The following is a 72089-nucleotide window of genomic DNA, read 5'->3' as shown; positions in this document are numbered from 1 at the left end:
ATCCACAAACATTTATTGTGTACCAATGCTAATTATAAAAAATAGTATTTATTTGAGGCATACTATAAGTTGGACACTATTGTAAATATGTGTATGTGGATAAACTCAATACATACAGAAATACTATTGGTTATTATTAATATAATTGACATAGCTATTCTTATCTCCCCCTCTTAATAGATAAGGAAATCAAAGCACAAAGGGGTTAATTATTTGCCCAAAGTCACACAACCAGGAGGCAATGGATCCAAGATCTGAACCCAGCCAGAACTTGGTCTATGCTGTGCTGCCTCACTGGATATTAGAAGCAACCCTGAGTGATGCCGATACAAAAATGAACAAGGTTTTGTTTTCCAATGAATACAAAATCTATATGGGAGAGACAGACATGAGTGCTTTTCATTTCAGAGTTGCCACAGGAGAGGTCCAGGCAAGGTTCAACTGATACCCAGAATCTAATGCAACATGTCTGAGTACTCTCAGGGGGTTGATTCTGGGAACAATGAGGCTTCACTGAGTCAAGAAGGATGACTGAGGGTTGCCAATCTTTAGAACCTGAGGAAGCTGATCTCTAAGTACTAGGAATAGCACCTAAGAAGCATAGAGACAAGAAATGACATAGTGTGTTCCCAGACTCTCAGATTGGGGTGATCATGGCACAGTATGGTAGGCAGTGATGAGCAGAAACTGAAGCTGAGGGAAGAGGCAGGGGGACAGGTCATAAAAGCTTTGTAGAATGTGAACCATAGTTTGAACTTCATCACAGAGACCATGGGGGACCACAGAAGGATTTTAAGTAGGTGAGTCATATGATATTTCTGTTTTAGTAAGAGATCCTAGAATCAGTAGAAGGGATGGATTCAAGGTGATGGTAGAGATGAGCAGCAGTCAAACTAATTATTGCAACTTGCTATGAGAAATGATGGGAGATCTTAACCTAGGGCAATGGCAGTGAGAATCTAAGTGAGAAAGAGAGAGACAGAACTCTGCACTTAAATACTTGCTGTTTTCAGGCTTACTCTTACTAATGTCATTAGTTTCTTTTACTGTTTCCTTTCCTTTTGTATTTTGCCCAGATTATTTATCTGCCTTGGAGAAGAATGTTACAGAAAGGCAGGACATCAGTTTGGATACATTCTGTTTCAAATAACAAAAATCCAACTGGAAAGGACTTAAATAATGAGGAAAAGTTGTTATCTCACATAGGGAGCCTTGAGCTGGGGCACTTCCAGGTTTAGTTAATTCAGGAGTTCAATGACAATACCAGGGAATCTTTTTATGCCATTTATCTGTGCTACCTTTCTCAGTATTATCTGTCTCCCCTCTGGCTGGGTGTCCTCATGGTCTCAAGATGGCTGTCACAGTCCCGGGAATCAAAATCAGCAGACAGATTAGGGAGGAACTCAACCTCCCCTGACACACATAGCTGCATAATACAGACCCTGGGTTCTTGTGGTAAGTAAGAAGGAAGGAAGTATTTGAAGAGACAACTAACAGGTGCTTACCCAGAATACAATGAGAAAGAACATACTCATCTTCTTGCATTAAAAGAATAGGATTGCACAGCAAGAATCAAGTCTCGTATGCCAGATTATCTGAACAAATTACCGGAATTTCTTCATCAGCTCTTTAAGTGTTCCATTAGACAGGCTTAGCACGTCTGACCATGGTTTCATGTAAATGGGGTTCAGACTGGAAAGGAACTCAGGGAAAATAGTCTTTTTTTGCCTCAGGAGATAGTGGTAGAAGGAGAGAAAAGACAGTGAGACTGAAAAGGCCCTGTTTTCCCTTCACGGGCTGATTTGGGGAAGCAACAGTGCTGCTTTGGAGTGTAGGGTTGTGCACTGGGGTTAAGCAGTGATGGAACGATCCCATGTTGCACTGCCCGTTTGGAATTTGGGGAGGAGACTGCTCAGCAGACAGCCTTAGGGAGGGGTAGGAGTTTGGTCAGACAGAACGGAGATCTAGCTGGCTCTCTTTAGGTTTTCTTCAGTTTCCATGTGTAGAAGCCGACACAAAACCTTCTTGGGGAACAGCATTCCACTGGTCTGTCTCTGCATGAGCCAAGGGACTGGATATTAGACATGGTGGAGACTCAGAGTTTCCAGGAGCCGAAAAAAACCACAAGTTCAAGATCTGCAGGACTCCCAGCTGACAGGTGGATTCAGGACATAGCGGAGGTGTGCAGGTGCCAGCCAGGGACTAGCATGTCTGCTAATGCCAGCCTCCACCCTCCTCTAATGTCAGGAAGCCATGTAACCCTTCCTTTTATTATTGCAGAAGCTGTATTTGGTAGAGAATAGTATGTGAGAGTCTGAACCAAGATAAAGTGTGAGTTAACACCACAACCCTTCTACGTGGTCTATGGCATGCAGCAGGTCTCTGGGGCAGTTAGGGCTTTCATAAGCATGATTTCTTCTTCCCTAGAGTCTTGGTTCTTCTCATACAGGATGACATATGAGATACAAACATGGTTACAATAAATCTGCTTAGGAAAAGAAGGAGAAAAATGTTTAACAAATTCATATGATTCCTGCTCTTTTCTATAAAAATATTCGGTTTATTCCTATTCATAAGAAGGAATACTTATTACAAATGAAACACATTAACTTAACAAAAGGAAACGTTGGACGTTTGTGCTAAGGAAATCTTTACTACGAAGGATTTACTGAGATAAGACCTAATTCTTTAATTGCCATTAATTTGTACCCAATTAAAACAAGGTCTAAAAACTACAGTGAGTATAAATGAAGGAAATCTAAGCGGTGAAAGATCTGGAAACCCTGGGGACTTTCACCATAGAAGATAAGGCAGTAGTAAAACACACACACACACACACACACACACACACACACACACACACAAACCCCTGCTGGCTATAAATATATAAAGTGTTATGTTGATAAAATCAGATAATCAACTCAGTTCAGACTTCTAGCAGGACAAGTAACCCAAACCTCAGAGAGAACTCAGGGGGTGATTTGGGGTTAAAATCAGTGGTGCCTCTTGTAAGGACAAATAGAACTTAAAGAGGCTTAATTCTTCCTCTTGAAAATATGGGAAGAGTTTCCCCTCCCCTTCCTTTTTTCAGAACATTTACTTTAGAAAACTTGTCATTGAACATACTTTCTCATCTGCTTGAAATATAGTTGAAACCTTTTGAAAGCTACATAGCACTCTTATCAGCTTTCTGACCTGAAAATATTCTCAAGAACGGAGGAGTCATCTCTTTAAAATGTAAATGCCAAGGAAGATAGCACCCCTACCCACCCCAGGGTCAGTGCGAAGGAGGGAGCATAACTTCCACACACATGTTCCAACTTCCCAAACTACTTCCTGTCATAGAGATCTGAGAAATTTCTTTTTCCTCTGGATAAAGCCAATTAGCCAACACAGATGGTGACCCCAACTATCAGATGAAGTTAGGATGAATGCATGCTGCTGTCAAGTCCTCTGACTTAAGGACTAGTTACTATTTATATCAAGAACATGTATGTACTGGGTTGTGTCTGTGTGGCTATATAAGGGGGGGCAGTTTCTTTTGTGTTTTTGCAGTCTCTCTGAGGATTGACTGCAATGTGCATCACATTCCGGCTTAATGTTCATTCAGTAATAGAAGTGTTTTCTTTTTTTACTAGCTTTGTGAAGAGGTTTTCTGCGTTGGAAGAATTTGTCTTTTAATTATATTTCCCAACACCATATTGTTATATTGATAAATAATTAAGTATCTTACCTATTCATCCTATATTTCTATAAGCCCTCACTTCTTCTCTTCTTTCCCCCCTTCCTTCCTTCTCTTCTCCCTCCTTACTTCCTTCCCTCTCCTTCCCCTGTTATTCATCTTTTCTTATCTGATTTTTTCTTTTTTCCAATTGGTATGTAAGCCTATTCTTCTCCAGTTTAATTGTTCTGTATAGATGGGATAGTACCTTTAAAGTGAGAGGAAATGAGTCACAGTTGTTTTTTCAAAAAGTGACAAGATGACACCAAACACTGAAAACATTGGCTTAATCCAATGTATGCTTTTTCGTTTGTTTTGTTTTTTTATTTTTTTAACAGGGAGGAAGTTTTAGGATGGGGCCTCCTGATGTTTAACCTTGAGAATTCAGAACAAGGGATGTTTCCTGACATCATAAAAGAAGGTGTCTATTTGAGAAAACTGGTAAATATAAAAAATAGGAACTTCTAACTCAGAGAGGTGATAGGTTGGAAATTGTAAAATGCCCTTAAGGTATAGTACAGTATAATGGTATGTTATTGTATTCTAGTATAGTAGATTACATTATATTATAATCAGTCCTATACATGTGTGTGTATCCATGCATCTGTCTATCGATCTATTGGTCCTGTCCATCTCTCATCTATCATCTGTCTATCAGAAGCCATTTTATTTGTCCTTTTAGGGATAGAAAAAACATTCATTTGAGTGCTGTGACAAACTCCCTATTGTAGCAAAGAGGGGAAATGCAAATTATTACCATTGTTCATTTCCAAGATACCGTTCTTTGGTTATAAATCTACCCAAAGAGCATATAAGCAAAACAGTCTATTCAAAAGTACACATTAAGCAAAAAACACAGAACCTCTATAATGATTTAAGCAAGTGATATTATGATTCTATTTGTACTGATACCAGATAGGAATTGATGAACTAATGTGATTCCCTAAATCTTTGGTGTGGGGAGGTTCCCGGGAGGAACTACTTGGCTTAGCCTAAAAATCTGTGCATCATTTATGTCCCTGGACTTTTTAATAAGCTATAGCAGCAGTATTCCTGACTGAATACTATCCCTTGTCAGTATCAATAAATACTTAACCTTTTGAAGCCAAAATGTGCAACTGAAGTAAACAATGAAATATCTCTAATTCTCTCAGAAGGTTTAGACTCTGAAACTGTTTGCACAATACCGTGACTTAATTTCTGAATGCTACCTTAGTCACCCCAGATATTTTGACCCTGCCCTTGCCAGAAAGCCGTGGAGTAACTTCTGGCTTACACATAAATACAAATAAAGTCTCACATTTTGCATAAGCACAGATAGAATTCCACCCTGGACAGCGCTATTTAGTGCTATCTTAGGTCTACTGAAGATTCTATTTTTACCACAAATTCAAAGCTATCCAGTGTTACTTTTCTTAATTAAGCTGGGCTGCTCTCACAATTCAAAAAGCTTCATTTTTTTTCCTGCTTAAATTAAACTCCCTGTGCAATGCAGTGACCAAAACAAATAATCTATGACCTACAAACAAGACACTTGCATTCCCCGAAGAATTACGTTCTTGTTTCCTCTAGGTTATACATCTTTGAACCTCTCTTTGCCGTAACGACCTTCTGGTGCTCATTAGCATGCTGATTACCATTAACACAGCTATAATGCAGCAATTTTCTTGGTGTATGTCGAGGAGAAATGCTCATCTGAATGCAGTCAGGGGACAAAATTAACTGCATAAATCTACAGCGCAAACTGGATCTCGTCCAACTTTGCACGCGTCGTCTTTTCTCTCCTGGCTGTGACATCATCAACCAGATTCCCACTGACGGCTTAATAAGTATCTCAGGGTTTCATATTTAATTTCCTTTCATCTCTGTATATTACATTTCAACTTAATTTCAAGAGTGCCTGACCACCTTATTACCATGTCTCATAATATATATTTACCTTAATCTTTTAGCTATGTCCCTTAATGGCTCTTTTATGAGATTCATATCTACTTTACTTTTTATATCTTTTTTCCACATTCATATCTTGTTAAAAATATTGGCTAATGGAGCAGGACTTCAGTACACACACACACACACACACACACATTGATACATTGATGGAACTCAGAACAGGATTGAGACATGTAAGCAATTTGTATTTTAGGAGGAAAGCATAAATATTACTCTTTGGCAAAATAGAATTATGTAAATAATCATGAAAGGCAGTGAAGTTTTAATGGAGAGAACAAAAGATGTGTGAGATCTGTGTTTTTGCCACAGTTACAGACATTCAATGGTTTGTTAACAACACCGGTTACCACGTGTGAACTGAGCATTGCTAACTCTCAGCTTGCAGGTTATGTAGCTGACAGGAAAGCTCATGTGACTCTCTGAAATTCTTTTCTGGATTGTTCTTTGAGGATGATATTTTAAGTATTCTAACCATTGAACAAATGGCATGAATAATATTAGAAATTTTGTTTCTTTGATGGTTACATAACTGGAATGATAAGAAATGTGTCAGACTCAAAATCACTATTAAAATAAAATAAGGTTTGATATGATTACGAAGTAAACCAGAAGAGAAAGTTATCCATTTTATAATAAATAATGGGCTAAAATTAAAAATAATATTCTTTAAAAACAATAAGCTATGGCAATTTTTATTTTTAAAACATGAAATAAATTCTACAGTGTACTTTTCCAGTTTAAGAATGCAGACTGAGAACTACTCATTTGCTGCCTCAGGGTGATTAAACTCATGATGAGTAGCCTCCTGGTAGTTTCCTAGCACTTCCCAGCATGGAGGGAAGCGATGAAAGGGTGGGGCAAGGAGAAATAAACTAGCATGCCACTTCTCATAATACACTCCAATCCACTCTTTATTAGCAATATGAACAAAGTACTGTGGATGCTCACAGAAGGGGAGATTAATTCTGACTCTTCCCTGTGGGAATAGAGTTGAGGGACATGACTGAGAGAGTATGGGGTAATGTCAAGGGAAACGGAAATATTTGAATTGAGTTTTGAAGGTGGAGTAGAATTTTATTAGACTAAAAATGGTGGGGAGAAGAGAGACCTTTCTTCTCCCTGTGACTATTATAATAATAGCAGTAGAATCGCTGAATGTCCAAGTTGGAAAGGACTTTAATGACCCATTCTCTCTCCTTCACCTCCCAGCCCCAATTTACAGTTGATGGGAAGTACTACTTCTCCCTGTTTGTGAGATAAGGGATAGGTCAGTAGACTTGTAAATATATCATTAATGCAAAGAATAAGAAACTTTCTAATATTCCCAATTTGCATTTTATATACAAAATAAAAAACTGTAAAATGATGAAGCAGAAAATAAACTTGCATTTGTCATTATTCTCTCATAAAATTCCTGAATTTAGTATGTAGGAGCATTTACTTTCCAAAAGTTGCATCAGTACAATTCAAGTTCTAATTCTCCATCCCTCATGCATTCAGACTCTCGAGGCTTGGTTTCTTTAATAAAAACAGGAACCTCAAGAGGTAAATGTGACTTCCCAGCATTACTCACTAATTCCCAAGGAGAAACTCATCTTTTTCAGCAAAATAGCCTGATGAATTCCCATGGTATCTCATACCTGATCCAGAATACTTAGGTAAATTCTAAGCAGCCAAGAAAGTGGTACAGATTTGCTGCATGGCAATCAGAAATGGTTTGCCCCAAACTAGAACTCTGTGAATGGATATATATCTGGATTTGTGACATTTCAGCAATAAGTGCATATCTTTCTACCTATAATCATTCAATTATTCAGTCACTCATTAACATCCAACATCCATCTGTTGGATTTCTGTCTACTATATTCCAGTCACTCTGCTGAGTATTGGAATTATAAAAACATACCATGAAGGGTTCACATTGAGAGGCAATATAGCATTATAGAAAAAAATAAGTCATGATTTAAATGCTGGCTCTGATATTCAACAGCATATTTGTCTGCTTGGGCTGCCATAACAAAAGCCATAGACAGAGTGCCTTAAACAACAGAAATTTACTTTCTTACAGTTCTGGAGGCTGGACGTCTGGGATCAGAGTTTGGAGGGCTGGTGTGGTCAGGTTTTGGTGAGAGCTCTCTTTCTGCCTTCCAGACAGCTGTCTTTCTACTATGACTGTACATAGATGGGAGAGAGCAAGCTCTCTAGTGTCTCTTGTTACAAGGGCACTAATCCCATCATGAGGACTGCACCCTCATGACCTCATCTAAACTGAATTACCTCCCAAAGTCTCCAGCTTCAAATACCCTCACACTAAGTGTTAGTGCTTCAAAATATGGATTTAGATGTGGGGGGAGAAAATTCAGTCCAGAACAGCAGCAGCTATGCTACTTTGATAAATTCCACAACCTTTCTTAGGGTCTACTTACTTATATGGGAAAGACAACACTGCATGCATTTTAGATTATTGAGAATAACATAAGGTAGTATAAGTAAAAGCCCCTATTACAGATATATTACAGATGGTACCTGATGAACAGTAGGGACTGCATAAATATCAGCATCATTTCTCTTTCCTCTCTGCTCCTGGCCTGCTAAAAGCTCCCAATTGTAGGAGTAGATTAAAAAATGGGGCATAGAGAAATAAAATAGCAAGACACTATCATAATGCTCTCTGACTCATTCCATATTAGCAATATGAAAAAAGTGCTATGGATGCTCATGGAAGAGAGCAATAATTCTGTTTCTGCTCCCTGGAAATAGTGAGGGACAGGAGAGAGGGCTGTGAAGTACGTGGTGTCCAGCAGAGAGGAGAAATTTGGATTAGGTTTTGGATGGAGTAGAATTACCCTAGGGTGAGAAGATGGGAAAAACCTTCCAGCCTAAGCAAAGACAGGAGGGCGCAACCCAGCCTGGTGCAGGCAGGGGATCTGGCGTGACAGGACCTCAGGCATCTAAGGAATTGGCACACACTTGGAGGTTGCTTGCTCTTTTCCTTCAAAAGATCCCCTATCATTTCATCTTCTCATCTTCATAGTATATCATCGACAGGGAGGGAAAACCTACACTGTATATCACTGAATACAAACTGAGAAGTCCACAGCACCCTGGGTTTTGGAGTTGCAGATATAAATGGCTTCACAGGGACTTCCAGATGCAAGGAGGCACTTGAAGCAAGTCTCAGCCTCCTTTGCAAATATCTTCTCCCATTCTGTAGGTTGTTGTCTTTTAGTTTTGTTGACTGTATCCTTTGCTGTGCAAAAGCTTCTTATCTTGATGAAGTCCCAATAGTTCATTTTTGCTTTTGTTTCTTTTGCCTTCGTGGATGTATCTTGCAAGAAGTTACTGTGGCTGAGTTCAAAAAGGGTGTTGCCTGTGTTCTCCTCTAGGATTTTGATGGAATCTTGTCGCACATTTAGATCTTTCATCCATTTTGAGTTTATCTTTGTGTCTGGTGTAAGAGAGTGGTCCAGTTTCATTCTCCTGCATGCAAATGACATATCAGATAAAGGGCTAGTTTCCAAGATCTATAAAGAACTTGTTAAACTCAACACCAAAGAAACAAACAATCCAATCATGAAATGGGCAAAAGACATGAAGAAAAATCTCACAGAGGAAGACACAGACCTGGCCAACATGCACATGAGAAAATGCTCCGCATCACTGGCCATCAGGGAAATACAAATCAGAACCACAATGAGATACCACCTCACACCAGTGAGAATGGGGAAAATTAACAAGGCAGGAAACCACAAATGTTGGAGAGGATGCAGAGAAAAGGGAACCCTCTTACACTGTTGGTGGGAATGTGAAGGTGCAGCCACTCTGGAAAACTGTGTGGAGGTTCCTCAAAGAGTTAAAAATAGATCTGCCCTACGACCCAGCAATTGCACTGTTGGGGATTTACCCCAAAGATTCAGATGCAATGAAACACCGGGACACCTGCACCCCGATGTTTCTAGCAGCAATGTCCACAATAGCCAAACTGTGGGAGGAGCCTCAGTATCCATCAAAAGATGAATGGATAAAGGAGATATGGTTTATGTATACAATGGAATATTACTCAGTCATTAGAAACGACAAATACCCACCATTTGCTTCAACGTGGATGGAACTGGAGGGTATTATGCTGAGTGAAGTAAGTCAATCGGAGAAGGACAAACATTATATGTTCTCATTCATTTGGGGAATATAAATAATAGTGAAAGGGAACATAAGGGAAGGGAGAAGAAATGTGTGGGAAATATCAGAAAGGGAGACAGCACATAAAGACTCCTAACTCTGGGAAACGAACTAGGGGTGGTGGAAGGGGAGGAGGGCAGGGGGTGGGGGTGAATGGGTGACGGGCACTTGACAGGATGAGCACTGGGTGTTATTCTGTATGTTGGTAAATTGAACACCAATAAAAAATAAATTTATTATAAAAAAAAAAAGTCTCAGCCTCCTGTGAGTCCCGACTGAGCCTCTGAGCAGCTGCCGATCAAAGTCCTTGAAAGGATGTCTCCTTAAGGAAAATCCTCTCGCATACAGTCCCAAATGCTGAAGGTTCCTTTTCCAGATTAAAAAAAAAAATCCTTTATTTCACAGATAAGGACCAAAATAATAGAGTCCCTTACACTAACACTCAGGGTATCAGATTCTTCTTAAAATAAAACAAAATAGAATCCTTCCTCTTTTTTAAAAATTATAATGGAAGAGCATTTCACTTTAAAAATTACAAACTACAGATAAACAAAGGAGAACAAAATAAGCCATCTGCATTCCTATTACCTAAAGATGGTTAATGTTTAAATTCTAGGAGATAGAACACTCTTTAATCTTTCTTTTATGCAAATAATATTTTACTTTTCCATGTTGCCTTTAATCTGTTTTTATCAGGTTTTATCAGAAATAAGGTGTTTCTCCAATCTAATTGTGATCGTTACTTAGTATGTAAAGTTGAGCTATCATTTGGTCTAACCAATTTCATATTCTTGTTCATTTAGCTTTTAAAAAAATTCTGTGGTGTATTCTTAGAGTTTTGAGTTTTGGGTAAGTTAATACTTTTTTAAAGATAGAGTTCTAGAGGTAGAATATTTCCATTTACAGGTTTATACATTTTAAAAGCAGTTGATAAGTATTACAAATTGCTAACCACAAAGGATGTAGCAATATAAAATTTTATGAGATTATCTATGTCACTATGTTTTTGCTAACACCAAATACTAGTATTTATTTGACATCTTTTTTTTTTTTTTTTTAAGAATAAGGTATAACAGGGAGGGATTACTTGATGTAGGGTGAAACAGCTGAAGGAGATTAAGAGTACATTTACCATAATGAGCATTGAGTAATGTACACAATTGTTGAATCACTATATTACACACCTGAAACTAATATCACACTGTATGTTAACTATACTGGAATAAAAATGTAAAACTTAATAAAAAATTTTAAAAAGTTAAGAGTTTAAAAATGGGGATCGCTTGAGCTTTAGAAAAGGGAGAACTGGGAGAATGGGTGTGAAGAGAGAAGGGTTTTAAGCATTCAAGGGTGCATCTTGCCTAGTTTGAGCTTTTGCCTGCAGTTAGCCCTGAGTTGCAAGATGTGTGTTCTGCATTTAACCCAAGAGATCAGGGTATACTTATTTAGAGTTCTCAAAAAACAAAACAAAATGAAACCCCCAAAACTTTGGAAACTTTCTCCATTGCTCTATTTCTCTGCAAATATACCCTTTCTTTCACCTCACAGTTGCTGGTTGCTCTGGGTGTGAAGCAGTTAAAGGCAAGTACCAGTGCTCGGGCTTTGGCATCTCTGCAAAGGCTCTCCACACCCCCTGCAAAGGCCACTGTGAATGGGGCCACAGAGATGCCCTCTCTGCAGGGAGGATTGTCTTTTGGAGTTTGAGACGTTAATTTTGTATTTATCTGATGACACAAAGAAACTGGAATTTTCATGAGGTAGATTGTTGACATGACCATGAAAATAAAACCAACAAAAGAGTACTTTTAAAAAAAAAAACAATGCTTTCAGGAAGTGGCACCTTACTCACTCATAGTTTACTGAATCATAAACCTAGAGTTGAGTATAAGGAAAGGGTCCCTGCCTTGAGGTTGCCCTAAGATGTAAATAGTGGCTTCAGTGTGGTTAAAAGGACTGTGTATGACCTAGTGCAGTATGAGGAAAGGACTGGTTACACGGTAATATAAGGTAGTTAGAGGGCTGGTCGGAGATAGAGACCTGAGTGAAAATCCACTTCCATCGTCCACTAGCTTTGTAACTTTGGCAACTGGCTTGGTCTTCCTATATCTCAGTGTCTTATCTATAAAATAGGAGTAATGACAAACATTATATGTTCTCATTCATTTGGGGAATATAAATAATAGTGAAAGGGAATATAAGGGAAGGGAGAAGAAATGTGTGGGAAATATCAGAAAGGGAGACAGAACGTAAAGACTGCTAACTCTGGGAAACGAACTAGGGGTGGTAGAAGGGGAGAAGGGCGGGGGTGGGAGTGAATGGGTGACGGGCACTGGGGGTTATTCTGTATGTTAGTAAATTGAACACCAATAAAAAATAAATTAAAAAAAATGAAAAAAAAATCAGATAAGAATACCAAAAAAAAAAAAAAAAAGGAGTAATGAAAGCCTCTGCCAAGGGTGTAGGGCTCAAATGACATGCCCATGCCCGTATAGTACTTGGCAAACATTTACATCATGATAAAGGGTCCATGAGTAGTGGATAATTGTAACCCAACTGAGAAGCTGATGCTCTAACACACGTGTTAACGTTGTGTGAAATGAAGAGGCTATGTTCTATTAACTCTTCCTTTATCGTTTAAAAATGTCCACAAACAATAAAAACAGGGAAATAGATGCACACAAAACTGTTAAGTCCTCACATTGAGAAAAAGATCTTAATGTAAGTCATTAACAGATGACCTGCTCCATTGTCCTGCTCCATTAACAGATTTTTTTTTTTTTAGCTCATTGCAACCAGAAAATTGATCTTGAGCGGGGCAGAACAAACAAGCAATATATATAAAAATATATATTATATTAATAGTAATATATTATTATATTGTATATTATATAGATATTATATTATATAGCATTATATAACACATAATATATTAATTATATATTATATAAATATTATATTACATTATATAATATTTATATAATGTATCAATAATATAATATATTAATATATATTAATATAATATAATATTATATTATTATAATATAATAATATATATATATTTTTTAAGGGACAGGTCTCAGTTCCTATAGGCTCCTTGGATTGAGATGAAAGATAGCTGAATTCTTTTTCCAGAGAACAGGTAAAGTGATACCAACCAAACAATAAATTGACAAATAGGCTTTATCTATTGGTATCTTGAGAAAGTGAGAATTCTGGCCAAATGACAAATCAGATCCTAGAATATGATACCAGACAAAAGGACTCTTTAACAGGAGACTGGAGACAACTGATGAGCAATTCAATGATATTTATCTCTAGATTAATGAATCAAGGTTATTGAAAATGGTGTTATAAATGAATGACTGGACACCAGGATGTCTTGTTTATCCTTTTTATTCTCCCCCAGTGTCTGGCAGACTTCATATGTATAGGTGCTCGAGAGCTACTCATTTCTAATTAATTCAAATGCATTAGATTTCATTTTATTACTATGCCTTTAATGCAATATGCTAATACTTCTGTATAGAAAGAATAGAGTATTATATATGTACCAACCAGTTTAATGTTTAATTCCAGGAACAGGCAGTTGCTTTCATCAAGAATCCATTCTCCAAAGAGGATGAGCTAACATTCTATCAGATGGGCCACGCTCTGGAGATGGCTACCCTAAAGTGTGTAGAAAAACTACCCATATTTCAACCGACACTTGAGGTGATGTTAATTAATATAGTGAATGTTAAGAATGGGTTGCTATTGATGAAATTAATGGCTTGTTGTTGACTATGTTTAATATCAGAAATGGGTTTTCACTGTGAAGTATGCAAAACATTGGAAATGGCTAAAACATTTAAAGGAAATCCCTCCCCTGCTTTGTTCCCCTTGCATGAACATGGAATTAAGAATCCAGCAACGTCTGTGGCCAAGATCTTTCTGCCCAGAATGTGATTCCCCAAATGGCCCTGAGCTCAAGCGTGGGTTTAGGACTGCTGCTCACTCAACTGATGCCACCTATAAGGAAAATAGACACGTGCTACAAGAACATGGTCATGCCTTGTGATTGCCTGAAGGCACACTGAGGTCACAGAACAGATTGTTTGAAGTACAGTGAAGCTTCCTTGCTAATGAATGCTTATTTAACAAATGTCAGGGACGCCTGGGTGGCTCAGCAGTTGGGCGTCTGCCTTTGGCCCAGGGCGTGATCCTGGAGACCCAGGATCGGGTCCCACATCGGGTTCTCTGCATGGAGCCTGCTTCTCCCTCTGCCTGTGTCTCTGCCTCTCTCTCTCTGTGTCTCTCATGAATAAATAAATAAAATCTTAAAAAAAAATCACAAATGTCTGCGTGTGCAGAACTGCAGTATTTTCCTCAATAAAGCTGTGCATGCAGGAGTAGCAATGGAATCCTCACCCATCTTAGATTTCTTTGGGGGCTACTGTTGCCTACCAAATGCATCTAAGAGCCACGCATGACCAAATTAGTTAAATAAAGTCACAGTGTCCTTCCTTGCTCTGTACAGTGGTCTTCTGTTACTTTCTCTGGATTTGAGAGGAGATTTTACTTTTCAGGAATGTTTAGAGCAGATTATATAGAAGATTCTGCTATCCCCAATTATCATTACTATTATATTTAATTTTTTACTTACCTTTGAGTGTACTGGGCCCAGTGACACTTATTTATAATGTAGAATATATTCTCTTCAATTTTCCCCAAAGGCAATGTTGATAGAGGAGAAGAAATGGCTTCCCTTCCATGTACAAATGCTATGGTGCAGAGATGGAACCTGTTTCATGGCCGGAAATGGGAGGAGGGCCAAGGAAGGGCCAGAGAAATGAGCATAGTGTTGGTCGTGGAGAATCTGGAGGAGATAGGATGTAAACTTTTCTCTGATAATAATTATTTTTTAAATAGAGATGATTTACTGGGGCCTTAACATATGTAAGATAATGTGATAAACTTTCAGCACGGGTTCTGAAATAGTTATTTAAAATCTCTATGAGGTAGTTGTTACCATCATTCTCAATTTCACAGAAGAGAAAACAGTAAGATGTTAAGCAACCTGCCTCATAAGTCTGAGGGCAACAGAAATCACACCCAGGTCTGTCACATTCTAAAACTCATAGCTCTGCTACTTAGCTGACCAGGAACATTCCTTCAAGCTCTCCAGACTTTTCTTTTTTATATGCATTCAAGAATAGAGATTTCTATTCCATTTTACACATACATTTTTATTTATTTATATTTATAAATATATTTATTTATTTATATTTTTTCAGTAACTCAATTACTGAATCCTATCCTTGCTTCTGCTGATATTTGCAAAATTTCTGTGACCTGGTAAAGGAAAGGAAACAAATTTTCCTTTTTTTTTTTTTTTGTTGATGGGGGGAGGACTCTCATTATAACATGTTAGCACAATTTTGAATATCTTAGATGAGCTCTTACTTGCAGAAATGTTAAAAGCAGATTAGGTAGGTCATTTTACCATGTCTAAAATTGCTAAAAGTATTGCCTTTTCTTCCTTTTTTAAAAAAAGGAAAATGGGAAAAAAATAAAGGAAATTGGAAAGTTTATGCTTATGATAGAAATCCAGGTATCACTTGCTTTTCAAAACTTTCCATTTCAGTCTTGCTTTTTGAAAAATCTTCATCAGGACCTGTTTTTGCTAATCATGAGATATCCAAAGAGGTTTTTACACTTTTACCAAAAAAGGGCAAAAAGAAAAAAAAAAAAGAAAAGAGCATTCAGTGTTTGTTTTTCAGGGAGCTGTTATAGAGGCAGTGCACACCCCAAGCACCAAAGAAGCAGCCCCGACAGGCTCTTTTCCTGGAACTACATTCAGCATCTCAGCATCAAGCCACCAGGTCTTTGAACTGTGTCTGTGAGCATATGTGCTTTATCTCAATTTATTGTGTGCCTCCACTAGCAAGATATGTCATAAAGTATCAGGAAAGCCTAAGAGAGGTTATTTATTTTTGGGGCCTGGGGATGCTCAAAAACTTTTCCATATAATGGCAATTGCTTCTTTGCTTTACGACATTTTGGCTCACCTAAGGTTTCATAGGCACACCCTACATTCAGATAGTGGGGGAAACCTGTATTTGGAAACATGGACAAGTATAAAGAAAATGAAGCAATAATAGTACTATCACTCAGATAACACCATTATTATTAAGTTTCTGGAATATATATCGTTTAGATTGTTTTCCCCAATACATATATAGTAACAAAATAGAATCACATTATACAACCAGTCTCTTCTTAACATTTTATGAACATCTTTCTATGTCACTAAATATCAATATGTAAAATATACGGTCTTAATTTAAGAACTATAGTTGGTTTCAACATTATATCCCTCTCTCCCTCCACAGGCACTCTTAAAATCTTGTTCACTCTAACTGTACTGGGAGGGTATGTGTGATGTTGTTAACCCAAGGGAAAATAAAAGTTGTTTATCAAATGCATCTGTACTATTCTTCCCCTATTTTGACAGGAACCATAATATTTTCAACAAAAATATTGACACAACTTGAAAATCAACTTCTCCTTGATCATCTTAGGCAACATAACTGAAGCCATTTGAAGATGCTGTTGTGTAAATTTTGTTACGTTTTGTTCTGGGAATGGGGTCAATATGGTCGTAGATCGAAGCCTGGGCACTTTGGCAGCAGTGAAATCAATGCTGTTCTGCATTTCCTTTATCAATATGCTCTGAAGGATCACATTTAGACCCGACTCTGCATTCATGTTGGTAAACATTTCTCCAAAAAGTGGATATTAACTCTTCGATAACTGATAGAAGTAACCAGCAGCACGTGCCTCCTTCAAAATGAGAGAATTTTAAACTATCAGCAAAAAAAAATTTCTTATTTTATTTCTTCAATCTCTATGATATTCTACACTCGTCCTCCTCTTTGTGAACCTGATGGTTATGATTGTTAATCCTAAGAAATCAATATGCAAATATATTACACTACAGTCTTTTAAATTGCATTGCCGATGGTACTCAAATAAGACAAAAAATTTACAGGTAAAACAAAAACGAAAGAGAACTCACAGAAACTAACCCCAAATCAAACAAGAATACCAAAAAGAATTCAAGATTTTTATTCACCAACTTAAGAGGAAGGCGACGGCACTTAGTTGATCTTGCTTTTTGCTTGTGTTCGGTCTCTCAGGCCCTCCTCAATTTTCTGAAGCAAGAGCCACTAGAGGGAAATAGGAAGTTGAAACATATTAATATGTCAAAGTGTGGAAGGTTGAGTCTCAGCATTCCCATGTGGATGTGTTTTGATTTCATGTCGATTTGCTTATTTTCTCTCTAACCTGGAGCTTCAGAGGCTAAACCTGAAAGTGTAGAGCAGATCCTGACTGAAATGCTAAATTACTCCTTCAGCGGCTAGGATTTAACAGAGTCTAGTACTGCAGCCTTTAAAGTATCCATGGTGGAGGACAGTTTCTTTTTTTATCTGTTTGTTTTTAGTTCTCAAACTATCACAGACTGATATTTTAGTAAAACACAAAATCACATTCTCGGTTGTCATGACATGTGCCAGATTGTTATACAAGATTTTATACCCAGGGGCACCTGGGTGGCTAGGTTGATTATCAGGCTCTTGGTTTGGGCTCAGGTCATAACCATAATCTCTTGGGTTGTGGGATCGAGCCCCATGTCGGGCTCCCCAATCCATTAGGAGTCTGCCTCAAGATTCTCTCACTCTGCCTCTGTCCTGCACCTGTGCTCAAGTGCACTCTCTAGCTCTCAAATAAATTAAATAAAACAAACAAACAAACAAATACATAAATAAATAAATCCTTTAAAAAAAAGTTTTTATCCCTTATTCTTAATTTCTGTATCTATAACAAACAGAGTTGACCTGGTCAAGTGGACTAAACATTAGTGTGAAAGTTTAAAGATTTAGTACTAAATTCTCCTTGGAGGCCAAAACGTTAAAATGACCCAGTTAAATTACCTAACTGTTCTAAGACTTTGTTTTTTTTCAGGATTTAAACTTTGCAGGGTTGTTTTAGGATGATATGAGATGTTACTGCTGTTGATTAAGTATCTTTCAAGTTCTGTATACAACCTGGTGGAAGAATTTGTAACCAGCTCATTTGATAACTGGGGACAACTGCAGTATGTTTGTTTTCAACATTTCCTGTGGAAATTCATTTCTTAACTGAGCTGCTAAGAAGAATCATTAATAATAGGTAACATAAAGCTAAGAATACACACATACACACAACGCACAAATAAAGACATGTGCAAGTAATTCAGCCATCATAAATGTGTATGACCTTGGAGACGATTGGACTAAGAAACCTGAATGGACGTGAGATAGACTTTGTCTTCTTTTAAATTCTTATAGGTTTTCTCTTTCTCAAAGGAAGGTGAATTTTCTCACAGGGTAGAAGGTTTGAGGATCCCAATTATGCATAACTATTTGTTTGGAAGGCAAGGACCGGGGGATCCCTGGGTGGCTCAGCAGTTTAGTGCTTGCTTTCAGCCCGGGGTATGATCCTGGAGACCCAGGATTGAGTCCCATGTTAGGCTCCCTGTGTGAAGCCTACTTCTCCCTCTGCCTGTGTCTCTGCCTCTCTCTGTGTGTCTCTCATGAACGAATAAATAAAATCTTAAAAAAAAAAAAAGAGAAAGGGAAGGCAAGGACCATTGGAAAAGATAGGTATGGCTTAGATGGAATGAATTTTTTAGAGCTTGCAGTGGGAAATGTTCATTAAAATTGGGGAAAACTCACAAGCATCCAAAAATTTCTTGAGCCCACTTCTAAGACAAGGTTATAAATCTGTGAAGTGTTTCTAAATTCACTGCTCTTTGGGTGTTAGACTTCTGTGTACATCACATTTCCTCTTCCCAATGTTCATGGCACCCTAAAAACAGGCAGGAAGTTTGCCTTTGCTGAGTCAGAAGAAAAAAGGTGAGCAGACCCCATCCAAAGGCATCAGCAGCCAAACAGATGTGGTAAGAATGATGTTTCTGATGTTACAGGCACCTGGCTACCGCCTTCCAGATTCAGGAAAACTGTACCCAGAGAGTTCCTCTGGAAATGAGTCAAGTGATCCATGATGGGAGAAGCTGATTTACTTATCTAAATTTAGGCAGGAGGCAATGAAACTACCCCTACTCATCAAGGTTTATGCAAGGCCATTATAATCTTTCCACATTATCTCTCCCTTTATTAATTCATCCAGCAGTCTATTTGCTTTTTTGGCCCAATGTAGCCCATTGAGCAGACATCTTAATTGAGCCGTTCATAATGATGCCTAGATCTTTTTCGCAAAAGATGCCAGCTAATTCAGAGCCCATCAGACCCATTAGTATGTGGGAACTTTAAACAGTCTTTTTCAATATGCATTACTTTGCAATGAACTACTTGGGAGTGCACTGGCCGTGCATAAACCAATCAAGTTCTCTTTTTTTTTTTTCTTTGGGAATACCACAGAATGTTTTGGTGAGCCTTAAAAGTAATCTTGAGATCGATCTCAAGTTAAACCAACTGGCCAAGTTTCAATTCTTTTTTTCAAGACTTCTATTTTTAAAGTTTGTTTGACTATGAAAACTAAGGTTTTTATTTCAAGCCAAAATTATATTCGAAGTCTTTTTCCTTTTTTTTTTTTTAATCTTAAGTATATCTACCTTAAAAAAAGCCTCAGGAGATTTCTATCAATCTTCAAAGAATGAAGGAAATCATAATGACTAGAAATCCCATGTAGAGGAGATACATTTTCATAATCAACCAGGATAATGGATTCTGTGATGGAAACCAAACCAAATAATTCTGCAAATATTTGAATCTAGCAAAACTGTCTTTTTGTTTATAGCCTATGATTTGAAATCTATTGAAATGAATTGGAATAGTTTAATTTTTTTTTTTGTAATTCTCCATCAATAATCTTGAGAATTTAAGAGTAGGAGCAATCTTTAGGGTCCATCCTGACAACAAATATGATTACTTAAGTTTTTCTAAGGATATGGGCATCTAAAATATTATAGAGGAGGGAGAATTATGTTCTGTGATATGATGACCCTTTTTGCTTTAACCTGTACCTTTACTAATATGAATTAGTATGTATTAATATGAATATTAGTAGTATTAATATGAATATTAATACCAATAATAATATTTGGTTCTCTGGAATGTGGAATATTTAGGTCAATTATAACATGAACCTACTAATTAAGCCTATTATTTCAACCTTGACTTGAGAATATTTCAAAGCTTCATAGAAAATAATTCAAGATTGTTCAAAATCATAATGTGGTTATCATAGAGATAAATTTTTATTCTACGTGAAGAACTGGAATTTGGCTGTGGCTCTTTTACCATCACCCTTCCCACCCCTACGTCTCAATGCTAGCTAGGTTTTGTGCTGTGCCTCATTTTTACAAAATAATATGTAATAAAGAAACTAAATACTGACAGTATGATGTTGTTGAATTAGTTAATTCTGATTGACTTACAGGACTCAATATAATATGACTAGTGATAGTAGCAATGATATACATCACTATCCATAACAATATAAAACAGCAAATATACTTGTATTTTGAGAGCAACTTTTCCAAGTGATAGATCAAGGTCAATAGGAATCATTTGATTCTTCATCAGAAATAATTTAGACTTGAAAGTGACAAAAGAAAGCCACTAATATTACACATGCCAATGACATATAGTGCCAGAAGTCTAAATGCACTTCACCAAATTTAGATACCCCTCTGTAATCACCGGGGAATTGTAATTGTTGAGAGCTATCAAGTGAGCAGTTGTTTATTGGCAAAAATTTCTCTTGCAGGATAGAAGCCAGACATCATGCTCAATTGGCTGTTTAATAAATGATTTTGGTGATAATGATATCAGTTTTACATGTTGTCACAATTTTTAAAGTCAGCTTTGGCATGCAATTTGTCTACTCACATCTTTCTGATGTTATCAGTTAGTTCCAGATCCCTGAATCCTCTCAAACTCCAAGGAGCATGATTGGCCCTCACTGGCAACCAGTGTCTTTGCAAGAGAACTAGCAACAAAGAAAAAGATATACAATGACCTTTCAGTGATTGAGTATTTAAAAAAAAAATCTATGCTGTAATTTACATATGGATGTATTGAGAACTCACAACATTATATGTGAAAAGGAAATATATTTTTCAGTGATATTTCTTGATATTTTTCACATTGGTACAATTTTACCCAACTTAAAATTGTGGAATTAAGAGATAGAGTAGATGGAGAAAATTCTTTTCTTTTCTACTTTCTTTTCTTTATATTGTATTTGTGGGAGATGATGGATATTAGCTGATCCTACTGCAATAATTATTTCAAAATATACGTAAATTAAACCATCATGCTGTAAGCCTTAAACATATATAGTGATCTATGTCAATTATTTCTCAATAAAATTGGGGAAATAATTTCTTCTTCTTTTAAAATTCCTTCTGATCACTTTAGAAATCAATAATAATCTCATATATCTTTTGAGTGTCTAACAGAAGGAGCATGTTTTCTGGAAAAGGAGTACTTAAAGGGAATCTAAAGCTCAGATGATGAATGGGGAAAAGCTGAAAAGCTGCTTATTGTAATTATTGTAGCAGTGCAAGAGATGGCTGGACGATCAGAGCAGTGTAAAGAGCAGCCCTGACGGCAGATGCTGTCTAAATAACGGACGCTACTTTCGTAAAGGCGTCTCAGACTTCGGGTTGTAAAAACCAACCGAACCAATCAACAAAAGAACTAACTCCATTAATGCATAGTGTTGGAAAGGCCTCTGGCCATACAGGAATGCAAACAGTAGCATCATATTTGCAAAAGGACATAGGTTCTTTGAAATGTGTGTGTATTCTCCTAGAGGCAGTCTTCTTTTTGTATCATAAAAAGATTGCCCCTAAGCCTAAAGCAACACATAGCCACAGTTTTGTATTGAGTCTGGGATTGATACTTTACTATGGACTTTGAAATCAACATGCTTGATGACTGAATGCACAGAAATAATCACAAGAAATCTTATAGTCTTGATCTTTGCTGATAGTCACCCAACTTGATTCCTTTTACTATGTTATGTAGAGTAACATAAGAGCATTGAGTTGACTTAAACGAAGTGCTTCCTAGGCAGAACAAGATCATCATGACAAATTATTTATTGGAAAAAAGTGCTGGAAAGAGGAGATGTGTCTTAGATTTGGGGTCCCATAGGTGGTAAGCAGATGGTTTATGAGACTGTGACATTTGTGTCATTTTGTAAATATTCAAATAAAAATGTCTCAGGAGTGTTAAAAAAAAGTAGACCCTAAAAATCCCTCATTTCAATCGTGACCACATATAGATATTCAGTACTTCTATAACAAACCAGAAATATAGACCTTTTTTATGTTTCATGTTCTTAGCAGTCAAGTCATTTGGGAGACAAAAATTATTTTTTAACATTTTGTTAATGACTCTTGCAAAAATGTGAGTTACTAATAAATTTTTATTTATTAAATAAATTTATTTTTTAAAAAAAGTCATCAAGATGGAGAAACAGTCATGCCATAACAAAGATCTGATGCCTGCACAGGATTAGGGAATTTCAGTCCAATGATCTTAATCATTATTTTTGGAATATCCCTGGAGTATGCCATCATTCATCCAGCTCAACGCAAATGTCTATGGGACAAACTACAACAACATGTATTTCATATATAGAGCAAAAATAAAGTAGCTGGCATAAGCCTATAAAATCAAAATTATGGAAAGGAAAAATGGGGAATGAAGAGAGTAAATCTGATGTAGAGCTAAAGTACAAAAGATCAAGAATTAAAGGAATGTCATAAAAAATATCTTCAAACTGGAAAAGGTATATTTTAATCTCTATAATGCAGTTAGGATGTACTTACTCAGAAAGAAGGCAAAACTGATGGGTATAATGGGAGTAGTATTTCAATAGTGTCCTGTGTGTGAGTGTGTGTGTGCATGTGCACACATTTATCTAAATATTTTTCATCAAATTGATTGAGGTATAATTTATATACGAGAAAATGTGCATATGCTAAGTACAGGGTTCAATGAGTTTTGAAACTATATTCCCTTACGTCATTCTCACAAAATGTCAATACTGAACGTTTCTTTTTACCTGAGGACTTTTACCCTCATTGCAGGCAGCATCTGGAGGAAACTGATTTGAGAAACGGAGCAAGAAAGCATTAACTCCTCGGATAGAGTTTTGTAACAGTTTTAAGAGAAGCTATCGGTTGAAGAAGGAATTTTAGGTGCAAAAGCTTGAGCATTGGAATATGAGAGCCAGAGACTCAATTAGCCAAACAATAGACATGGGAAGAATCTGAATGAGCTTTCTGTAAGCATCTCTTACTCTTGCTAAAAATTTTCCTGGGCTGTGGAGATGGAGGTGAGTCAGAAAAGCAAAGATTTAGCTGATTGCTTCAGTCTTATGGAGCACTAGGGTGGCACAAATAGTGAGGTGGTCTTTTTACCACACTGGATCAATTTCACAAATCTCTAGCAGTGCTGAGTGAGGGAATCGAAATGCTTCTCATGACTCCAAAAGAGGAGGCACGCGCTGGAGAGACAGCCTATGGGCTGGCAGTAGAAGAGGCAAGGTCTGTTGGAGGCTGAGGGGAACACAAGCATCAAGCAGTGGGGGCCAAAACAAGGGTGATATCAGCCAAAAAAAAAAAAAAAAAAAGAATCACTCTCCTATCTTCTTTCCCTGCAGCCTAGCTATGGTATAAGTTCCCCAGAACGTAAATGGAGCCTGGCAAGAATGGAGTAGGGGAAATCCTGAAATGTCAGAAAAACACCAATTTAAGAGAGTTTGATGAAAATTAAGCACTGGTGTTACCTGGTAAATAAGGCTCAAAGCAGAGATTAGATTGAGTTTTAGAAAAAGAAAGTTACAGTCTCTTTTTATGCACATTTGATTTCTGAGAAATTTGTGTCTACAACATAAGCAGAATAAATAAATCCAATACCATATTGGAAACTAAAATTAGTAATGAATGGATATCGCTCAACTATATTGAGTAACTGCATCTATCTGTATGGCACTTGAGAGTTGACAAGTGGTTTTATGTACTTAATCTCATTTGGTCCACTCAATAGCCTGCAAGATAAGCAAGCCAAAAACCCTTCCTCTACATGAAAATAGAGACAGCTGTAAAATATCAGCTCTGAATAATCACTGATTCAATTCATCCAAGAAATCAGCAAACTGCCACTACTTGTCACCTACTTGACATCCCATCTCCCCTGGAGTACCTTTCCAAGAGGCTGTGAAGGATATGGAACAGGATCATAAAAGCATCATCAAGAGTAAGGATGACCCTTGGTATGACAGAGAAGTGACTGGGATCATAAACAGAAGGAGATATGGAGGGGGAACAGTGAATTCTTGAAAGCTTTTATGTTAGCATTGCAAAAAAGGAAAGAGCTCAAGTTAGTGGTGTCTTAATCCTGCTGGTAGTAATTAAGATGGTGTGGAGAAGGCACAAAGGTTGACAGATGTAACAGCCTTACTTATCTGACTCAAAAGGCTACAGAGGTGACAGTGGCCCTGACTAGTGGTGAGGAAGAGCCTGGGCAAAGTAACAAAAGAGTTTAGAGAAATGAAACCAGTTTCAGAGACCGATCCTTGCAAACAAGGTGGCATTCCTGAGCCTGGTCTGTAGCTGGATAAATTCAGATGCAAATACCTGAACAAGGCACTTGTTGTCTGGGAACAGGTGGTATGAAAGCCTGCCAGGTGGCTGCTGGATCCATCAGCTCAGCTCTTGGCTGGGATGAGAGATTTGTTCATGTAGCTCGGGCAATAGAACAAGAGTTCCAGTTCTAGCTGCAACTGGAGAGAAATTAAGGCAGAAATCCAGTCTGTGGTCTAGGCAAGCAGGGAAGGACTAACAGAGATGAGGTTTAGGGCAGCAGGACCCCTGCCCTGTCACTGTGGGCTGAGACTGGAGCTGACCTTCTGACCAGGTCAGGATGACTGTGGAACTCAAGGGACCCTATCCTGCAGATGGAGGCCATTGGCAATGCCAGTGGAAGGGTCTGGAGAAGACGAAGATTGAACATGATGACTCTGGCACAGCTCTAATTTGAACTAGACTACCGAGGAAAGCCCAGTCTACCAGGATATACTAGTCATCCATCTGACACGCTGCTGAGGCAAGAGAGCTAATTACAAAGCAACGCTTTGGCCCGTAAGCTATTCATTAAAAAAACAAAATTAATTTTAACCAGACAACTAATGTGTTTTGATAGTAATTTGTAATTTTAACAAAAGTTAAGCCTAGAAAACTTCTAGATAAACAGGAAATGTACCATTTTCTAAGCGAGACTCGTCACATAAATAGTAAAATCATTTCTGCTGGTTTCTATCATACATAGAAGAAAGTGATCTGCTGGTCTGTTCATCTGACCAACCTGGTCTCACAGAGAAGTGAGTCCTGTGATTTTGATTTCTCCCCTAAGACCTTTAGATCCTATAATCAGTTTTAACAGGGCATTAAGAGGGGCATCTAAGAGCATCTGGTTTTCTCCTTTCCTTTCCTTTCCTTTCCTTTCCTTTCCTTTCCTTTCCTTTCCTTTCCTTTCCTTTCCTTTCCTTTCCTTTCCTTCCTTTCCTTTCCTTTCCTTTCGCTTTCTCTTTATTTGGAGAGCTTTTACTCTCCATGTGTGCAGAGAAAAAAAAATGTATTAATTAGGGGGGATTGGGAGCAGGTTCTCACACATGTTTAAGTATTAGTCTATTAGTCACTATACAGCTTTAGGGACACCCAATGCACCAGACAATGGATCTGTAATTTTACTGATTCCACTTTTTAGAGAATTCTGAACCAACTTTTCTTTGTAAATGCCTTCGTTCCCTCCCATGTAGCAGAAATAATAAAGATGATGAGAGAAGAATGAATACCTGTGGGATGTGTACTGCATGCTAGGTACCCTTTGAGGTGCTTTACAAGGGTTATCTCATTCTGTCTTCACAGCATGCCCATAAGGTGGACACTGTTATTTTCCTGGAATCTGGAGACACATGTTTCCACAGAATTAGATTTGAGATTTGATTTAAATTTGAAAGACAAACATGTTAATAAGCATGTAGCTCTATTTTCCGACTAACTCTTATGCCACATCAGCAGCTCAGATAAGTAAGAAATGAAAGCCCAGCTCAGTTAAGTCACTTGCCCAAGGGCATATTTCTGTTATATGACAGACCTGGCATAAATGTATGTTATTTCAGGTTCGTTTATTTTTCAACTATTCCGTACTTTCTCTTAGTTATAATTAAAAAAGAAAAATAATATCCTTAAGAAATACATTTAAAAAATGAGATCTGTTATGACCACCAGTATTAAGTAAATGATAATTTGTGGAAGCTACAATATATGCTTGTGTACATAGGTGTGTGCATATATATGTGTGTATGCATGTACATTTGTACGTATGTATATGCCTTTCAGAAAACATCAGGGAAGAAAAACAAAAGAATACATAGAGATCCCAAATTCTTGCAATCTTGCGGGACTTCTTGATGACCAAGTTTGTGTCAATGGTATGGAGGCACTTTGATCTCAGCTTCTACAGAAGACCCGAAGAAGGTACCTATTAAAATTTCATGGGTCATAATTAATGATCCCACTCATAAAATTGCTTCTAATAACTCTGGCTCTAGATAGACAGTTTACCTGCAGGGAGAATTTTCTTTGCAGCAACACATGGAAGATCATAAATTGGCCTGGCTCAGTAATTTAGTAGATCCTGGAGAGCTAAAACCTCCCTCTTTCTACATCAATGATTTCAAACTAAGTTTACTGCCACAAGAAATTGAGAGCTTGTTATAGACTTGCTTTCTAAACCTAATACCAAAGGTCTTGAAAATTCAAGGAAACTTTTGATTTCCATCTCCCGTTGCTGTTTTAGCACATCCACGCCCTTGTGTCTGTACATCATGCTTCTACAGCTATGGGATACACGTGGTGAGTCTTGATAGAAATCTGCTTCTTTGATGCCTCTGCTACAAGAAGCACAGGAAGGAATGAGGAACTACTGCATCCCTGTTGGACTAAGAGGCCTTCCTTCCATCCAACTCTTACTTTCCCCGCACCGCCACTATCCCACCTCATAAAACCCCCACCCTTCCCCAACAACAGTTCCTGAATTGCCAGTGTATAGTTGAGCCAAGAAGAGCATTTCATCACCACGCTGGCTTCCTCCCACCTCTCGGAGAGTTCTTTGGTCTCTCCCCGACCATTAGAGAAAATGTTATACATGGATAATGTGTTGGTATGACTATGCTTCTCAAACACTTATCAACTTTAATGGAATGCATAAAGGGAATTCTACTAGGGATAAAAAAAAAGTCACATTTTATTTTCTTTTTTAAAAGATTTTATTTATTTGAGATAGAATGTGTGCAAGAGAGAGCATGAGTAGGGGGAGAGGCAGAGAAAGAAGGAGAAACAATACCTTCACTGAGCAGGAAGCTTGACATGAGGCCCGATCCCAGGACCCTGAGGTCATGATGTGAGCTGAAGGCAGATGCTTAACCCACTGAACCACCCAGGCACCCCCAAAGGCACAGTTTAAATTAAAAAAATAAGGCCTGCTGGCCCATTTGACATTTCTGATTATCTGCACTGATTCCCTTCCATTAAGGATTGTTGACCGAACCTAATATTTTCTCTGAAATAGTTTTACATCCTTCATAGATTTTTTTCTTTTATGACAATGCAATAAAAGTCAATAGTTGACAAAGAAAAGGAACTCATGAATTTTCATTAAATAATGGACCCAACGACACACTATACTAAAAATGTTGACTTGGTTTCCCAAAGCTCATGGAAATAGGCTAAGGGGGAGAGAGAGAGAGAGAAGAATGTTCAGAATGAGAATGAAGATATAATTTACACGTGGTTATTAACTTAACCAATGTTGTCAATAGTGTATTTTTTGCTTTGCCTTGGGGCTAGATAGAAATGGTAAAATTATCTCCAATCCAATCAACTGGCACCTGCCATTCACGGTGTGAACAATGCCATGCTTAAAACTTTAAAGGACAACCCATCTTGTGTAGACTTTGAACCATCACCACTTGGAAATTACATCTCAAGAAACCAGAATCAAATATGACACATCGACCTAAAGTGGGAAAGGGTCAATAGCCCATTAGTGGTTCCCTAGAGAATTTGTGTTATAAGTGACCTTCTGTTTCTGCTGCCACTCTTACCCAACTGCATCAAAGCTGCTTGGGGAAGAGACAAACTAATCACTTGCATATACTAAATTTGCTGCAGGCCATTGTGTGATAAATTGTCCAATTTCACTAAGCAAGGTAGCTTGTAAAAAGAAAGAAAATTCGGTCTCATGCTGTATAAAGTCATTGCATGGTCAGGTCTTCAGCCGTAATGCAGGATGAAGCATATCTACATTTCCTGGCAACCTCTCCAACCTGCTGGGGGTGTGGTGCGTGAAAGGTGTGATATTAATTTCTCTATACTATTTAGAAAACAGCTGCCAGATGAGTCTCTCTAGCCAGGAGGACTTGAATTTTTTAAAATTGATATGTCATCTCATTGATTTGGGGGTTGCACTTTTATAATTTTGTTCTTTGAAGAAACTGAAGCACGGTGGATGAACCCTAAGACTAAGGTCAATTTGGAATACACTATATGACTAGTCAACCTGGCAATTTCAGAAACATCTTTCATTGCTGGCTTTAAAAATATGAGTAGTAATTTGGATATTAGAAATGATGATATAATAAATTCTGCTGCCTGCTCTAAAGATTAAGCAGTGGAGGCAAATTCTAGTGGCATTTCAGCTTACATAGGCTGACAGTTCAAAAACATATTTAAGTTTAATTTTGGTTGCTAATTTTGCTCAGTGTTTCTAGGCAATAATGCTAGGGATATCAACTTTTTCTGTTGACCAGTACTGAATAGATGGTGAGTAGGTTCTAAGTGGGATTAGAAAATGGGATGATCTGGGGATCCCTGGGTGGTGCAGCGGTTTAGCGCCTGCCTTTGTCCCAGGGTGCGATCCTGGAGACCCGGGATCGAATCCCACGTCGGGCTCCCGGTGCATGGAGCCTGTTTCTCCCTCTGCCTGTGTCTCTGCCTCTCTCTCTCTCACTGTGTGCCTATCATAAATAAATAAAATTTTTTTAAAAAAATGGGATGATCGTCTCTCTTAGCATTCCTGTTTGCTCCTGGCCCTTGTCTGCTGCACTATTCCATGAGAGGTGAGCTCCTTTCATTTCTGGAGTACCTTAGCCAGTCTCTGCCAAAAGGTGTGCCTTCCCAAACCAGTTATAGAGCACCTACACAGGTGCTACTCCAAAAAGGGATTTAAGTTGCTCAGGAAACCAGGTTACAGTGAAATGGGTCCTCTCTACAGGACTTCTCAGAGCTTCAATCTACCGGTGTGCATTGCAGATAACCAAGAGGGAGAGATAGTATGCAGCATTTATCAAAGTTACTTGTCCAAATATTTCTTTTGATCCAGGAGGACTTTGTGGGAGAGGTATTTCCATGGAGCACACTTTGCCAAACATTTAATTTGCCCAGTTTCAAATACATGCTGTCTTGAAAAATATCTGCAATGCCTAGTACAGTGAACTTACTATAAAAATATGACTATAATTGGTATGGCAGCAATACGCAGAAGTAAAACTTCAGAGGGAACTGCCACCATGGAGTAGTTTTGGAAAAATCCCAAACAAGTGTATAGAAATTCAAAGGGAGGGAAAAGGCATTGCTACCGTCCCCTGCCCTTCCCTCCCGCAGATTGACTGGTCAGCTTTCAGGGATGACACGATTTTTTTTTTTTTAAAGATTTTATTTATTTATTCATGATAGTCACACAGAGAGAGAGAGAGAGAGAGGCAGAGACACAGGCAGAGGGAGAAGCAGGGTCCATGCAGGGAGCCCAACGTGGGATTCGATCCCGGGTCTCCAGGATCGTGCCCTGGGCCAAAGGCAGGCGCTAAACCGCTGCACCACCCAGGGATCCTGGATGACATGATTTTTAAGAGATACCCCCACAACTGTGAAAGTTGGGGGAAGGCCTGACAGTTTTGGAATTTCCATTCTTTTTGTAACAAAGCAACTCCAGGGGAATTGTGAGCAGGCATGGAGGGGAAACTCACCAGGGAAACAATGTGGCTATGTGGCTGTGGGGGGCGGGGGGCAGCATCCTGTTGAGATGGCACTTCACCCTGCAGGAGAGAGCATTCATAGCCCTGGAAAGACCTCTTCTCCCTGGGTAATGCTTAACAAGACTTCCTCTTGCTCTAGGACCTGATATACCCATGACCAATCAGAATGCTCATGAATATGGTATATCTGAGTAGAGAAAAAAATGCATATGAACTGCAGTTCCTTATGATTTTCAGGCTTACATTAGTAACTTCAAAAGCTACATAATGAAAATGTTCAATAAAACAATAAAACCTGCTTTATTTTTTACTTATCCATCTATTATTTTACTTATTTTCTTGAACTTCTTTTAACATTATCAGCCATTTTACAATCCTTGGCCTGTTTTTTGTCCGTGTTCTCTGTTTTTCACCTTCTTTTTATTTCCCTGCCCCTGCTTCAGCTTTCAACACACCGCATTGGTGGATTTGTAGTAAAAGTCCCTAATATCTTCACATTAACAAGAATACAAATAAATTCCCAACTAAAAAAAAGTACAAAATTTTAAAGTGCTAACTGATTCAAATTGAAAGAGAGAAATTCATTAGGCATTTTTTTTTTTTTTTTTTGCTTCTTTATGGGATGAAGACCCTATATTCCAGGGCTCAGATGCATTTATGAAGGAGAAATTTTCAAAGGTCAGTTTTCTAAAATCAAGCTGATACACATTCACAACAAAAAAACATAGATAAAATCATGTCTGCAAATATACATTTCTTTCCTAAATTAAATAAAATTCCATTTCAAAACATATCAATGGGGAAGTAATTCTTTAAAGTTGTGTTTATTGATGTTTAAGCAGAAATGTCTGTCTTTCTGGATTTCATAGCTAGATCAAATTGTAGTGTTGTTTTATTTTTGCTTAGTAGTTGAATATAATCCTCTTTTCTCCAAAACTTTTTTGTTTGCTACTCAATACAGTGATGGATAAGTCCTTCAGTTGCAGTGAGCCTTGAGAGAATGGGGTAGGAACTAGTTTTCTGTATTACAGGTCAAGGAATAGAACTTTTATATCTTCTTTGGCCCAAATTGGGGATTCTATCTATCACTATATATTATCACTTCCAAAGATCTAATGCTTTTAAAGCCAAAAGCATTTTGTATATTCATCATTTCTCACCAAATATGAGAACTGCCAAAGAAATGCCTAGCTTTTAAAATTCCATAGCAGAATTAAATAAGCTCAAGCCTAAGCAGAAAATAAGAATACTGAAGCTAGAAGAAGAAAAATGAACAAAGCTTAGTTTGTTTCTGCTGATGAGCCTATTTCTAGTCTTCCCTTTAGGCTAGGGCATTCCTACAAAGCTCGCTGCTTCCAGCCATTGCACTGGAATCCCAGCTTTGATCTCTGGACTGTGGTGGGGCTGAGCACATCTGCCCAGTCTGATCAATGGGGGAAGGACCCGCTCTCTTCCTCCCTTCTGAACTCCTGGGGTGGGCCACAGGCTGTCATGACAAGTGCTCAGTAAGCCAAAGCCCCTTGTCCACACCATTCTTCTACAGTAGAGGGCAATAAAGCCAAGTTGTGAGGACACTTGCCCAAGGTTGCCAAATCAAAATTAGCCTGAGGTCCCTTACTAAGGGCTGCGTTCGGGGCTCTTCCATGATGTTGTCTCTCAGAGCTCTGCCAAGTAGGACTAACCATGATGATTTTATGAAGACAGCTCTAGCTGCCTCTATTCAAAATAACTCACCAACTGTTCTGAAAGTGTCTTACAGAGAAATTAGACTCCACCTGCTTAGGTGGTGAAAAAGTGCTTCTTGTCTCATAGCAATGGCCACAGTATCCTTAAGAGAAGAACCTGCATGGTGGGAAAGTTACAATGGATAAAAGAGTTGCTCCAGGGTCGCAAAGGTCTTAGGAAGGTGAAACTATGTTTTGGCCCTAACAGTTCGTTTCAACTTCCTTAAGCAGTTGGACTTTGACATCCAAGTCTTTCTGATACAATCATCTTAAATTTCAGAGACTACCAAGGAAATTCCAAATGACTGCATTAAGCTTGAGAAATCAGTTTAAAAGAAAGAAACTAGTCAAGACTAAAGAACTCTTTCTAAAGAATGAACATTTTAGGTAAAATCAGAATATTTACTAATAAATTGGCGATCTTATACAATGTCTATTTGGTGGGATCCTGCTAATGCTTTCTTGTCCAGAGCTCCCTTAACAGGAAAACAAGCAAGAGTTTATTAGATCCAATATATAAATAGTTTCTAATTTCTTTGAACTTGGACGACTTTACTATTATCATTATAATTATTAGATGGTAACTTATTTTAACACAACTGCTTCCTACCATCCAGTGAGGAAGGTTTTGGAGTCATGATGCTGTGGAGCAGACAAGCAAGGTGAGGCCTGATGAGCTCAGATGATTGATCCTCAGAATCAAAATTGAGTCCTTGGCCGGGCCGGGATAAACCACAGGTCCTTACTCACATGAAGTATTTATACATTTTAAAGATTTTAAATAAAATTTTTCTTGCTTCTCTCCACAATATTCATTAGTTCTAATCATATTATGGTCCCAATGTAGCTATTTTAAAGTGAAATTAAAAGGCAGCCTAGCTTTGGAGGGTAAGAGTTATTGAAAGAGGTGTCTGGAGAGTCATTTAAAATTTTCAAGTTAAAAAAAAAGGAGTGTATGTGTGAGAGCTGTTCTTTTCCTGTTAAAAATTAAGAAATCAAATATAGAAATAGTCTAATTTACATTAATGATCTGCAATCCATGAAACAATTTTTAACCATTTTAAAGTGAAAGGCTGGTGATTATGTGGGTGAGTGGATGGCGATAATAACCATAAATCTTTGAAAGCCGTGGATGTGCTAGGTAATAGTATATAAAAATGAATTTGGCTAGGCTCCTGGTCTGAGAACATCCATAAGGAAGGCCTGAGCAATCATTCTGAACCCTTAAGAGGGTGGAACTTACTATTTCTTCTTGTCCTTACCCTTGAAGGGTTGGTCTTTTCCTTCCTCCCATCTCCAAAACCCCTGTGCACATTCTGTAGGATATAGTTAGGTCCCCAAATGAGCACTGGCCCTCTCAATCTCCTTCCCAGGGAGGGAAGAGCTAAAGGTAGTTCAGGCAGTGGGAATGATGGGTGTGTATGATAAAACCTGTGCGAGCTGCTACTAACCTGGGTGAACTCCAACAGAGAATGTGCCCATTGTGTTGTGGGGGACAGGAAGTTCCTTTCTACAGGGCTGTGCCACAAAAATATGGTGTTCCTTGGCTGATAAACATTTGTTTTCCTTCCTGCTGGGTCCAGTCTATTTTAGAGACATTAATACTATAGGGACTGCAAATAAAGGAATGGAAGATGGAAGGGGAGAGGAAGATATGTCTGAATGCACTAGTGGGCACAACAGACCCCAGATCATACACAGGGGGAAGACCAGGGCCTACCAAGTGATTCTGCTAAGAAGAAGTAGAGGCAATCACAAGATGTGCAAATCATCCAGGAAAAAAATGCTTTGAATTATAGACCTGATTGAAAATGGTGTCTACTTGCCCTGTTCCCCAGTTCCAGATCCCACATGATTACTAGTAAAGAACACCTCATGGCAATCCACAACAAAGCATAGTCTGAAGCCAACTGATTTTAAACATACTCAGTGCTCCATTTAAATATGCCATGAACAAGCTTTCCAGGAATGCTCCTTCTTTTGCTGTACTTAGAACTCAAAAGTGCCATGAAAAGTGTGTGGGGTTGTGCTACAATAAATAGTACGTTCCTTAACAATTTTAATAGCTTACCTACAACCCCAGGTCTCTTAAGATAAATAGTTAGTGGTCACTATGTGTAAATGCCATATTTTCAGGGATGTCTGTGACGTGGATTGGGTTTTGCATGATGGCTCAATTCTATAGAAAGAATTTCAACTTTAAACCTTATTTTTAAAGATAAGAATGGATCTTTTAATAAAAAGTCTGCAGAGGATTGGCTCAAGCAAGGCCATTATGTGCTGTACATATGAGAGAAGGGGGCATGGCTTGTACTCAGAGAGTTTTAGAGGAAATTAGAATTCGACAAATGATCCTCTTTCTTGAACCCTGAAAAATCCCACTTTGATTTAGCACTGGTGGAATTGTTAATAGAAACTTCTTTGCACATTGTGTATAAACAGCATAGCCTGGCCTGTATCAACTTTATGCTCCAATAAACAAGACAATAATGACAAATTATCAAAGCAGGCCTCAGATGTGACCCTCAATTGGGAGAGCAGCAATTTAATGAAGACAAAAGCTAGGTGAAAGCTGCTAATATCATTTACTGATAAACAGATTTTCTCGGGAGGCTCCTAGCTGAATCCCCTAAGGACCCATAAACCTGCATAATTCCATTTAAAATATTGTGCAATTCACTAAATTAGTCTTTGAACATCCTTACTATCCAATTACGAAGCCCCAGCATGGACAGAATAATGAAATTTTTCAAACTGTGGAATGCATGTGGTCTTAACAAACTTATGACAAACACCAAAATTAGCTTTCAATTTTGAGGCCGATGTAGCTCCCTTTAATACCTCAAGTCAGAGTGGCAACAATAAAACACTATTGCAGGGCTAAGCAGAACAGAAGACAAATAAATCTTGGCTTACTCAGAATTCTGAACACGGTCTACCTTCAGGAAAAAAAATCATAAGAAGTTGAATGATGTTTTGCATTTGCAAGCTATTTGGTCGCTTAAAATCTAGTAAAAGCTTTACTGAATAAAGGGTACAAAATACCTCCTGGACAGTTCTATCTTCCAGGCAGGCAGAAAAGGCGAGAGTTTGAGGAAGTGAAATTTATTTCTGTTCAAGCATTGCAAGCTGCATTATTAAAGTCATTTGTCATGGTTTGAATATTTCTGCCTGATTCACCATTAAATTGGCCTTCTAATTACCAACTTTGTCATGAAAAGTGGTCTGGCTGTTTCATTCACCAGAAAACTTCAATTCTTTAATCATCACTTGCTTCATGTATATAAAAAGAAAGAAAAAAGAAAACAACAAACTATATATTTTTATCCTTAAATCTTAAAATAAGTGGTGTCAACACAATTATACTTAAATTATCACATAGCTTACACATTTTTAACATGTTGGTAAGTAGAAAGTGAGTTATCCTTTCATCTTTGTAAAGAAACTTGTCAACATCCAACTATTATCTGGTTACAGGACTCAGAGCTGCTATTGACCACATAGCCTCTCGTCACGACTCCAGAAAACAATAGGTACCAGCCGTACTCAGGACAGGTGCAATATTTCTCCTTCTTATATTTTCTACCTTCTTGGTCTCTTGGTTACTATGCTTAGGTCTATCTATAGTGAAAGACCTGGATTCCATAGCTTCTCCAAGCAGTCTAGTAAAGTCTTCAACCAGTTTTTTATGCTTGCTCATTCATACTTACAAGAAAAAAGGAAAGAGATTTGTGGTCGACAGTCACATAGGTGAGTATCTTCTCTTCTATATTCACTTGTGTTGGGTAGGGGAATGGCTCACTATGCACTCATATTTTAAACTATGCAGTATAGCTTCCTCCAGTGTTTGAGGGAAAGAAGACCTAACTTGCAAACGTTGTTAAGACAACTTTGACAGAGGCTTAGTAAGGCAACCATATTTGGAATATATCCATATAAAAAAAAAAAACAGAAAAATATTTTGATCCAAAGCATACCAAATTGTGAGGTGTTGTGCACTTTATGGATGAGGAAACTAAGGCATAGAGGGATTGTGTAAATATACCCAAAGGCACACAGCTAGTCAGAGCATTGGAGTCCATGAATATAACTATCCCCTGGCGTGCATGGATAGCACTTAGCACCATGCCCAGGGTAGGAAAATCTCTAACCTGGTTAATTTTTAGGTTTGGCCCATCTTCAGAAAGATGTATACACTTTAGACATTTCATTTTTAGGCTTCAAATAAAGAAGCCTATTTTAACTGTAAAGACAACTAACTGACAGTAAATTCAGGAACTTGAAGATTACATCATTGGGGTTTATGTGCTAACATTTCACAATCACCCTTTTATTATGAAAGCAATCTTTGGTAAGCATTTTCTATTGACCTATATGAGTAGCAAAAATGGGTAAAACATCCTAATGAATTTATGAGTGTTGGAACCTTATTTTTATATATTCTTCTTTTGTTTAATTACTAACTTTACTTGGACGAGAGCTGCATCTGCTAATGAGAGGTTGTTACTCATAATTATTTCATAACTTCAAGATAATCATGTGTATTTTCTGATCTATTTTTCAGATTGTATATAAATTAATCTACTGATTGCATCATGGTTTTTGACATTAAACCAAAATGGAGACAATTTGTTAAGTCTTGAAGTCGTAAGATGGGAGATTAGATAGCCACCTTTTAGAAATAGCTAGGACACCTTGGAGAAAAAAGGAGTGTTATTAATAATTATGGCTAAACAACTGGGCTAAACCAAGATTGTTCCTAACAAACTAGTACATTTTTTTCACCCTAGCAGTTGAGTGTTTATATTCTGGATCTCTTCTCTGGATTCAATTCTTACTTCTTCTGGATGATAACTTGCAGTAGGTTCCTAAAAATGGCTGATAGTAGGTAAAACTATGGGAGTCCCGGTGTGTCTAAATATATATCTGTTCTATTCTCAGACTCAATTAAGAATGTTCATAATATAAAATTTGGAGTGGAAAGTCATTTGCCATAGAGTTTTGAAAGCAATTTTTTCCATTTCTTCTAGTTTCCAGTGTTATTTTTGAGAAATCTGATGCCATTCTGGTTGTATGTTCTTTATATGTGATATGTTGCTTTGCTTTTGTATTTTTCTTAATCTATTTCTCCTTGTTTTTTTCCTTTACTTCTTTCTTTCCTGAATTTAAGATATAAGATTTTGTGTTTATCATTTTATATAATGAAAATTCTTAATGATGTGCCTTGGTTTACTTTATTGTTGTCATTTTGTTTTGTTTCTTTCATTTATTGTGCCGAGTAATTAACAATATTATAACCTGAGGACAAATGTCCTCAGTTCTGAATGCTTTTCTTCTGTTATTTTTTAGATAATTTCCTCTCCTCCATTCCTTCTATGCTCTCTAGACCTTTTGTTAATAAGACATTACATCTTTCCAATTGACTACTTTCTTTTTTATTCTACCATTTTCCATTTCTTTGCCTTTTTGACATTTGTTCTGGGAAATTTTCTGTCTTTATCAGCCTTTCAATTACACTGTTATCTTGGCTTTCCTAGTCTTCATTTATAAGAGTACTTTCTTGTTTTCTGTTCTTTTTCAAAGCATTTGGTTCTTGTTTTAGGAACACAATATCTTTTCTTGCCTCTCTAAGGATATTATTTTTTAAAGTTTCTTCTGTACTCTGCATTGTCTGTTTGCTCTGGATTCCTTTGTTTGTATGATTATTTTTATCCTCTTTTTCATTTTGGAGGCTTTACTTAAGTGCCTGATGATCCCCTATTGCCTGCCAATGTCTATGAACGAAGCATTAAAAGCAAATCAGAAGCTCCATATGTGTGGATGGAACTTTTCCTACTGAAGGATTTCACTGTGGACTCATCAGCAAGATGACCTTTTTTTTTTTTTTTAAATCAAAAGCTGTCTTTAAAGTCAATTAAGTTTCCCCAAAGATGAGTCCTTCCATTTTTCTTTTTTCTGATTTGTGGTAAAAAGTCTCCTAACCTGCTTCTCTTCATCAAATCACTGCTTTTAACCCCACTCCTTGAGCCTGACCCCTTCTGCGCCTATTATATCTGAATGCTGGAGACTTGCCACTCAGTTTCTCCCAGAAAATAAAACTCTAGTCTCCTTAGGAAATTCAACAACTGTATACACAGACTTTTGACCCAATCATATCTCCTTGGCTTGCACCCATCAGATACCTGATGTCTCCAAGTGCCGAACCTCTCAGGGGCTCACCTGTGATGTGGCTCCCCCTCTATTGGCATTTGTGTTCTAACTTACTCCAGTCTGTAATTCCCATTATCACCCCCCCCCCATTTGCTTTCAAAAATCTGATGAAAACTTTTCACATTTTTATACTTTCAGTCTCCGTGGAACCCACATATGCTCTAAGCATCAGCTCCTTACTACATTCAGCTGGTTAATGAGATGGCTATCTGGTGATGCCCCAGTTTCCACAATTGTCTCAGATGCTACTGAAAATCTCAAATTAGGCAAAAATCCAGATCAGAGATCTGAAGCCAGAGAACACTTCTAGCTTCACAAGATCCCTGCTGAAGTATCAAAGTAGGCAGCCTCCAGCAAATTGGGGGTTGCTGATCTTGAATCAGAGAAGGAATTGGAAAAGAAGTGGTGAGTTGGCAGAGAAAAAAACATAAGTGAAACAGAGACCTGCAGTGTTAGCAGTTGACATTTAAAAAAAAATTTAAATGATGAGCTTGTGGCTTTAATATCATTGCTCTATCCAAGCCTCTGAATCTTTTTATCATACCTAAAGAATTGTTCATTCATCTTTCAGGAATACATTAGAGCAGGAGAGTTTTCCCATAGGCAAAAGCATTATACATATTTGCAAATGTCTTACATAATGATGCGAATACTATGCATAGGGATGTTTTGATGAAAGGTAGAAACAATGCAGCAATTTCCAGTCTGTTTCATTAGCCATAATACTCCTAAGTAAAGGGAGTTTTCTTTGTTGTTTATGCTTTTTCAAACGTTAAAAAGGCTACTATTTAGAATTCATGGTCTGGGTATAAAGAGGAAAGCTGTTATTTGATGGAAAATGTTTGTCTCTTAATATGGATAGGTCATGTCACACTCCTGCTTCTGGTCATTATTTCTAATAACTTTGTTTAAAATACGTGCTTATTCAGGAAATAAAACCAATTTTTATTGGGATTCAGAAGTATTTTCAGTATACCATAGAAAATAAACCTGCAAATCCCAGCTGCAGGCATAAAATTGTCTTTTTGTTTAGCTTGTTACGGTCAACTCAGCTTTAAAATTTTACTTTTTTGCAGGAGAAGCTTAAACAGGATGACTTATATTAGGAGTAAGTTGTCAATGAAAAAAAATAAACAAAAATCCCAACAGTTTAGTGCCTGCTTTGCATCTGCATAAGAATTCCCCTTTCATTATACCCCAGCTACTGGCAGCTTATTTGGCCATTGCTTAATTTGCGCTCTGTTTTTACAAATGACACTTGTACTGGCCTCTTGGGGCTGCTGAGAGAAGCCAGGCCCCTCTCTTTCCCTTGTGTCAATTCTTTTGTGAACCTTTATAATTAGCCACTTAACAAATGGAGGGAAATGAACCTTCAGCTGCAAAGTATATCCTGAAGTTAAGTCAACCATGTGACAGGCAAAACCGATACATGAAAATCTCCTTAACTCAATTGTTGAGTTGCCTCAAGGGTTAAGAGGCATTCTACCCATAATAGCCTGAAAGAGAGGCCTTAGAAGTGGTGTTTTTGATGGTTTACTATCCAAATGCCTGTTAGCCTTTTCAAGAAACAGCACACATTAGAAAAAGCACATATTTCAAAGCATGATGGCTACTTTTTTTCCTCAAAATCTTTTGTTTTGCAGGAGAAAAATGTCAAAAGTCTGACTTTGAAAGTAACAAGATTCCCAGGCTTCAAATTTACAGATTAAATGTAAAGAAAAAAGGAAGGGAGGGGTTGAAGCTTACATCTTTTGGGCTGAAGTATTTAGGTGCAGAAAATGACATCATTATATATTAAGATATTAATGAATTTGTTTTCAGAATCTATAATAGGGACCCTAAGAGCGGGGTGCTATCATTACCAACTCTTTCCTTTTTATTACTAATTAGACTTCTAAATGTGAGTGTAAATGTACCTCAGAGAGTATGTATTAAAAGTTGCATATTCATAAGAGATCATTTCAAATTCATCTTCCAACAAAAACTTCAACTTTGATATTTTCTCATGTTCCCATTTATACTACATCAACATAGTCTTTTGGATTCAATTTCTAAATTCCATTGTGAACATTTTATCAAGGTATTTGCTTTTGGGAACTGTCTGATAATCTAGTCCCAGTTCAATAGGCAACAATCAAGTATTACCAGTGATTCTTTTTCAAGTTAAACTTATATTGCCTCAAATGTCTACAATGAAATTTATATGGTTTAGAGGCATATTCAAATCAAAAATATACATGATATCTTTTACATAGAGCTGGGGAGACATAAATAGAGTTTATATTCGATGGGGGCTTAGAATATTACAATATTAAAAGATAAAAAATGTTAAGATACTATAATAATACCAGATGCTTTATGTCTTGAGAGCAATAAAATGGAATCTAGTAACATTTTTGTAGGGTCAGTCAGAAGATAGGTTCACTTCAAATAAGCTCAATGTGTTACTATAAATAAAAAATTTTGTTTTGTTTTAACATATATCCTATCTTAATTGAAGTTTTATAGCAACTTGCCATTGGTTTCAAAGATGATTAAATTTGCTTTATGCTGTATTGAATTAGAGGATGACATTACTCAATTAAAGCCCCATCTATACGAGATCTGTTAACTCATCTATGCTTACCTTTTCTTAAAGCTTTACTTAGGTACAATTGACAAATTAAAGTTGTATACATTTAGGGTATACAACTTGGTGTCTTGACAAACATTTCTATTGTGAAATGATTGCCACTATCAGGCTTATTTAACATATCCATCACCTCACAGAGCTGCTATTTTCTTCTCTTGCTTTCTTTTAATGTGTGTGTATGTTGAGAACTCTTAAGATCTATCCTCTTTAGTAAAGTTCAAGTATGCAATACAGTTTTTTTAACTGTAGTGATCATGCTGTACAGCAAATCTCCAGAATTTACTCATTTTGCATAACTGAAGCTTTATATTCTTTGATCAAAATCTCCCCATTTCTCCCTCCCCTCAGCTCCTGGCAACCACCATTCTACTCTCTGCTTTATGATTTTGACTACTTCATATTCCACATGTAAGATCATATACCATTTGTTTTTCTGCATCTGACTTATTTCACTTAGCATGATGTCCTCCGGTTTTGGCCATGTTGTGGCAAATGACAGGATTTCCTGATTTTTAAAGGCTAAATAATATTTCATTGTATTTGTGGGCCACATTTTCTTTATCTGTTCATCTGTCAATGGGCATTTAAGTTGTTTCCATATCTTGGCTATTTTGTTTCCTTTTTTTAAAAAAAGATTTTATTTATTTATTCATGAGAGATAGAGAGAGAGAGAGGCAGAGATACAGGCAGAGGGAGAAGCAGGCTCCACGTAGGGAGCCCAATGTGAGACTCGATCTCAGGTCTCCAGGATCAAGCCCTGGGCTGAAGGTGGCACTAAACCACTGAGCCACCTGGGCTGCCCCATATCTCAGCTATTTTGAATAATGCTGCAATGAATGTACAACCTCAATAGCAACAAACCAAATAATTTGATTGGAAAATGAGCAAAAGACCTGAATAGATATTTCTGGAAAGAAGATATAAATGGCCAGCAGATATATGAAAAGGTGCTCAACATTGATATTCAGGGAAATACACCTCACACCTGTTAGAATGACTATTAGCAAAAAAGACATATGATAACAGTTCTTTTCATGCATTGTGCAGCTATAGCTCCTGGTCCCAAGAAGCATCTGAAGTGTGTAGCAGCTCCAGCAGCTGCTGGATAAACTGGTGTATTTGCCCCTTGTCCATCTATTGGTCCCCATGAACTGAGAGGATATCTCCTTTTCATCACTTTTCTAAAGAATAGACTTAAATATGCACTAAATGGAGATGAAGTAAAGAAGACCTGTATGCAGCGTTTTATTAAGATTTGATGGCAAGGTCTGAACTGATAAAACGTACTCTGGTGGTTTGATGGATGTCATCAGCATTGGCAAGACTGGGGAGAATTTTGGTCTGATCTATGGCACGAAGGGTCACTTTACTGTCTACTTTGCTGAGGAGGTCAAGTATAAGTTGTGCAAATTGAGAAAGACCTTTGTGGGGACAAAAGGAATCCCAAATCTGGTGACCCATGATGCTCACACCATCTGCTATTCTGAACCTCCCATCAAGGTGAATGACACCACTCAGATTGATTTGGAGACTGGAAAGATCACTGATTTCATAAAGCTTGACATCGGTAATCTGTGTATGGTGACAGATGTGCTAACCTGGGAAGAATTAGTCTGATCACCAACAGAGAGACACCTCGGTTCTTTTGATGTACTTCACATGGCAGATGCCAATGGCAACAGGTTTGCCACCTGGCTCTCCAGTGTTTTTGTTATTAGCAGAGACAACAAACCATGTGTTGCTCTTTGCTGTGGAAGTGGTATCTTTTTCACCATTGATGAGAAGAAAGACAAGAGACTGGTGGCCAAATAGAGCAGTGGGTAAATTGGTTTTTAGGTGACATGATTGGAAGTCTTTATACTTAATTAAAGATAATATGGCATGGAAAACAAAAGAAATGATAACAGGTGAGGATGGTGAGGATGGGGGGAGAAAGGGAACCCGTGTGTGTTGGTGGTGGGAAGGTCAATTGATGCAGCCATTATACCACACAGTGTGGGAGGTTCCTCAAACAATTGAAAATGGAACTACCTTATGATCCAGCAATGCCATATTCTGGGCATATCCAAAAGAAACGAAATCAGGGTCTTGAAGAGGTATCTGCACTCCCTTGCCTATCTTTCTGGATGAGGTAGCAGTGAGAGGAAGCCCTTACTATATGACTAACAGTGTGCCAGGCACTGTTCTAGGAACTGTACATATATTAGTGAATATAATCCTCATGCAATCCTGTGAGATAGTGAGGATAAGGTCACATTGGCAGAAAGTGGCAGAACTGAGCTGGAATTTGGCTGGCTGGCTCAAGTCTGTGTCCTTGACCAGCAGGCTACAGTGAATTGTATCCCTGAATTATCAACCATCTAGCTGTATTGACCAAACTTGTGTAGTATCATGTAACTAGATCATGAAAACCCCCTAGCGATTTTCCTTGGTTGGAAGTATTTTAACCTGTCAGAAGTCTTTTCCAAATTGTTGGTGGATTTAGAGACCTATTATTCAAGGCTGAAGTCAGCTAGTATTAGTTGGCCACATAATTTATTATCGTGTCGATGGGACATTTTGAAGAAGGAAATTGGGTGCTATTAATAATTACACACTTAGAAAACTGACATAATCTGGGCTGTCCCAGGCAAATCTGGGCATATAGTTGCCTGGCAAAGTACCTTGAAGCCTGGAAGCTCAACTTTCTTAGAATGTAGAAAGGAAAACAGCTGGAAATTCTTGCCAATTCTCTGGATGCCCTTGGAAAATGAAAGCAAATAATGGGTACAGTTGGAATCACCACATTGGCCTCCTACTTTGTAAATTGGAACCCCATTTTACTTTATTTTAAAAAGATTTTATTTATTTATTTGAGACAGAGACAGAGACAGCATGTGCCAGGTGGAGGGACAGAGAGAGAGAGAGGGAGAAGGGAACAGACTCCCCACTGATCATGGAGCCCGATGCAGGGCTCAATGTGGGGCTCAATCCCAGGACTCTGAGGACATGACCTGAGCCGAAGTCAGATGCCCAACCAGCTGAGCCACCCAGGCACCCCGGAACCCCATTTAAAAATCAATTTGAGAGTCTTAAAGCCTACTTTTAGAAATTGTTAAATCGAGCCTAGACTCTAGGCATCCTTAAAAGCAATCCTAGCCTTCCAGATTGCCAGTAGGCAAACAGCTGCGAATTTTTGCTGGTGAGGGTCTCAGGGGTTGGTGCCTCAGTCAGTTAAAGCTCCCTGTTATCTCCTCCTGCCCACCATCACCACCCACCACTCCCTGGTCATAGCCTTGGACAGTTGCTTTAGTCCATTAACGTCATCATTGTCACTAGGTGGTAAGGAATAGTAAGCAGCCTTTTTCTCAACTCACTGAAACTGCTTACAACATAGCACAATGCTGGATACATGGTGGGTGCTTAATCCAGATTGCTGGATGAAAATGAATGAATGAATGAATGAATGAATGAACAAATGAATGAACATGGGGAAGGACTGTTGCCCTCTTGGCACTGTTAGCAGCAATAACACACTGCACTGCCAATGGGAATACAGGTAGTGTTTTCATGGCCCTTCATGTTTTAGGGAATAGGTTATAAAATATTCCAACTGAAAGTCAAGTTGCCTATAAAAAATAGAAATCCACAATCTTTATGCCTGAGTGGCCTATTAGAATAGATTAATTCTGGTGGTATGGCTGCTAAGACACCTATAATTTGATGATAATGTTCCTCATGTTCAAAATGTTGTTCCAACTTTGACAGCTGGATTTAGGAAAAGTGCGATCCCATAAATATATAAGCCTGACTGCAGGATTTCCATCTTTGAACTTTTGGTACTTCTTTCCCACTTAGGTCGTCCTTGGCCCCACTTCATTCATCTAAGACCTGCCTTTTCCTGGGAGTCTGATCGAGTCTGTCTTCTTTGTGTTGCATTTCTCCACCATCATTCATGGTGAACTCTCTTCCATCTTCCACCTGAATCCTGTAACACAATCAATCTGTTTGCCCCATTGAGTAAGAGGCACAATGTGTATGGTTTAAGTGGGTAGGCACACCAATCTACATAATAAGTTACATAAGAATGTTTTTACAGAGAAGACTGTGTGTCTTTTCCTTGTCCTGATTACTGATAGATATATGTGTTGCAGAATTAATTCTCACAATTGCTTTTATTATAACATAACCGTTAGGTAGCCAAGTTCTGGGGAGGGGGGAAGAATTTTAGACCTCAACTACTTCTAACGATTAAAAGCTATGTGTATCTACTCAAAAGAACCTAAAGAATGCTCAGATAGGGATCCCTGGGTGGTGCAGCGGTTTGGCGCCTGCCTTTGGCCCAGGGCGCGATCCTGGAGACACGGGATCGAATCCCACATCAGGCTCCCGGTGCATGGAGCCTGCTTCGCCCTCGGCCTATGTCTCTGCCTCTCTCTCTCTCTCTCTCTGTGACTATCATAAATAAATAAAAATTGAAAAAAAAATTAAAAAAAAATAAATAAAAGAATGCTCAGATAGGCTTAGATCAGTAACGAGAATATTAATCAAAGGTGTGAGGACTTAAGTGTTATAATTGTCTTATAAATAGTAGACAATGATTGCTTGGTTTATAATGAGCACTGGATTATTTCTGTTAATGACTAACCAGAAATGTGCATAAGTAACATATATTTGCAACATTTATTATGTAAGTAGATGAATGCAGTTGTGCATAGCAGTTCAAGGCAGCATATGTGTGGTTAATCAGAATGATATAGGCAATAGGTGAGATAAGACTTCAGGTAAGTGATCACTATGAATTTTTCAGATCTTTCCTAGCACTAAAGCAATGCCTAAGGATGTAACGACTTTTTCCAAATACCCACTTAATGACAGAAGGATGAGGTACCTTATGTTGATTATGACATACTAAACACAGCTGTAGTGTTCTAAGAGTTAAGCATCCCTCATGTGAGTCCAACATACACCAGGATGCAAATGAAAACAGCCTGTTGGTTTTTTTCTTTGGTTCTCCAGTTGTGCTAAGTAAGAAGGAATAGATGAATAAACTTAGGCATGAGGATGTTTCTTACTTCACCAAGGCAACACAGAGAGGTTTCCTGAGTCCCAAGTCAGTGCTTTCAGTTTCCTATGTTACATAATGAATTTACATTCTTTTAATGGGTGAGTTACACAGAGGACATTAGCCAGAGGATGAACTTCCATGTTTTCCCTTCTTGTTCCCTGATCACCATCCTGAATTGGTGATAGTAGAACTTAAAAGATAGTATGATGGTAGGTGGATGTTATTATAGTCCTTCTGGTACCATCTCCACAGCATTTGCCACGTGTAATACTCATAAGTTTTGTTGGTGCTATTAATGAAGAATTCGCATTGAGAAGAAAAGTGATTTGGGAAGGCGAGAGTGAAAAGCATTTTTTCTCTAGTATTTCTGAATGATGCTGCAGGGGGCAGCAAGAAAGCATTCCTTCTGGGCACAGAGAAATGGTCTCTTTTGAGTTGGTAAACAGAGAATGTGGGTGTGCTGGCCCATCAAGTTAATGCAAATGAACAATATACCCAGAGTACTACAGTCCATGGGAAAAAGAGGAAGTAGGGATGTGTTCCACCTCTTCAAAACATTATACCCACATAGCAATTTTATAAATTCTTTTGTCAATTTTACATATCATTCTTCCGTATATTGTTCTTAACTACATGATCATGATGAATAGAAGCAAATTAGACATATTACTCTATATAGGAGGCCATATTGACCCATTCTAAAGTGCATTATTGGACCAATTTTAAAACAGAAGAATCAAAGTAATTGATTGGTGGCTGTGGGAATGTTGCTTCCACCAATATTTAAGTATATTTTGAACTCTGTATGCAGCTAAGAGAAACTAATTGAAGTCACATATGCATAATTTTTGGTGCAACAAAAACAGAAAGAAAATATTCTGAAGAGCAAATTTTAAAGCCACGACACTCCAATATTTCATCCAAATAAAAACTAAAAGTCCTTCTTCACACTGGCATAAAGTATTACTTTTTCATCTCTTTAAATAATTTGTAAGGTAAGTTATTCTTACTTTGAGAAATGTGTGTTTTAGGAAATTTTCCAACATGAATTTTGGAGAATAATATAACAAATACTTAAAATCAATTCTAGATCGCCAAAATTTTAAGTGATAATTTTGGCAGCCTTTCCAAGAATCATGATTTTATTCTAGATTTTTTATGTAAAACATGCTAAATTAGCGCATGTTCATTGTTTCTATTGCTTTTTCAATTACCATACTTCTGACATATTATGGTGTACACCTTAATTTCCTTATGATTCTCAAATTACTTTTGCTTAAAAGTAAGCAAATTCCTCTTAAGTTTGGTTCATTGTTTTATTTGGTTGAAGCCAGCTGAAGGGAGAATCTAGACATATCTGTTTGCATGTGTCCAGTTTTTTATCCACCCAGATACAAGTCAAGACGTAGATGGGAAAATGGAACCAAGCTTCCAAGGAATTGCATTTAACATTTAGGAAAAATTCTCGCCACATAAAAACTCACTAATTACTGTCACGGGTGCCTTGCTTCTCGATCGCCCCTATCTTGTTTTCATGGTTGAGAGAAACTTATCTTTCTCAAGCAGATTTGGGGGCCCACTGAACACATAGCGACATAATTGACATATTAGTCTCTTTGCTGCTCTCTTAAGGCTCAGTGCATACTGATGGCAGTCATCCAAACCAGTCTTCTCCACCTTTCACTTAACAAGCATAAAAATAAATGAATATTTAAAGTAGCAGCAAATGTATTAACTGGAAACAAATAGGTTTCATTTGTAACAAGTGCACACGGGTTAATTAACAAGAAGGAGCTTTTGTGTTGAAACAGGCTCCCTGATGCTGGTCGGGCTGGTGCCGTTAAGGGCCAATTGAGCTCCATAGGATAATTATCAGGTATCAGTGCACTCTTCCGTTGGTTAACAAAGTGCTGCCCACGATTTGCCTAAACCTATAAACCGTCATCTGTGATCCTCAGCAGCAATTAAGTGACAAACATCTTCTTGGCTGAGACTTGGGATAACAAGAGTCACGTAGTATTTAAGTAGCCAGAAGGATATTTTTGAATGTCAACTTTGAAGACCACTCTTTCGATCACAAAGCATCAGACAGAAGCATGTTTTGTATTATGTGGCAGAGGAAACACCATGGTACTTTTAAAAGAGATACTAAAATGGCCATACAGAATAGTTGAAGCAGTGCGTAGTTGAACAGCACTGATCCTCAAACCTGGCCGTATTTAGCAGGTGTGGTAGAATAGAGAGACACAACTCCACTCCTCCTAGCACTGTTGAGCCACTTTCCTGCCTACTGTTCTAGCTACCCACCCACATTTGAGGAGGGGCTGTTAAAAACATGATGGAAGTTCTCTCAAAGTTTGGGGGTGAAAGTCTAACCAATATGCAGCAGTTTCTCCAGGGCAGGAGTTACTAATTACTTGTACAAAAAAAAAAAAAAAAGAAAAAAAAAAAAAGAAAAAGAAAAAAAAGAAAAAAAATGAAAAGAAAAAGCTTATTACTAAAAATGTTATATCAGCATTAAAAAAGTAATTTTAGACCTAGAGATTGCCTTCTATCACAAACTAATTGATCTAGAAGTTTCAAGGATGTAACATTTAAAACACTTCTGTAAGTACAGCAACAGTTCCAGGAGCTATAAACCTTACAAAGGCACTGTAGAGTTAGTTCAATTAATTGTCTGGTTGGAATAATCTCCAAAACTTGCAGAAGCTCTTGTTTTTCTAGTTAAGAATCTTCTGGGCATTTAGTTGCTTACATTAAACAATGTTGTCTAACTGGTTTGCATAATTGGTAGAGCTAAAAGGCTGTTCCTCAACATTAAAAAATACGATTATAAATGTATGAGTTTCCCTCAGTCAGAGGGTACCGATTTTTCCCCCATGCCCAAATAACAGCATTTACAAATGTTTTCATGAACTGTGAGAAGCTACTGCTCAGTGCGTTCTAATGTAGGATTAGGTCAACAGCTCTCTTGAAAGAACAAAACCAACCCAGGGCCAAACAGGCAGGCAGGCCTAATTAAGCACTCCAGAGTAAGGAGAGCCTCTTGGAAAACTGCAACGGGCTCGACCCTGTCTTTGTACTTCGCCAGGTTTCTCTGCACCTTTGCCACTTTCCTCTGGATTTATTATTTTTTTTATGAATTATTTAAACATGGCCATTTCACATCTACAATTAGTTTTCAAAGAAAAGGCAACAGGAGAAAATAATCACAAGTTAAACAGCTTGAGAACCACTCTGGTTTTGGCAGGATGCAAAAGGCCCATCTCTGTATCAGAGTCGCCTTTGGCAGGAGCTTACCAGACCCTCTTTCATTTTAAGTCCCTTAGACTCAGTCCACATGGCAGCCTGAACCCCTAAGTCCAACAGGGAGGATATGCAAATACCAGAGAGTTGTTTGTCTAGGTTAGCTGTCTGTGTAACTTTTGTGGATGCGGATGGGAATCGATGGTCATAATGTCAATAGTAGGGGGGAAAAAAGTAGCCTACGGAGAAGGGACATTTTTCATAATCATTAAGGAGTTAACAATCCATTGAAAAATGGAAATGCTAGTACCACTAATCACTTACGGTGATTGGTAAAAATGGAAGTGCCTAACAATTATTTTATCCTAAATACCCTTCTCCCATTAGCACACAACACCCAGTCCTATCTTAGCAGGGAATGGCTTCCAAAAATCACAATATCCTGGTCCTTTATTTCTCACCACCAAACCAATCAGCAGGAAGAGACAAGCAAGAGATCATCAAAATCATCTTTTTGCCCTCAGGTACTGCTACACTCTGCTGGAACTCATCACATTGTAATATAATACAATATAAAGTGTTTTATCTACCAGACTAAAAACTTTTCTAAGCTAGGAGCTTCATGAAGCCCACTCATTTGTTATTCTCAGAGCCTGGCATATAACAGATCTCCCCAAATTTCTATATATGAAAGGACTAAAACCCACAGTGTGCAAAATGTATCTCTCTTAGAAAATCTTTGGGGAGACAAAAGGAACTTTAAAATTCACTCACCAATTCTTTTTTCCCATTTTGATATTTCACAATACTCCCTCTGGGAATATTCTTCATAGCTAAACAAACAGCAATTTCTACTTCATTGTTATCAGTCCGGTAGAAGAATTACCTTGAAAATCAAGTTTTTTAAAATGTATGTGGACTCAATAGTGCCACTCACATTTAAAATCGGGGAAAAGTCATTAATCTGTTACATGGGTTAAAGGTAAATTGCTAAAATACATGACTCGGAAGAGTTATATTTGATGGAACAGTGGAATCATTTGATAATATGATTTGGCATTTATTGAAGAGCTACCATTTGCGAAACCCTCAATAGGAAATTATTACTAAAATGCTAACAACAATGTTACAGAATAAATTTTGTGACCCCAACAGGCAAATATAGAAACCAAAGCTCAGGGAGGCTGCATGACTTTCCCAAGGTCACATAGCAAGGAAGGAAAAGGGTGGAGGGCCTAGGGTACTCAGATCCTGTGGTCTGACTTGAGGCCTGGACCACTGCAACCAATTTCTTCCCTGTGATCGAGTAAACTCTGTATTAAGGTTGGACTTTTCTTCCCTAATTTAGAGGCCCTAATCCACAAGTGGTTAGTGACCATGAGCATGTTAACTAGACTGGCAGAGGTGGCACCAGTCCCAAATCAGCTCCCTCCATCTCAGCCACAATATAGTAGGGTACCCATAACACACTCTAGCAAGGTCACATAAGCACAGAATTGAGATGAGCAAGATGCCAGGGCACTTTGGTTTCTCCCAAGGAGGACTCTTTCCTCAGCACTGTGGGAGCAGTTTGTGACCCAAGGCAAGGAACACAGTGAGTCTTGCCCCCACATCTGCCACCTTGGATCCATGTACAAGGCACTGTCATCCTTTTCCAACTCTTTCCTGCTGATGACAAATTTTTGGCCAATCCACAGCTCATTAGTACTCACACCAGAGGATGTTGTGGAAGAACAAGACAGTAGGCCCAGTTTAAATTTAAATTTTCCATATTTGCCAGTAAAGCAAATTGAAAACGATGTTTCCAAAACTGGACTTAAAACCAATGGCTAATTTGCCAATTTTATGGAATACTTAGGAATGTAACCATTACTGTTACTTTACACATTGACAAAGCTATCTGAAAGCTATTGCTAGAATACGTGAAATTTTCAGTAAAATTTCAGAAAGACTAGAGACTTCTGGTTAGTGCATGTGGACTAAAAGGAAAGGAACAGTCCATCGGTGGATGGTCACAAGAACCCAGAGCTATAGGTAGGGCGGTATGACCTATTTCTGCCACCTTTTCAGGTCTGTTGACTCTGAGCCAGCAGCTGGAACATGAAGTGCTCTTTCCCACTCTCTGGGGTCCACCAACTGCCCATGCTTGTAGTGGGACTCTATTCAGTGTGTCTCTTTTAGGTCAACATCTTTATGCACAAAAGGTGAAAAAGAAATGAGAATAAAATATGATGAAGACAGGACTAGATCCCACCACTCTGGATAAAAGCCCTTTAGTGGCTTCAGATTTCCTTCCGGGGAAAAGCCAAAGTCCTTACAGGATCCACCTACCCTGCCCTCTCTGACCTCCATCCCTACTCTTGTCCTCTTCTCGCTTGTCTTCCAGGGACACCATCCTGTTGTTGGGCGAGAAACATACCAGATATGCTCCCCCTTAGGATTTTCCACTAGCTGTTCTTTCCACTGGAACGCTCTTCCCACCAACAGTCTGGAAAACTCACTGACTTCTCTTCTTCTAACTTTGGCTCAGTTTTCTCACTGAGCTTACTGTGGCAAGCCTATTTATTTATTTTTTTAAAGATTTTATTTATTTGAGAGAAAGGGAGAGACAGAACGCAAGCAGGGGGAAGGGGCAGATGGAGATGAAGGCTCCCCCTGAGCAAGGACCCCGACTTGGGGCTCCATCCCAGGACCCCAGGACCATGACCTGAGCTGAAGGCAGATGCTTAACCAACTGAGCCACCCAGGCATCCCTGGCAGAGCTATTTAAATTACAATCCTCACCACCACCCACCTGGCACTTCCAGAGCTCCTTAAACACCTCTAACTTTCTTTTTGTATCACTTGTTACTTTCTAAAATGCTACATATTTTTTCTCACTTATTTTATTATCGTCTGTCTGCTCTCTCATCCTTCTCATACACTAAAGTTCAAGCTCCTTGTGAACAGGGATTTGGGTCTGTTTGGCTTATTGGTGTATCCTGTACTTAGGACAATGCTTCACACCTAGCAGGTGTTCAATAAACATTTGTTGAATAATTAAACGAATAAATGCTCTGATTAAAAGTCATTTACTCGGGACACCTGGGTGGCTTAGTGGTGGAGTGCCTCCTTTCAGCCCAGGGCATGATCCTGGAGTCCCGGGATTGAGTCCCACATTGGGCTCCTTGCATGGAGCCTGCTTCTCTCTCTACCTGTGTCTCTACCTCTCTCTCTCTCTCTCTCTCTCTCTCTCTGTGTGTGTGTGTCTCATGAATAAATAAATAAAATCTTAAAAAAATAAAATAAAAGTCATTTGCTCATTGAATGAATGTATGAAGACATTATGCTAAATACCTTAAAGATACAGAGCTGATTAAGACCTACAGGGAGCATTCATACAGTGGTGATTCAGCATTAAAGGGCTAAGAGTATTATCATTTAAGGACAATTATAAAGACCTCAGGGAGGAGGTAGTATTTGAGTTGAGTCTTGAGGGAAGCTGGATTTCTCCATGGTGAGTTGGGGTGGGTGGGAGAGTGGGAAAGAAGATTTTAACAGGTAGAGGACAAAGCATGGATGAAATCATACCTGATATAAGGATCACCGAGCAAGCTGTTTGTTTTGCCAAAGTGTAAGGAATATGAAGGGTAAATTAGTTTCAGATTAAAGAGCACTTGAAATTACTCAGCTATTAGAAATGACAAATACCCACCATTTGCTTCAACGTGGATGGAACTGGAGGGTATTATGCTGAGTGAAGTAAGTCAGTCGGAGAAGGACAAACATTATATGTTCTCATTCATTTGGGGAATATAAATAATAGTGAAAGGGAATATAAGGGAAGGGAGAAGAAATGTGTGGGAAATATCAGAAAGGGAGACAGAACGTAAAGACTGCTAACTCTGGGAAACGAACTAGGGGTGGTAGAAGGGGAGGAGGGCGGGGGGTGGGAGTGAATGGGTGATGGGCACTGGGGGTTATTCTGTATGTTAGTAAATTGAACACCAATAAAAAATAAATTAAAAAAAAAAGAGCACTTGAAATGATAGGTGCTTTGGAACACAAAACAGAATCTTAAGCAGAATAGTTTGGGTTGCCATGCGTAGGATGGACCAGAGAGGACAGATAGATGAGAACACTTTTGCCACTGGTAAGCAAGAAAGGCAGTGGGGCCTGGGGAAAAGTAGTAGCAGTGGAAATGCAAAGAATAAAAGAACAAAAGGTATGGATGTCAGTTTAAAAAAGTAACTAATTGGATGGAATATATGGGAAATAGGACAAGAAAAGGGAAGAATACCCAGCAATTGCACTGCTGGGGATTTACCCCAAAGATGCAGATGCAGTGAAATGGCAGGACACCTGCACCCCGATGTTTCTAGCAGCAATGTCCACAATAGCCAAACTGGAAGGAGCCTCGGTGTCCATCGAAAGATGAATGGATAAAGAAGCTGTGGTCTATGTATACAATGGAATATTACTCAGCGATTAGAAATGACAAATACCCACCATTTGCTTCGACGTGGATGGAACTGGAGGGTATTATGCTGAGTGGAATAAGTCAATTGGAGAAGGACAAACATTATATGGTCTCATTCATTTGGGGAATATAAATAATAGTGACAGGGAATAAAGGGGAAAGGAGAAAAAATAAGTGGGAAATAACAGAAAGGGAGACAGAACATGGAAGACTCTTAACTCTGGGAAATGAACTAGGGGTGGTGGAAGGGGAGGAGGGCGGGGGGGGGTGGGGGTGACTGGGTGGCAGGCACTGAGGTGGGCACTTGACGGGATGAGCACTGGGTGTTATTCTGTATGTTGGCAAATTGAACACCAATAAAAAATAAATTTATTATTAAAAAAAAGAGAAGGGAAGAATATTATTGTAGCTCAGATGTTCTAGGTATTAAAAACCCGCAAATTAAGGGTGCCTGGGTATCTCAGTTGGTACAGTGTGCAACTCTTGGTTTTGTGGTTGTAAGTTGGAGCCCCATGTTGAGTATACAGATCACTTAAAATCTTAAAAAAATAAAATAAAACGCCCAAGTCATTATTTACTTTATTTAGTTCATTACAAGATCCACGGATACGCCTAAACTTCAAATTAATCCATGCACTTGCTTTTCCACTCCTTGGTCTCTCTCCCCTGAAGTATCTGAGATTCCGAGAACTGTGGAATGGGTTTGGCATGAATCGGAGCTATTGTCTCCAAGAACTGCAATGTGAGCAAGTGGTGTGGGGGGGGTGGGGTGGGAGCAGCAGGCTGTGCAACACGGATGGAGGAGGACCACTTACCCCCTTGATGAAGGGCATGTTTTCAAGTCTAATTGTGAACGGAGGGGGATACCTGGGTGGCTCAGTGGTTGAGTGTCTGCCCTTGGCTCAGGGCATGATTCGGGATCTGACATGGAGTCCCACATTGGCCTCCTTGCAGGGAACCTGCTTCTCCCTCTGCCTGTGTGTCTCTGCCCATCTCCCTCCCCCCGCCTCCCCGTGTGTCTCTCATAAATAAATAAATAAATAAAATCTTTAAAAAAATAATTGTGAATGGAGGGAGAGAAAGAGGCACTGATGTGTTGTTATTATCTGCATTTTATAGCAAGGATGCTGAGCCTTAGCATGGTTGCATTGTCTGAATTTGTATAGCTAGAAAGTAGCAGCTTGAGGATTTAAATTCAAATTTTGCCTGTAAAGCTTATGGAAGTACATATCAGAGAAACCTCTTATTTCTTTAATTACCGAATAAATTTTTCTAGAGAAACTTACTCTCTTCTCACCCTCCCTGTCCACTTACTTCTCTTTCCTCAATGTCCTCTGAGAACTCCTAACCAGATGTTATATACACAGTAGGTGCTTTGGTTGAATGACATATTATGTTCTTTGAGAGAATCTAAACTACCTTGAATATTTTACCCTCTTTGACTCTTACAATAAAAATATACTTCAAAAATAATGATAATATGTGAATTTATACAGTGAAAATTGTATTCCATACAAGATAGCTTTCAAACACCATGAAATAAAATACTACAGTACTTAGAACTAGAGGCTATTAACCTAATTAGTGTACTAAGCATGAAATATAAATGATCATACTATATTGCGAAAAAAATAATTGAAAATAATAGCTAACTACATTTCAGAATTATACAAATGATACAATTATTTTATCTTATAAATGTTAAGATGACAGGAATATTGTTAAGTAAATGGATTAAAAAGATGAGTTTCAGGGAATCCTATAATTTTAATATTACCTGCTAGAATTGGGCATAAAGCTTTGAGTATAGTTTAAACCGGCTACTTTGGCTCAGGAAAAGCAAAGTTTGCCTTCCACTGCACTGCAGCATAGTTCCAGTACTTTCTTCTTCTGCTAGCCTAATAGGGACAGCACGCTTAGGAGTTCCAAGGAGAGGGTAAGAAGGGCAAATAAATACAAGGCAGACCAACTACAATTTACAGTGGTCTTTAAACATGGCTCAGATTTAAACATTAGAAAACAAAAAGGAAAACTCCACAGAGGGCGCAGAATGGAGACACTCTGTCAGAGCAGAAACCACACTTTTTTTGGTCATGCGTGCTTCAAACCAGCACAGTGTCTGATTGAAAACAGTTATTCAGTGAGGAAACAGTCAACCAACCAATAAAAGAATTACAAAGAGAGGCTGAGCAGCAAGGGTCCTTCTGATATATAAATCTAAGCATAATCTTTCCATGGCCTCCCATCACCAAGACAGAATTCAAATGCTATAGTGAGGCTATACCGGGGTCTGTGCCAGCCCCTGCCCGGTTGGGCAGTCACAGCCCTCACCACTGAGCTGGTGTCCCATCATAATGGGTCCTGGAAGGACCCCTAGACAAACACCCCTTGGGGGCCCTTAATGTCCTTAATTTTCTGACTCAGGCCTGCAGGTGTGCTCCTGTTCCCTCGTCAAGACTCCTCCTTGATGCTGTCCATGGTACCATTTTCTCCCCTTGTTTTTCCACTATGGTGGCACCAGAACACATACTCCACTAGAGCTCTGTGTGTGTGCCTTAGACTGGAAGCTGAGCCTGGCTTATCTCTGAACACCCAGCAGTTCACAGGGTCAGGCTGCTCTACAAAAGTTCTTTGGGTGAACGCAGGAACAAAGTGCTGGTGAGAAGAAAAAGTATGAAGCTGAAATGGGGTGTGTAAAGAGGGTACTCTGAGAAGATCCGCTTTCCAAATTTCACCTTCAGCACCTGAAGCTGAGTGTCTTGGCACTAAAACAACTTGCTTTTTGGTTAAACAAAATTAGAGTTACTTGTTATTTGGCACAAGTGAGCTAAAAGAAATGACAGTTTCATCAATATTTTACTAATTTAAAACATTGTTTTCTGTTGAAAATGTCAGACTTGTAGAAAGATCTAGAATTATACATAATTCCCTAGATATTGGCATTTGTCACTTTTTAAAAACTGAATAATTTAAGAGAAATTTTGCAGAGATGAAGCCCCTTCACCTCTAAATATTTCAATTTATGCTTCCTAAAGACAAGAAATTATCTTAGGGAACCACAGTACAATTAACAACATCAGGAGACTAATACTGAGACGATACTATTAGCTGGTCTATAGATGTTTAGTCAGATTTGCCAATTGACTCAACGCCTTTTATAAGAAAGAAAATCCAAAGCCACGTGCTTCATTCAAGCCATCGTGCCTGCAGTCTTCTTTAACCTGGGACAGCGTTTGAGACTTTCCTTGAACTTCATGGCACTGACATTTTGTTAAGAGTGCAAGCCAGTTATCATACAGAATGTCCCCCATTTTGGGTTGATTTTATATGTTTCATCATGACTTTAGATTTGGGCTTTGAGCTCGGTGGCAATATCCTGGGAGGGGTGCTAAATTCTCCTCGGTGCTTGGTATCAGGAAGCACAGACTAGATTTGTGCATTTGTAGGTGATGTTAACTTTGATCCCTCGGCTAAAGGGAGATTTACCATGTTCCTCCACTTTCAAGTTCCTATTTCATCCTTTCTAATGAATTCTGTAGAGAGATACTATGAGATCATATAAATGATCACTTTCACCCGCCACTTTTCGCGTGGCACTTCTCTGACTCAGTTATTATGATGCTGGTTGCCAAATGGTGAGCTTCTAATTTCATGACTTCTTTCACCTTTATTAGTTGCCTTTCTGCTATAAGGAAGAAGTTTTCCTTCTCAGCTATCTGTTTATGTTTTATGTCTAGCGTGAACTCATGGCGTTTTTATTCTATTCAGTGGGTTGCAAACTTTTACACTCATTTATTTTGATTCTCACATGGTCCCATATTTAGCTGGTGGGAGCCCCTCAAGCTGGCTTCTGAGTTTCACGGGTTTTTAATCTGCTTTCAGGTGGCTCTGTTTGCATCAACTATTCAATCTCACACTTTAACCTCACTGTTCTTTTTGTTGGAGTACTCTTGAAAAACCTATCTTAGAAGATTTTATTCTTTATAATCAAATTTTAAACAGTGAATTCCAATATTAATTTAGGACCATGAGTTACCACAACAGTTAAATATACTTTTTTAAAAAATTAAACCTGCTTTTTCTTTTTTCTATCTACTACTTTCATGATCATTTTATTTGTAGATTCAGAAGTAGTTCAATTTGCGAAACGATTACAGTTTCTGTCAACATAGGTAACGTGAAATAGAAAGTTGAACAAGTCATCCAAATCATTACAGTAAAACTCTACTTTATGTTTGATAAAAGTATTACTACCTTTCTGCTCTATTCTTGGTACTAAGTGTGTGTGTGTGTGTGTGTGTGTGTGTGTGTGTGTGAAGTGGGGAGCAGCAAATGGAAGAGGGCTGGAAGGTGGTGTGGCATAGGATTGCCTGCCTAAGAAATCTTAGAAGTCTACATTGATAAAATGTAAAGAACAATTATTCAACGAGGCTTCCTTTGTCTATATAAATATATTTGCCTCTAGAGAAGCGTTCGCAAGGTTCCTAGCATTTTAGCATTTAACCTCTAGTGTTTAAGGTTTTTAGGGCTAATTTTGACGGAGACATATAAACCCCTTAAAGCACATGGAAAAACAATACCTTTCTTTTGTGACTATCTTTTCCAACACTAGAGCTTTAAATGCAACTATAGCAGATACACACATAAAAATGGGTAGTCATGGTCCTCCACAAGTCTTCCTGCCAGAATGCCTTGGTGTGGTGACAAAGGTATGTCATTGCTGAGCTCACCTCTTTAGCCCAGACTCCCAAGACCATGACACCATAGTGGATCCAGCTGAAACTGTAACGTAACTTCAGCAGGATGTAATTCCCCAAATCATCATTCAGCCACAGTTGTGTGTTAGCAGTTGTCCAGAAATTAGCTTACACGTTTACTTGCTGTTTTGCAGCTTTGCAGGCATGATGGAATAACCCCCATCTGCTTTCCCTGACCAGCAGAGGCCTTGCCTCGTTTGCTGGGGCTTCATTTCTGCGACTCTAAGAAGTTCAGAAAGTGGCATCCAGGGAAAAGACAGGCAACCGAAGCCTCCTGCTCGCACAATTGTAGTAGTGTCTGTGCTCCTGTCTGGCCTATCATATACCATTACAGTTGATCAAGCTTAAAAAGCAAACTCAGATTTTCAAGTAGAGCAGTCACTGGAGTACATTTATGGATCGTGTTCTTATTCCAATACAGTTCCCAGGGGACACAGTGCACAGCACAAGTAAGGTATCTGCTGCCTCCCTTCAATATAAGTTTTGCATAAAACAGAAATGCTAGTCTGTAAACAATATGAGTGCCTGTCATGCACACGGCAACCAGAAGGTGGCGCGGTCTCTCAACATTGACCAAGAGTTCTCAGCTCCACTGTTCAAGCAAATTTATTTGTGCAGAGAAGTGCTTCTTGCACTGTGTACTTACATTTATGCATTTGTGTCTGTTCCTGCTACATACACACCAACCCCTTCCTCTGCCTAGAATGAGAACTCTTTGCTTGTTTCCATTTCCTTTTCATCCTCTCCTCTTTGAAATTAATACTGCTTTGCCTTATGCATTAGAAGTCTTGAATATTGCTCTTTGCTTATCTTCCTGTTAGAAGCATTTGGCTAATGAAATCTAAATGAAGCCTCATGATTACGTCTTATTTGTAACCAATTTTCATCCTCTGAAGATCTTAATTTTATATTCGTTCATTAAGAGCTTAGTTCAAATGATAATTAATTCTTCGGTCAAAATTAGCAAAATGAATAACACACATGGAGTGATATACATGCCGTTATTAAATAGGGCATTCTAAACTTCAGGTGTACTTAATATTGCATTTATATCTCAGATTCCATTATAAAGAAAGAACATTGCCAAGAAATTCACTAGTATTCTCCTTTCATTAAGAGAAAAGTGACAACCCTTTGTGTTTTATGAAATGGGTTTCATTAAAATGCATCAGAGGCTTTAATAGTAAAAAGGAACAATGTTTAAACAAGTTGTCAATATTTCTTTTTTTTTTTTTAAGTTGTCAATATTTCACAGCAATTTGTGAATGCTGGCAAATAAGCATGATTTTGATACTTGAAAAGTACCCTTTTCAGAGCCACTAAGTGAACTCTGTGAGGAGAGTCACCCTTAACTTGCAAATGAAACAAATACACATTTTCTTGATGTACATTCTCATTTTTATGATTTCTTTCTGAGTCCTTTAGGCGGGAGATCCAGATAGAAAATGACCTCCTGTTTTCTGATATTCTTCTGTAAACTCTTTTCTTCTTACCCTTCTGTGCTTCCACTCCACCCTCTCCCCCACAGATGGGAATTTCTCTATAAGTTCTTCCTTTAACTTGGCCTTGGAGACATTGCCACCTTCTGCCCCCACCATCTGGCAACCTCCCTGCTTCTATACCACGTCCCCCCTCTTCTTCCCAATATGTCTGTCAGGATGCTTATTGGGAGGTGCAGCTCTCTCTGGGAAGCTTACTTAGCCCTTACATAATAAGCAGCATCTAAAATTAATTGAGCCGAACTGCCATTCAGTCTTGAGGAGTCCAAATAGCAACACAGGGAGGAATATGTATATGTTTGAAAATAGCCTAAGTTCTGAAGCAATATGGCTCATTCCTATGGGCATCCCATCCGACCATCCAACCAAGCACTCTCTCAAAAATATAAAATAAAATCACTAATCAGACAGATTCTAGATATTTCTCTCCTTATAGTATAGAGAAAATAGGCTTCTGTGAAGCCAAGTGGGTGAAATCTATAACTACAGCAGCTCTCTCATTTTTGGACATTTTAAAAACCTATTTTATATGTATAAAGAGAGAATCCCTCAGAGAGCCCAAAAGTTTTATATTATCCATCCTAACCTCAACCTGCCCTGCATTAGAATCAATAATGGTATTTTCTGCTTCCTCTCATGCCATTTCTACTCATGCCATAAAGAAGAGTAATGAAAGTTTAACCTCATACTGGCTCTATGACATTTTGAGTCTCCCTTCAAGTCTTGGAATATCCTAGCATATGCCAATCCTGGCATAGATCAGAGAACGGCAGGCTCAGGGGATGCCATATGGCCAGGAGCCTGCATGTTACACGGTGCCATGCTGGAGCCTCAGGTACCCCCAGCGAGGCTTAGATCTACTCTTGGTCTCCAGGGCCCAAACTGGATTGTTAGAAGCCCTTTGGGGGTGAAAGCCCTCCATGGTCACAGTCCATGGAGGGCTGTGAATAGTTACATCAGCCTGGAAATGGTTCAAGAGTCTACATTAATTGAACTGAATTGTCATCCTGTCAGATCAATCACAAATTAAAGCCTCTTTCTCCTCTAGGATAAGCAGCAAAGTGAATCCTATTTTCTTCTGTAGGGGTAAAGGGGAGACAATTCCCCACTCCCCCTTGGCACAGCCTGGGGGTTTTTAAGAGAGGACCCAAGAAGTTTGCCTCCTCCCACCTGCACAACACCAATAGATACATCACCCATAACAGATGAAGGATAAGATTTCAGGATTCCTTTCCTGGCATACAGTAGGCACTCAGTAATTTCAAAGTAAACATATTCTCAGATTCTTGAAGTTAAACATGGAGGTGAAATTTCATCCTGAAACTTCCCTTCTGCTCCCTCTTTTCTCTTCCCCATATCTTAGAGATTCTGGCTTTCTATTTATCTCCAGTGTCTATATCCAAAGTCACCTGCCTCCTTTGGGGGGTGGGGTGGGGTACGAGACCCCCAGCTCACAACAGAGGTCAGTTGAGGTCTTATATTGTTTCCTTAGAGAAGCATATCAATCCAAATCAACTATATTAAGATTTCAGAACAGTATCATATACCAATTCTTTAGGAGTAAAATGAGGGACCAAGCAGGTAGGGAAAGCACTCAGAATAAAATGGGAAATGGAAACAATGTGAGGGTAAGAAAGTAGGAAAAAGGTGGAGAGAGTGGAGTGAGCACTGTACTGGAGAAAAACCTGGCTAGTGATATTTTTTTAAGATTTTATTTATTTATTCATGAGAGACACAGAGAGAGAGAGAGATATTCAGAGACACAGGCAGAGGGAGAAGCAGGCTCCTCAAGGGAAGCCTGATGTGGGACTCTATCCTGGGACTCCCCGATCACTCCCTGAGCCGAAGGCAGACTCAACTGCTGAGCCACCCAGGCATCCCCTGGCTAGTGATTTTTAAAAATTTTAAACATTTAAAAAAATTCTACTGCTTTATTTTTCTCCCAGTGTTAATGGCATATAGTTGACATATAACATTGTAGTATTTTTAGTGTGCAACATAACAATTTGATATATGTCTATATTGTGAAAGGATTACCAGGATAAATTTAGTTAACACCCATTGCCACCAGTGTTTTTTTTTAAAGGATTGCTTTCCAGTCTGGGCCTGAGCCCCCTCACTTAAACATGTGCCCCTTCTTCTGAAAACCATTGTGCTGATTATATGGGTTGGCAGGTGAAAATGCCCTGGATTGGCCAGTGGTATGGTAAGCCCTCATGAAGGTTAGTTGTTATTTTTTTTCCCTATGGGCAAATCAAGATTATAAAGATGTCATATCTTTACAAATTAATTTTTAATAACAAATTAATTTTTAGATTTAGCAAAATTACAACAAAGACCCTAGTGGGATTTGGGGTAGAGAGAAATTAATAAAATTATTGAGTTAATCTGAAAGAAAAAAACTAATTAAGAACATTTACAAAAAAAATGATTCAGAAAGAGGACTTTTTTTTACTTGTTATAAAGCAAGACTAATAAGGCAGCAGCAGTAGAGGAGGAATTATAGAGAAATCAGCAAATTGCATAGCCAGTCTTTCAGCAGACCCAGCATAGCTCCTTTCACAATAAGGAAGTATCACATACCAAATGCTAGTTAAAAATAATTATGCAGGAGTAGGGGCGGGTGTGCGCCTGGGTGGCTCAGTAGGTGAAGTTCAGATCATGATCTAGATTGGAGCCCCACATCTAGCTCCCTGTTCAGCAGGGAGTCTGCTTCTCCACCTCCCCCCACCTGCTCTCTCTCTCTCTCTCTCTCTCTCCCTGTCTCTCTCAAAAAAAATTTTTTTTAAATCTTTAAAAAAACTGGAAGTATCTTGGTTGTCATTTTCAGTCACTACTTACTATATCCCAAGGATTATGAACAGCGTTGTCAGGTAGAAAGGAAAGATCTCACTTCTCAGGGGAGGGACCAGAGCTTCCTGCTGTGATACACCCTCCCAAGCAGAGCACACACCTGACTTTGCTCTCACATTTGCCTCTGGTAAGTGGTCATTTTAGTTAATACTCAACTGGCAGTGTAACGGGTATTAACTATGAAACAGGTTGGTCAAATTAAATGTAAAATTAAAACCAAAAAAACTAGAAAAAATAGGTGGCTATTTAGTTGATCTCAGGAGTAAAGGGCTTTTTAAAAATTACTTTCTTTTTTCCCAGCCTTACTGAGATATTATTGACATATATAACATATGTAAGTTTGTTTTTTTTTGTTTTTGTTTTGTTTTGTTTTGTTTTGTTTTGTTTTAGAGAGAGCATGAGTGCAAGTAGAATAAGGGTAAGAGGGACAAGGGGCAGAGAGAATCTGAAGCAGGCTCCACACTCAGCCCGGAGATGAATATGAGGCTCATCTCACAATCCTGAGATCATGATCTGAGCTGAAATCAAGAGTCGGATGCTTAATCAACTGAGTCACCCAAGCAGCCCATAACACATGTAAGTTTAAGGAATACATCGTGATAATTTGGTACCCATATATATTGAGAAATGATTACCACAATAACACCTCTATCCTCTCATGTAATTACCACTTTGTAAAGGGCTTTTAAGTATAAAAGGAAGGAAAAAGTATAAAAGGAAGGAAAAGGAAAATTGATGGGATATACTAAGTTTAAAAAATTAACTTATTATACAAAAATGTCATTAAAAAATAAAAAGGCCATTGGAACATTGGGAGAAATATTTGCAAGAAAATATAACAGACACAGGACCACTATTCTAAATGTATAAGAGGTATTTGAGATCAGAAAAATTCTCCAAAGGAGCCAAAGGAAAAGTAGTCAATGAACATTAACAATATTCAAAAGCAAAAGAATTAATATGGTGGACAATAGATATTTGAAAATAATCAGACTCAACAAAATCAAATATACATTAAAACTTTTTTCAACTATCTGGTTATCAAAATTTTTTAAATTTCATAATGTAGGTAAGATAGCCATGTTTTCTGATGCACAGCAGGCAAAAGTATAAAAGGATGAACTATCTAAAAGCAATTTGATAATATATTTCATCAGATTTTTTTTAACCTTCTTAATTTTTAAGGCAGAAATTTCACTTTGAGAAATCTTCTCTGAGGAACTAGCTAAATATAGGTTAAGATTTTTTTATGTATATAGGCAGCTCAGCAGTTTAGCACGGCCTCCAGACCAGGGTGTGATCCTGGAGACCCGGGATCAAGTCCCAGGTCAGGCTCCCTGCATGGAGCCTGCTTCTCCCTCTGCCTGTATCTCTGCCTCTCTCTCTCTCTCTCTCTCTCTCTCTCCCTCCCTGCTCTGTGTCTCTCATGAATAAATAAATAAAATCTAAAAAAAAAAAAAGAGATTTTTTTTTTATAAAATGAAAAGTAAACCAGAAGTAATGTCAATGCCTATAGAGGAAGGGCTCAATAGCCTTTATACATCTGTAGATGGAATATCACATTTCTACTAAAAATAATGTTTTCAAATAATTTTGGAAAAAAGATTGTAAGATGAAGTTAAGCAAATACAGTACGACTCTGTTATATGTGCAACACACTTTCAATTATGAAGCATATAGTCATCGTGAAAAGATAGAAGACTGGATCATTTTGAATTTCACATACTTTGATTTATTTTCTAAAAAGACTACAAAAAAATAATCTTACTTTTATAATCTAAGAAGGTATTAGTTTTTTTGTGGTCTTAGCTTTTAGAAATAGAAACAAAAAATAGAGACAAAAAATAAAGACAAGTTAAAATATTAGGATGATCTGGAAATTACTTGAGATCATCAGCATGAGAAGGATAGAAATGCATTTAATTATGAAGTGTGGCAGGGAAGAGAGAGAGCCAGAAAGAGAATTTAAAAGCATAGACAGACCCTAAATGCTTAGACATGAGTGGTAATCCAGGGTCACACCCCAAAATTCACTGAGGCCCTAGGCATCTGAATTAAAAAGTGTCTAGGTTACCATTTTGCCTTCTCATTATGTAAATCCTCACATCTTAAAACTGGAAGCTAAACTCTGAGTAGCTTCAGAACAGAAAGTATGCTCTGGTTTGAAGCATTCATTACCAAAGCAGTATCACCCTGAGGGCGACAGGGAGTGAGTCCGGGGCTTCCTGGGCCAGAGGTCTCCACCTGTGTCAACATTAATTCCTCATCTCTGGTCTGACAATCAGGAGAGTGCTCTGTCCTGAAACCACTGACCTGAAAATTGTCCCTGTGGAACCTGTCATTCAGGTGTTATTCTGACGGCTTATGGGCTGCTTATGACATTCTTGGGAAACTGTGGTCACCTGGAGACCAGTGCCATGGTGTCCTCCAAAGAGAGGAGCTGCTGCTCAGCCACAGCACTTGCTCCTACCTTGGAATCTGAGCTCAGTGTTGCCCAATCTCCTAATTGTTTGTTTGTTTTAAAGATTAAGCTAACAATCTGGATTTTTAAAGTGATAAATTTCACCATTCCTAAAATTGACAATTAATTAAACATATTTAAGACTTGTGCTGGGCAACTCTTTGTGAACCAAACAGAACATGGCTGCAGGTCTTGCCCAGCCCAAGGGCTACAGTTTGAGACTTTAAGAGCATCAGATGTGACTAAATGGTCTCTATCCTAACAATCAGGTGCCAGGCTTTGGGAGGGACCAGAGTTGTGAGGAAGAATAGGACAAGTTCTCTGCCTCTAGGGAGTTTCATATGTGGTGCAGGAGACAGAGTAGGTAAGCCAAAATACAATGATGTGGCATTATAGACAACAAATTGAAGCACTACTTAATAACACAAGAGGTAGTTCTGTCTGAAGAGAATCAAGGAAGGCTTAATGGAAGAGATGGCACTAGATTTGAGTGAGCTCTGGGATTCCCAAACAGGAAATACCATAGAGTTTAGTTTGCTGTCTTAAGGCAAGTGTTCATTTGAACTGAACCACAAAGTCAAGCCTTTTATGATCCACAACAGTTTTCTTAAGAGTGAAAAACAACTCCAACCTAAAAAATAATAAAAGCAAAACGAAGGAAACAGTGGACAAAGAACAGAAGTGGACCATGTTTAAAGGACTGAAAACAAAAATGAAAGAGAGTTTTAAAAAAATATGAACAGATGAGAAGCTGTAGGAAACAGAATAGGTACTTCGGAAGACATTCAGTAAAATGAGAAGTGAGTTCATACTGACTTCCAAAAATGCCTTAAAACTCTGGGACTTTCTGGACACTTGATTCCTTTCAGAGGAAAGGTGGACAATATGGGAAGTGAATGGTCTCTCAGACTCAGTTATCTCCCTCTAGCAAGGAGGAACTGTGATCAAAAATATTAATACCTATGGAGTTTTCTCCTAGGATGTAGACTCTTCATAACTAATGCTGCACTGCAAACTCTAAATGCTTAGTAAGTGTGGTTATAATGTTTTCCACATTGAGCTATTTTGGGGACAAACTTTTCACTTAATGTCCTAATTAAGTAATCCCAATCAAATATTTGTGGCATTAATCCTTTGGTCCCAGCAGTGCTCCAGGAGGCATATTATCCCTGGCTGGATCAGCCTGTGTGCTGCACACTCAGTAGAGGGAAAAGAAGACTTATATGAATAGAAGTGGTTACTCCATTCTTACATACAATTAGCTCATAATTATCCTTCAAAAGCAAATACGATTACCCTTTTCACTCCGCACATAATTCTTAGGTTGAATATTGCCAAGTTGGGACTTGTGTTCCATTTCAAGGTTTCCCTTGATGCTAATTTTAACCTGAATTCATCTGGATAAAAACATCTGTGAGACAAGAAAGGGACAGCAGCATGATATTCCCTGAACACCTCCCTTCTAGAAGAGAAAAATGCTAGTACCCAAGGATATCATGTTGGTCAGGATGGGCTAAGTTATGTTGCAATAACAAATAATCCTTAAACCTCAGTGGCTTAATATAACACAAATGTATTTCTTACTCACATTTCATGGGACAAAGTTTGCGTTCACATTCTCTGCTCACTGCAGAGAAGGGAAGAGTTTGTGGGGAATCGTGTACTGTCTCCTAAAGCTTCTGTCCAGAGATCATCCAATCACCTCTTTCATTGGCTAAAGCAAATCATGCTAATTTTTAAAAAATATTATTTATTTATTTATTCATGAGAGATACGGGGGGGGGGAGGAAGAGAGAGAGAGAGAGAGAGAGAGAGAGAGGCAGAGACATAGGCAGAGGGAGAAGCAGGCTCCATGCAGGGAGCCTAATGTGGGACTTGATCCCAGGACTCTAGGATCACGCCCTGGGCTGAAGGCAGGCTCTAAACCGCTGAGCCACCCAGGCATCCCAAATCAGGCTAATCTAACCTCAGCATGGGCAGGGATGTGCAACCCTACAATATACCTAAAAGGGGAACTGGAATATTTAAGAACAACTTTCATGGCTATCGTAAACATAATCCCTGATGAGAGAAATTCCCTCTTCAGGTTACTACAAAGTATAAGCTAACAGCCACTAGGTCATTTGATCCATGTCCCAACTTATCACTCAAAAAGGAGACAGAACTTAGAGATACAAAAATGAAAAACTTTTCCTTTTCCTCAACAAGTCTACAGACCAGGGGCAGGGAGGGAGATGATGATATGCACATAAGTAATCCCAATAGTTTGTAATTGCCAGAATGGAGAGAAGCACGGGACCAAGGGGATCAAGGGAAGGGGGAAGGATTAAGAGATGTATTGGGGCACCTGGGTGGCTTAGTGGTTGAGCATCTGCCTTTAGATCGGGTCATGATCCCGGGGTCCTGGTATCGAGTCCCACCTCAGACTCTTTGCTGAGAGCCTGCCTCTCCTTCTGCCTATGTCTCTGCCTCTCTCTGTGTGTCTCTCATGAATAAATGAATAAAATCTTAAAAAAAGAGAAAGAGATAGATGTGTAGAAGATATCAATGAGAGCAGTCATGATTGATAGTGGGCACGAAAAGAGAAACAAACAAATCTTGGATGCTTGCCAGGTTTCTGATTTGGTTAGTTGGATAGATATTGGTACAGTAATCAAAAAAACAAACAAGAAAAAGATAACAGTGTTAAGAAAAATCTTGGGCAATAGTAGGGAGAATGTATAAATTCCATTTGATCCAAGTTGTCCTTGAGTACTGAGGAGATTTAAGCAGAGAGGTCCAGTCAATGCTTAAACATAGAGGGCTGGGCTAATGGCAACTCTTCACATTTAGTTGAGCAACTACATATTGAGGGCCTAGTATACAGAGTACTTTGCAATATGGATACCAAGATAAAACACAAGCTCTGCTACCAAGGAGTTACTTCCAGTAGGAGCAAGAGACACATCAACAGATGATAGCCCTGGACGATGGTACTATTATAAGTTGTGTAGAGTGCTCTGGGAGACCAGCAAGGAGGCTTCTACATAAGGCTAGACGGGTGATGGTGTTCACTATTCAAGAAAGTCTTCTTGTAGGTGAGCCTGAGCTGGCTGTAGGAAGTTGGATCCAAGCACTTTGGACAGAGAGGATCTTTAAAACTAATAAAAATTTATTTCAGATATAATTTTCATTCCTAAATTTTTAATTTGCAATTTCTATTTCTCTTCTGGGAATGCTTACTTTTCCATTTATTTCAAGTGTTTTTGTCTTGGCCTCATGGAATATACATGTAATAGCTGCTTTAAAATCTTTGCCTGATAATTCTAATATCCAGGTTATCTTCATTGGTACCTGTTGATACCCTTTGGAATTAGTCACATTTTCCTAGTTCTTTGTAAATTAAATATATATTTTTTAAAAATATATATTTTTATTATATCCTAGACCTTTTTAAAAAATTTACTTTAATTTAATTAATTGACATATAGTGTGTTATTAGTTTCAGAGGTAGAGGTCAGTGATTCATCCGTCTTATATAACACCCAGTGCTCATTACATCAGGTGCCTTCTTTGATGACCATCACCCAGTTACCCCATCTCCCTGCCCCCTTCCCTTTAGCAACCCGCAGTTTGTTTCCTATAGTTAAGAGTCTCTTTGGTTTGTCTCCCTCTCTGATTTCATCTTATTTCATTTTTCCCTCCCTTCCCCTATGATCCTCTGTTTTGTTTCTTAAATTCCACATATGAGCGAAATCATATAACTGTCTTTCTCTAATTGACTTATTTCTCTTAGCATAATACTCTCCAGTTCCATTTACATCATTGCAAATGGTAAGATTTCATTTTTTGATGGCTGAGTAATATTCCATTGTATATATATCCTAGACATTTTTAACATTGTGTTGTTTAGATCCTAAACCCCATTAAAACCCTTGGAAGAACACTGATTATCTGTATTAGCAGGGTTTCAACCAACTTATTTTCAGATTACAATTTCTGTCACACCTTCCAGGGTGATGGTTCCAATATCAGCTAAGTTGTTAAAACCCTACTTTGGGTCTGTTGTGAGCACATGCCACTCAGGGATTAGTCTGGGACCCAGGTGATGATTTAAATCAAAGCTCAGTTCTCAGAGCCTTTGCTGTGCTCTCTTGGGTCTATCCTAACTACAGCTCAAGAGCAAGCCTGGAAGTCATCCTTATTCATTCACAGAATTAGGGGAAACACTTCTCCAAACCTCTCATCTCCAGAATTTTCCACATTCTCTTTTTTTGGAAAGTACCCATTTCGCTGATTCTCTGGCCAAAAAGATGGAGTTTATCTTGGTTTTCAGCTGCCATTTTGTTACTGCATAATTCCCATGACTATCGCCACCCCAGACAAATTAGGGAGAAAAAGCAAAAGCAAAAGAAAAAGAAAAAGAGAAAAAGAAAAAGGAAAAGGAAAAGGAAAAGAAAAAGAAAATGGAATGCTCTTCTCTACTCTCCCTTTACCCAATTCCCAAACTCAGGAGGATACCATTTTTTAGCAGAGTTTAATCATATAGATCTGCTGCCCACCACATGGGCTCCATTGGGAGCCCAGCCTTGCAAAACCATGAGAGAAAAAAAATGGTAGCCCCCCCCCCCCAAATTTTGTAACTCATAAAGGGCTATAAGCCAGTGTTCTGGCTGAAAAGACAAAATTTATCTCAGAATGTTAGATATCCATGGTACTGCTGGGTCAGGTCCACTGGAGGACTGTCTTTGGCTCGAGTTAATGAAAGAAGAAATAAGAATAAAACAGAAACTCATTGACTACCCATATGGATCAGTTTTCTGTGTTTTGACTCCTCTCCCCAGTCTGCCTGCTTTTGTCTATTTTTTCAGAGGCCTGGGAAGTTGTTTTTTTTTTTTTTTTTTTTTTTTTGTATTTGGAATGGAGACTTTAGTCATAGTCAGTAGGGAAGGTAGACTATAGTTGCCTTACTCCATCTTAGCTGTACCGGAAGTTCCAAGAAGGAGTGAATTAAATACTAAGAGAAATTCTAAGTAAAATTAAGAGTCTAAAAATTATTTATTTGATCTGGCTCTAGTATTGAAGGCTTATATACATTCACTGGCATGTGGGGTCAGACACAGGACTGCAGTGAAGTGAAGGGGGAATGGGTGTGAGTTATCTAGTTTGGCTGTGGGGGAGGGTGGGAACAAGAGCAGTATGAGTGGTGGATGAACATTTAGGAACATCATTAAAGGAGGGAGGAGACAGTATGTACCCAACGGTTAAGGTCCACTGACAGATTTGCTGGTGGTAAGATGAGGTTATTCTTGCTGATTTTCTACTTCCTCTCATGACATAGTAAGTGAAGTTATCAGCTGAGAATCAGGAGAAGGAGGAGTTCTTGAAGATTCAAGAAGAGAAATGTTCAATAATGATCTTGCTAAGAAAAAGGAACTTTCCAGAGAAAGACTGTAGGATTGAGAGGCAGTGGGGGAGGGCCCACCATAGTTTGTGGTGCTAACCTGAAACTCAAATTCATCTATCACCTAGCTCTATAATTTCTTACCTTTCTGTTCTCTAGTGGCTTCCACCTGCAATCCATATCTACAGTCCACAGCTGTGGTGGCACACTCTACCCTGGGGTTATCCAGGCTGGAGTCCCAGCAGAGGCAGGCCTGTGGGAAACAACCTGAGGATGAGTGGTACTAGGGATTGGGTCCCGCCAGGGAGAGGTCACTCTCAAGGTTATTCAGTGTATCATAGCACCATAGAAGAAGGAACACAGTAGTTAACAAGGAGACTGAGGCTCCCAGACTAGAAGGAAATTCACCAGCCACCAAACTGATGTTGCTTAGACAGAGACATAAAGGGGTGATGAGTCAGACTACTAATAAATCAGGTCAAGAGTTTATAACTGAGGAGTGAGAAGAGAAGCACAAGTCAGGAGGCTCAACCCTACACCACTGGGGATCTAGTGAGCCTTTCTTTCCACATCAACTGCCATACAGAGTGGGGATGGATACTTACAAATAAGCAACTCAGAACTACCGCACCTCTATAATCAAACTATAACGTTCTACACTCTGGCTGTAATGTGTTATCCTTTACTGTTATTATGTTTGCCATTTGTCTTCCTCAATGATTTTAATCCCACAGTTTAACCCCACAGTGTTCTCAATCTATCAGCCTGTCATGGCAGCTCATGGTTTGCTTCCAGCTTGACACACTGGCCTTCCATTTCAACCTCTCTTCCTTGGTACCCACAAAGGTCTCACTCCATTTCCTTCTTTACACCATCCTGAAACCAGTTCCCCTTCACTGTAGATCAACCCAGTACTCCGACCTTTCTTTCCAGCTGAAACACCTTCAAAATATATCACCAACTGGTCACCGTTAGTCATGTCACCTACCCTGATCCTTGGTTCATACCAACTCCTTCTCTCTCCAGGGCCACCACAGCAGCCTCCTGCCTAACCTCCCTCTTTATACCCTTGACCGTGACTAGTATCTCAAATACTTGGTTATCCACACAGCAGTCAGAGAAAACTTTCTGTGGTTTTTTTTTTTAATATATATTTTTTTAAATTCATGAGAGACAGATAGACAGAGACGTAGGTAGAGGGAGAAGCAGGCTCCCTGTGGGAAGCCTGACGCCAGACTCATCCCAGGACTCTGGGACCATGACCTGAGTGAAGTCAGATACTCAACCTCTGAGCCACCTAGGCGCCCCCTGGAGGGAATTTTCTAAAAAAGCTCATTTACATGATTTTCCTGCTATAACTCTTCAAAGGCTTGCCATTTTCATTAGGGCTCTGGCCTCCTTTATTTTACCCTATGACCTGACCCTTCTTAGCTCTTCTGTGGTGGCTCCTCCTTTTTCCTCCTTCCCTCTTCTTCTTCCACACTAGGCTTCTTGCCATTTCTTGAAAATGACAGGCTAATTCTTCCTACCTCAGGACTATTATACTTTCCATTCCCTCTGCCAAGGATTTCACACAACTTCTCCCATTTCATACAGGTCAGGCTCAAATGTGACCCTTTATGTAAAATAACCTGCCCCTTTATTACCATCTCTGCCTTTACCCTGCTCAGTTTTTTCATTGTGCTTATCACACTAGACCAGCCCACACCAGACCAGAGCTTCTGAAAGGCAAGACCTTAAAACTATCTTGTTTAGCTACTAGATCTGTAATAGGTAAAACAGTACCCAGCATACAACAGAAACCAGAT

General features: G+C 38.6%; 1 pseudogene; it reads left to right on the top strand.

Moving 5' to 3' along the window:
• The first annotated feature begins 41592 nt into the window (after positions 1-41592).
• LOC112655818 (40S ribosomal protein S4-like) lies at positions 41593-42388 on the top strand (annotated as a pseudogene).
• The last annotated feature ends 29701 nt before the right edge of the window (positions 42389-72089 follow it).

Source organism: Canis lupus, chromosome 22 (genome assembly GCF_003254725.2).
Source record: "Canis lupus dingo isolate Sandy chromosome 22, ASM325472v2, whole genome shotgun sequence".
Classification (NCBI taxonomy): domain Eukaryota; kingdom Metazoa; phylum Chordata; class Mammalia; order Carnivora; family Canidae; genus Canis; species Canis lupus.
The sequence above is the reverse complement of the archived record's forward strand: the minus strand, read 5'-3'. Positions and strand labels throughout refer to the sequence as shown.